Below are 72089 nucleotides of genomic sequence, written 5' to 3' on the forward strand. Positions count from 1 at the left end.
ACCTCCACCTCCTGTTTTTCCACCCCCAGCTTCCTTCCTGACACCCACCATTCCTCCCCTTATCACTGGCTACCCTCGCCTTCTCCCTCCCAACATCCCCAATTTACCACCACCACCTCTGTGCCGGCCACCCATTCATGTAGCCCTTCCTCGCCGTCTTCGAGGTTTGGTTTTGCCACCAGCCAGCTACCTACCTGCAGCTATTCCACTGAGGGGCAGCGCGCTGTTACCACCTGTCTCCTCACCTGGCATACTGTCTATCAGGAGGCTATGATGGGCAACTGCATGAGATAACAGGAAGTCCCTTTCCTTTTTTGTTTATTCATTTTAACCCCGATATACCATTATGACAGACTCATCAACAATGGGATGTAAAGGACTGGACTTGGAAGTCTCACTGAGTTCCTGACCCTGAGAAGGCTGTCAGAAGATGGAGAGTACTGGAAACATGAGCAGGAGGCTCAGCATCCTCTCCTGTGCACGCAGCTGCCTTTTGCTCTCACCTCACTGCACCTGCCATTTGCAACAGGGGTTCTCTTTTTCAGGGGTGGTGTGGTGGGGTGAGAGGGAAAAGGTGTCACCTCAGTGTAAAAATAGAGATTGACAATAACGCGTTTGTAAATACTATGAAAATAAAGTCTCTTATATGCTAAGTAGTGGTGTCTGTATGAACAAAAACGCAAAATAAAAAATCTTAGTTTTCCAATGGACTTGACGAGTCCATTGAGTGGGTAGTAGCAGCAGGGTGCCTTGTATATGTCAGACAGTTTCAGGGTAAGAGGGTCGGGCTGGGGTGAGAGCAGTGTACCCTGGGTAGTGCCTGTTGTGGTGTGACAACGTCCAGTCGGTTGCCTCTGTGTCCTGCACTGGGTTACTCTTTTTAGTGAAGACAGTAAGTAGTAACCACATTGGCTCACTACACAGCTTCACAATGGAGTCTTTCCCTCAGAAAATCCGGGCCTAGTTTTCCTGGGATCACAAATTTTGGTTGCCGTGTTCGGCTGTCCATTTGTCCTTCCATTCAGTGCTTCTCTCTGTGACCCTAGTAGGTGAGGCAGCCCCACTTAGCTTGGAACTCTGCATCCTTTGTTGTCTGGAGGGGCAGCCTTGTTGGACGGTTGTCTCCTTTCCTCCAGGGAGAAAGAGGTGTGTACAGGGAAAGTAATATTGTTCACATCTCTCAGAAAAGGCTTCTACATGGAGATGCAGTTCTCATTGTCTCAAGACATTTGAAAAAGGCTCAAAACTGATGATTTCTGGCTAGTCTTAAGGGAAAATTTCCACTTTGAGTTTCCTAGAAAGTCATGAAAAGACCATTTATTCACAACACAAACATTACAGCCATGGCTGGTACCTGTACTTCAGGGTTTTTACTCAGTACCTGCATCATCTGGACCACTGAGTGGAGGGCAGGCTGCTGGCCACAGCCAGGGCCAGGGGGACTAATAAGTGGCCTAGGCTGGGAATATGTGTTCTTTGGTTCTAGTGTTGCTAGCAGAGCTACCAATCAGCAATTTTCCTGCCCATGAACCCTGAACTGTATCTTCTCCTGACTCTCACTACAGCTAAGATGCTGAGGGGTTGATAGCCATGTCTTCAGACATTCAAACAGAGTCTGGTCTCTTTATTTTTCCCAACGTGTTTCAGTGACAGTGACAGCTTTTTAAGACCCTGCAGAATGTACCATTAGTAGCCTTGGCATGCGTAGATCTCATTACCATGCTGTATGTAGATCAGGTAGGGCTTGAGGCCCTGGGTGGCTATGTAAGTTGCCTGAATGCTTGATGTCACATGTGTGGCCTTGGATCCCGGATGTGCCAATGCTTGGGGTGGGTAGACACTTTGCCAAACGCTTGTGATGGAAATGGTAACAGCCACAAAATAAGTTTGTATCACGCTTTCATCCAATCTGTATGATTATTAAAATATATGTCCATGGCTTCAGTATTGGTCATTGTTGACTTCCTTAAAACAATTAATTGTAAGATTTTGTGACAAGTATACTCAGGGAAGAAATAAAACATGAAAAGAAGTGGTTGCCATGATAGTACCATTTGAGAAGTATTCTTAAAATCACCCTTGCTGGAAAAAAAGTTTTGGCAGAATTCACTTGGCATCGTATTGTTGCATGAGTTCTTATTGGTCTTAACAAACACACATACACACAAAACAATATATCTGCAACATAAGCTTTAAAGATGATAGAGAATGGGTTTTTATGCAAAATAGACGCTTGATTCCTTGTGACTACATATCCATCATTTTTTATTTACTTATTATTCTGTGTTTTTCACATCTTGTATCTTGATCCTATTTGTTCATCCTAATGCGGCCCTTCACATCTGCCCACAGATCCTACATGCACCCCAAATAAAATGAAATTCTAGAGTAAAAAGGAAGAAAATGAAACGGGAAAAATTAAAAACTAAGGAATTTTATAGAGGAGCCCTGTGTAGAAAAAAAACAAAAAAGGTCTCGTTCCTGCCTCAATGTTTTAGGAGACTTGTTGACTCTCATGGGAAGCCTTACCCTATCTAAGGAGCAAATGGGGGCGTGATGTGGGGGATGTGGGAGGATCGGGGGGAGGGAAGATAGGGGAAATGGCATTGATATTTAAGATTTAAAAAAAAGAATGTTTTAAAAAATGAAATTTAAAAATCTCTTAAAAATAAAAGATGAAGAGGAAAAATCTCATCATGCACATTGTAGTGCAACTATGAAAGCCACACTGTAACCCGATTTCTCCACACATCACTTCTTACAAGTATTCATTGCAAAGAGTCATTTGTCTGGTTTGAGGTTTCTGGCCATCACTATGCCTTTGGTTCTGGGCTCCCACTAGGACTCATACTGGACACCCTGCTGACATCCTTTCTTGGGGAGATCCTGCAGCTTCCGTTCTAATGGTCAGGTCCCTTCATGTGCTCCAACAGATCATAGACAGAGTAGATGTTGGAGCAGGCCAAGTTGTACTCAACCCTGGGTTTGGGTATGTGCAACTGTAGGGTTGGTTCATCAGATAGAAGATGGGGACAGCTCTCCCATGCTCACAATTTCAAGTCTGGCTCACTCACACCTCCGCTAACAGGGTTGGCTCTGTCGTGCTGCCCTGGCGAGGTGAGGGGCTGATTTCAAGTGTTGCCCCTGGTGGGGATCAGGGATAGCTCTCCCACTCTTATGACCACAAGGTCAGCTCTCCCACCTACCTCGGCATTGATGGGTTGGGGCTTGGATTAGAAAGAGGGCATTTCTCCCTTGCGCATGTCACCAGAAAAAAGATGGAAAATAGGGACAGCTCTCCTGTGGTCAGTTTTGGGGCTTGCTATCTAACATCTACACTCACTAGGTTGGCTGTTATACAGCCCTGGTCTGGTACAGGGCCTACTGTTCTGGGTGTTACACCTGGTGTGGATGGCTCTCCATACTGATGACCACAGCACCAGGTCTCCCACATGCCTCAGGCATTGTTGGGCAGAGGGGGAAATTCTCCTCTACCCGAGCCACCACTAGCCGATGGGTGACAGGGACAGCTCTTCAATGCTCGGTTTCAAGTCTGGCTCACCCAAACTCCGCTAACAGGTTCAGCTCCCTTCCACAAGTGCCTTTTACACTGACAACTCCTGATATCTCCTCACTCATCCACACTGCAGGAGCTCAAACCCTGGACCCCAGGACAAACTATTGTTCAACGATTCAGCTCAACTCACACACCTGACAACTGCCTCCTCTTCACTGTGTGGTGCTGGGGGTGAATGTGAGAGCTACAAACAGCATCTCCATTTTAATTGGCCAGTTCAATTTTCTTATTTCTTTGTGAAACCGGGTTTTCGATTTGAAGACTAATTTTTAAGATTAGCTGTATATGTGTGTGCTGATTGTGTGGATTTGTGGATATGAAAGTAGGACCCCATATGTGTCAACAGTCCTATCACCTGAAGCCTCCTTTTCAGAGCCATTTGAAAACCACAGACTCCAAACTTGGGTCCTCCTAAAGACTCTGCATGTGCTAGGAGCTGGAGAAATGGCCCATTGGTTAAGAGAAGTAGCTGCTATTCCAGAGGACCTGGGTTCAGTTCCCAGTTGTGGTAGCTCACAACTGCATGAAACTCCAGTTTCAGGGGATCTGACATCGTCACACCGCTGCACATAAAATAATGAAGAGAATCCTGCAGAATATTTGTTTTTGTTTTTTAAAAAAAAAATCTACTATGTGCTATTAAACTATGAGCTATCTCCATCTATTGGTAGTTTCTCCTTTTTGGTTTTTTTGTTTGTTTTTTGCTTGTGCCTTTTTTTCAAACAGGGTTTTTCTATAGCTTTGGAGACTGTCCTGGAACTAGCTTTTATAGACCAGACTGACCTCAAACTCAGAGATCTACTTGCCTCTGCCTTCCAACTGCTGGGATTAAAGGCATGCACCACCACTGTCTGGCCATGGGCTGCTATTTAAAGGAAATATCTTACGCTGTATGCTAGGCTGGCCTACACGTCCATAAGAGGCCCACACTGGCTGATAACTTGATTCACCTATGCCAGGCTCTGAAATGCTGACACTACTGCTCTCAATCTGTAGATCTTTACGTCTGCCCAGACATTATTAGCTGAGGAATTGTGGGAATTGCTACCCTGAGTTATATTTCCCTGCCCACATTTGAGGTGCTTATCTGCAAAGAATCAGAACTTCCCTCTGCTCCTGGAGTTGGATGAGGAAGTTTGAGTGCACATGATTATTCCTTGATCCCTGCTGGGGTCAGGTGACAGTCCCTACTGGGGACAGGTGAAGGTGATCAGTCCTTGGCCCCTACTGGGGTCAGGTGAGAGTTCCTCCTTGGGTCAGGTGACAGTCTCTTTGCAGCCCCCTCCCCATTTGGTGCCATGGTATAAAAGCTAGCCCCAGCAGACCAATAAACGAGCTGCTGTTTCACCTCAACCTCCTGCTCTGTGGATTTCATTCAACCTGGACACCCTCCGCCGAGACTCGTGGTTCCAGACCTTGCAGACGCGGTAAGGAATCCTTACATTTGGATATTTTATGCAATTTAGAGAACAGGAATAACATTCAAACAAAGAACCCTTGTTCTATGTATTCAATAATTATTTCAATGAGGTATAGAACAGAGCAATATTAAGTTATTTCATTGATATCTTACTATAGAGAAAAGCTAAAATCTAGACCTAAGGAGAGTACCTTAAAAAATGAATCAGCACAGAGACAAGTGACAACATAAAATACAATTCTTTTTTAAAGTGAATGTTTTAGGCCAGTAGAGACATATTTATTGAACACCTTTATACACACTATGGCTACTTCAGAGTTTGAGAGTCCATAGGAACACAGCCCTCCAGACACAGGGCAAGCAAGCTGGACATGGCGGCTCACTGTGGTACTATCAGTGAGGCAAGAAATAAAACTCAACAATTCAAGCCAGCCTAGAGTACATGAGGCTATCAAATAAAAAGAAAATTTCACTCACCAGATCCTAGAGATTTTCCATTCCTGAGTCACTGACCCTGAACTTGGCAATGAGGTTAATAACTGAATAAGACCCCAGAGGGAGAGCATCCAGGATTGCAGGTGAAAGAAAAAGCCACTGTTTCACCAACAGAAGCCACATAGAAACACAAATTTGTCTTCTGACGCCACAGGACTCTAGCTGTCCCCACTGTCCCATTGTTCTCCCTGCAGGGTCCACCTCACTGCACATCATTCTGATCCAAGTCATGTTTGCAGTGTCTGATGCCATGAGCCCTGAGACCCCAGGTGAGAGATGTGCCCCAAGCCTTCCATGTGTTCAAATCATAAGTCATGTTCTCTACTTATGGCAAGCAAAAACAAAGTCTGGGTACCAGGTCATACACAGAGCGTGCAGCACATTTATGGCAGGTACGGGTAGCAAAGGAGATACCCTCAGGCTGCCTTCTGGCTCTGAGTATATCCATGAGTTCATGGCAAAGATGGGAAAATCTCTCTACAGAGATGCAACCTGACTCATCATAGCACTGCAGAGGGGCAGGGTACTGTTCCACACTCAACTTCCTCAAGTTGACCGTGTGGTACAAAAGGTCCTTCAGGATGGGCATGGAGAAGTCATTGTCATACAAGTTTAACTTAGTGAGCTGTGAGCACTGGCTGAGGGCAGGGATGAGGTGAGTGAGGTGAGAGTCCTTCATCCTACAGCCCTGCAAGTCCAGGGACTGCAGAGTGTCTGCCACATTCTGTAACAGGACTTGGAGAGGCATGGGATCTAAGGGCAATAATACCACACCACTCATGTCCAGCTGTTTTAGCTGACAGAGGTTGTGACACAAGGGGAAGTAATTCAAGTCGCGCTGTGACAGATGGAAGCCAGTGATGGTGAGAGTCTCCAAGGGGGCTGTCAGGCACCTAGGAACAGACAAAGGGACTATATGAACAATGAGTGTGCCCGGGTGCTACACAGGAGTCTACTGAATCAAGTCACACCCACAACTCTCTCCATAATTGTTCCCAGTGACTGGCAGGCACCATGCACCCACTACCCCTTCAAGTGAAAGAGAAAGATTTGCTCTGGTAGCTGACCCAGCTCTCCACCTTGTTTACCTGAGTAACTGTTCCATGCGGTCTCTCAGAAAGTAGATCCAATTTATGGATAGATGCTGCAGACAGTTGAGGTTGGAGAACTGGGAAGTGAACTGGCTGACACATTTCTCGTCTCTGTCTGCTAGCCTGTTGCAAATTTCCCAAGTGGTCTTGAAGACGTGAGTCAGGGAGAGTTTGTGAAGATTTCTCATCTGCCCAAGGCAGGGAGCAAAATGGGCCAGTGTGGATAAATCCCACCCCACGCTCAGTTCCAGCTCCTCAATGTGCTGTGGCTGGAAATTAAAGAACTTTTTTAGAGTCCATACAGGCAGAGGCCAGATCTTCAGATTCGTACAGCAGAGCTGTACGGAGCCTTTTCTCTGCATGACCCAATACAAGAGGTATGCTTCTTCTTCCCTAACGCTGGGCCAAAGGCCGAGGTCAGCCATGATTGTCAGATGCCCGCTCAGTGCAAATCTGGAAAGGACCTTGACAACTTGCTTCTCTCCCACAGTCTCTGCAGGGCCGTCCCCTTCCTCTGCTCCGGTCTGTATTCTCCAGAAGTCATAGGGCACTTGCCTCAGGTCGAGCACCTGAAGATTCTCCCTCCTGCGGGTAAAACGTGTAAAGTGTCAGCAGACATGACAGTCCAACACTCAGCCAGCTTTCACTACACATCCCTAATGGCAGCTCTTCCCTCCTGGAAAGGTGTGTGCCTCTTCAGCACCGCGTGTCCAGCATAGGAACTCACGTGTGCTATGGACATTTTCCCTGAACTGCATATGCAGACCTGGCTACTTTTCATCCACTAATATCTACTGAGTCCCATTGTTAGTGTTTGTGGGATGCCAGGGAGAGATGCATTCCACACTGGCTAAACCTACTCTAAGCTCTAATCCATACTCAACTGTCCTTACTACAAGCAAACAACAGCTTTCATGACCCCTGCACCCCAGCATGATGATCCCAGCAGAAGCCTCTGACCCAGGTATGGGCCCTTATTCCAATCCCACAGACTCTTCAGTGTGCCCCATGTGCTTCAGGCTCCCACACTGGGTTATTGCTTACGAAACCTTGTGTCCAGATGCATGTCTATGCCATGGAGCACAGCCACGAAGATTTCCATGTTGGGAGTCTTCATCAAAGTCCCCACAGGAAGGCAGGGGAAAGGCCAGGCTTCCACCATTGCCGTCACAACCCTAGTGTGTCTGGCATGGACGGCATCCTTGAAGAGACCTGGGAAGAGCTCCATGGGCAGTTTCTCCAGAGCAGAGATGGCCAAGGCCTCACTCCTCAGCAGAGCCTGCCTTGCCAGCTGCATGAGTGTGGGTGGGGTCTGAACACTCATCATGAAGGGTCTTCAGGCAGAAGGCTCCTGAGCAACCACTGAGGGAAAAACATACTTTCAGGATAAAGTTGAGAAACCTCCCTCACGCAACACAGTAACCACTCAAGGTTAGAACTTATTTCCCCAGCAATGGCAGAAACATCAACTTCACCCATTGTCCTCTCGGGTGGTGTAAAGCCAGACTTCCTCTCTAGCAACACGGGAGCCTCGCTAGCCCCTGAATGTGCAAAACCTCAAAATACCTTGTGTGACCCTTGTTACAACAACAACAACAAAGACCCTTGTATTGTGTTCAACGTTTACTTTAATTCCTACCAAGGAGGAGGATGGCCGTGGGTTCCTCCAGTTTTCTGGCCACCCTGTGTCAGAGCCAGACCACATCCAAAACAGCATAGCTCTTTGATAAGGATGCAAACTAAAGCCCGAGTCAAGACTGAAGGTGCAATTGCAGTTCCTGCTGCTGTGAGTCTCAAGCAGAAGAATTTCCCAGGAATCAAAGATATGTGTGATCCACAGGTCTACAAGTGCTCTTATTCCACAAAAGTAAAAGCAATCATTTGAGCTGTGTGCAGTGGTGGCACACGCCTTTAATCCCAGCATTCAGGAGTCAGAGGCAGGAGGGTCTCTGTGAGCTCAAGGTCAGCCTGGTCTACAAGAGCTAGTTCCAGGACAGGCTCCAAAGCTACAGAAAAACCTTGTCTCGAAAAACCAAAAAAACAAGAAAGAAAGGAAGGAAGGAAGGAAGGAAGGAAGGAAGGAAGGAAGGAAGGAAGGAAGGAAGGAAGGAAACAAATAAAAAAAAAAAGCAATCATTTGAATGCGCCACAGTATGAGGGAATGTGCTGGTAACCTCAGTGCCCGGAGAGAGAAGGATCTTCATTTCCAGCCTAGCCAGAACTACAGAGACAGTTCTAGGGCAACTTGATTGAACAACATAGGAAGCCCTTGGCTCAAAACAATCAACCATAGTGAAATCCGGAAGCTATCGTAGATCGACATCTGAGATGAAGGTAAAACTTCATCCAGAACCAATGTGTTCATCTGACGATGGAACAGAAATAAAAGTTTCCAGTCCTTTTTCGGTCTGAAGGTCCTGATATCAAACTACAGGAGTCAACAGAGGACAGACATCTACTCACCAGTTCTGAGCACTGACGACAGGTCGGTCTCTTTATCCGAGATGAGCCAGGCAGTTTCTCCAGGCTCAGGTCTCTGAGTATGTCCGGTGGATCTCCTGAAGCCTTTTGTTTGGTTGGTTGGTTGGTTTTTTAATTTTGGTTTTAGGAACTCTCCATAGATGAGGCTATCCTTGAACTCAAAGAGAACTGCCTGCCCACGTCTCACAAGTGCTGGGATTACAGGTGTGAGTCAACACCACCAGCTCCTCTAGAAGCCTTTATACACCTTTCTGCCCAACTTCCCTATTTCAATTCCACCTTCCAACACAACACTGCAGCTTGATTGGATGGTTCAATCTCTGTCATTTTAATTCTCCAGAAAACATCCAATCATATTATTGATTTGAATCAGAACTCCTTGAGAAAACACCCCCCCACCACTGCCCCTCAAAAGTCTTAGATAAACACAAATATTCCACTTGTTAATCACCAAACCTTGCTCAATTTGATTCATGTGACCAAAGTCAATCTGGGTTTGAGTTAATTTGGGATTTAATATATTGTTGATAGCAGTCATAAAAATAATTCAAAAATGTCTTCACAATGGACCTTGGAAAAGACCTAGTCAGTCAGGCATATGTTCAGGAGCTCAAGGCCTGAACTGGATGCTCTGTCAATAAACTGAAATAGCAGCTACTCAAAAGGGTGAGGCAGGAGAATGCATACATTAATAAGGTGCTCAGGGTATTGGGGATGCACTCAGTTCATAGAGAGCTGCCCAGCATACACTGAGTCCTCTTCCCATCACTAACTGTTCCTGAAACAGAGTCACTGAACCGGCTAATCCTAGATTTTTGGCTCTTCTCTTCCAACTAGAGGGATCTGAATTTATCCAGGTCTTTCAGAACTTGAATAAGAATAAAGGCTTTTTGCTTTTAGACACAGGACTCAGCCTCCTTGTTGGTTTTTGGGGAAACTCCACAATCTGGGCATAACAAGATCAGTACCCTGGGAAAATGTCACATGCCTTTAAACCCCACAGTTGGGAGGCAGAGGGAGTTGAGTCTCAGTGACTTCAATACTAGCCTGATGTAGTCAATTCCAAACCAGCCAGGCATACAATCTAAGGACCTGTCTTAAAAATTATTTTAAGCAGGGTAGTGGCTGAATACAGTTCCCAGGAGGCAGAGTTAGGTGGATCTTGGTTGGAGGCCAGCCTGGTCTACAGAGTAAATTCAAGGAAAGCAGGGGCTACAGAGAGGTCTTCTTTTGAAAACTAAAAACCAAACAAAATTAAAAAAAAAAAAAACAAATTTAAAGGAAAAGATGGCTGAGTAGGAAGCCTGACTTCAAGACTAGGACATACAAGGTTTGCTGAGAGAAACTGCTGCAGTTTGTAATCCTGTCTCAGCATGCACTCCCTGAGCACCAATGCAACGATGAGCAAATGCATTCCTCTTGCAAATGAAAATGCTGAGTGTCGATCCAGGGCTATGGTGCAAGTTTTAAGAGACTGAAGAAGGACTGTCAAAATCCCGAGGCTAGCCTAGACTAACTGCGTAAGGAAACTCCACTTCTCCATGGAGCAGTACTAGGAGCCAATGCCAGAAGACAGAAATCTCTGGACCTGTGCTTTTCCTGCCAGCTTTTCCTAGAGCTTTTCTTTGATAGTCCCGTGTGTCTCTGAGGAAATATTTTCTTTCAGACAATATGTTCTGTTATGGCTTACCCTCCCCAAACTCCTGTAAGATCCTCCCCACCTTCCTTCCCATCCAAACCCATTCTCTGTCTTTACTAACAAAACAAACCACACCTAAAGAATGATAAGAAGCAGCTGAGCTTGTGTGTGTGTGTGGGGGGGGGGGGGGTGCCCGCCTTTAATCCCAGAACCCTGGAGGCAGGGGTTTGCAGATCTCTGTGACTTCAAGGTCAGCTTGGTTTACAAAGTGAGTTCTGGGGAGGTCAAGGTTATTAGATGGAGAACCCGCCCCCAAAAAAACAAACAAAGCAAAAATCCCAAATTGGAATAGGACAACATAAATAACAAACAGAGGAAAAGAGCCAAACAAAAAACACACAAGGAACACATAGAGATGCAAGACATGTTCACACACATAGGAATCCCAAAAAAAAAACAAATTTGGTAGCCATAACACATAAGCAAAGGACCAGTGGTGTCTGTGTTTGTGTGTGTGTGTGTGTGTGTGTGTGTGTGTGTGTGTGTGTGTGTGTATACACATGGCCTAACTAAACCTTATGAGAATAAGAATCTCCAAAGTTGCCATGGTTTCTTTTGTCCCACCTTCTACCGCAGGTCACGAACCTGTCCTTAAGAGTCGTTTGCATCCCTAGGGAGACTCCATTCGATTGAACTAATTTTTCATTTATGATCCTTATCAAGTAGAGATAGCTTTTGGGTTAGGGACAATGCGACTTTCCGTCTACTTCTCTTAATACCAGCCCCCAGGTGGTGACCATTGCAGTTCCTGTTCATGCCCGCCACAGTCTCTTTGAGTTCCTAAGTGCATCACTTCTGCTGGATTTAAGGGTTCTTTGAAGTCCTGCACCTGCAATCCTGGATGCTCTCGCTCTGGGGTCTTTTTCAGTTATTAACCTCACTGTCAGGTTCAGGTTCAGGTTCAGGAGGGTGCAGTGACTCAGGAATGGAAAATCTCCAGTATTTGGTGAGTGAAGCAGGGATCCAGGTCACATTGGCAACAATAAAGAGAAAGCTTTGGTGACACTTCTCTTGTCTTGTCCTTGGCTTGTGAGTTAGTCACTTGCCTTTTGTGTGGTTCTTCAGTTATGTGCATCAAAATTCCAACTTAAGGGAGCAGTGCAGATACTTCCTGTGAAGGTTGTGTAGGGACCACAGAGGATCAACATCCTGTGTACTCAGGCCACGGGGCACAGTGGCTCTATCAGACATGGCTGAAGGAAAGAAGGCAACATGGGGCAAAGGGAATAGGGTTTGTAATCTTTATTTTTCTTCCACATATGAAATTTTCTTTTTGTTTGATAGCCTCATGTACTCTAGGCTGGCTTGAGTTCTTGATTGTTTTCTTGCCTCCCTGATAGTACCACAGTGAGCCGCCATGTCCAGCTTGCTCGCCCCGTGTCTGGAGGGATGTGATCCTATGGACTCTCAAACTCTGAAGTAGCCATAGTGTGTATAAAGGTGTTCAATAAATATGTCTCTACTGGTCTAAAACATTTATTTTAAAAAGGAATTGTATTTTATTGTATTTTGTGTCTTCACTTGTGGTCTCTTCCTGATATACTTGTAAAAAAAAAATCTCCCTAGGCCTAGACATTAGCTTTCCTATACAGTAAGAAATCAATGAAATAATTTATTATTGCTCTGTTAAATTCTTCATTGGAATAATTATTGAATACATAGAACAAATGTACTTTGCTTAAATGTTGTCCCTGTTCTCCAAATTCCATAAAATATCTAAATGTAAGGACTCCTCAACTAACAATGTTCTGGGCAGACGTGAAGATCTACAGATTAAGAGCAGTAGTGTCAGCATTTCAGAGTCTGGCATAGGTGGATCAAGTTATCAGCCAGTGTAGGCCTCTTATGGACATGTAGGCCAGCCTAGAGTACAGTGTAAGATATTTCCTTTAAATAGCAACCCATAGCCAGACAGTGGTGGCGCATGCCTTTAATCCCAGCAATTGGAAGGCAGAGGCAGGTGGATCTCTGAGTTCGAGGCCAGCCTGGTCTACAAAAACTGGTCTAAAAAAAAAAAAAAAAAGTTCCAGGACAGGCTCCAAAGCTACAGAGAAACACAGTTTCAGAAAAAACAAAAACAAAAAACCAACTACCAATAGATGGAGAGAGACGGCTCGTAGTTTAACAGCACATAGTTTTCTCTTTCTTACTTTATGTTCAGCCGTGTGAAGATGTCAGATCCCCTGACACTGGAGTTACATGCAGTTGTGAGCTACCATATGAGTTCTGGGAATTGAGCCTAGGTCCTCTGGGATAGCAGTATCCAAAGCTGCAGGATCTCCACAACAAAGGATGTCAGCAGGATGTCCAGGAAGAGTCCTAGTGGGAGCCCAGAATCAAACGTGTAGTGAAGACCAGGACCTCAAACCAGACAAAGGACACACTGCAATGAATACTTGCAAGTAGAGAGGTGTGGAAAAATCTCGTTACAGTGTGACTTTCATAGTTGCACAGCAATGTCCATGATAAGATTTTTTTTCTCTACATTTTTTATTTTTATGTGATTTTTTTATTTTCTTTTTTTAAAAGAATCTTTTTTTATTATCTTACATCCCAATGCCAGTTTCCCCACACTCCCTCCCCTCAATCCTTTCAAATCCCCCACATCACATCCCCTATCTGTGGGAATTGCTACCCCGAGTTATATTTCCCTGCCCACATTTGAGGTGCTTATCTGCAAAGAATCAGAACTTCCCTCTGCTCCTGGAGTTGGATGAGGAAGTTTGAGTGCACGTGATTATTCCTTGATCCCTGCTGGGGTCAGGTGACAGTCCCTACTGAAGACAGGTGAAGGTTGAATGCACGTGATCAGTCCTTGACCCCTACTGGGGTCAGGTGAGAGTCCCTCCTTGGGTCATGTGACAATCCCTTCGCAGCCCCCTCCCCATTTGGTGCCATGGTATAAAAGCTAGCCCCAGCTGAACAATAAACAAGCTGCTGTTTCACCTTAACCTCGTGCTCTGTGGTGGGTTTCATTCAGCCTGGACACCCTCCGCCGATGCTGGCGCGGTACCTATCTGCTCCTCAGGTAGGGTAAGGCTGCCCATTGGGATACAACAAATCTCATATAACATTAAGGCAGGAACAAGACCCTCTCCCACTCTCTAGGTTGAGCAAGATATCCCTCCATAGGGAATCAGCTCCAAAGAGGCAGTTCATGCACCAGGGATAAATGTTCATCCTGCTACCAGTGGCCCCACAAACTGCCCAAGCCACACAAAACTGTCACCCACATTCAGAGGGCTGATTTCAGTCCTATGCACGTTTCCCAGCTGTTCTAATTTCTAACTTTTGTTGTTGTTGTTTTTGCTTTTCCAGACAGGGATCCTCTATAAAATTCCTTAGTTTTTAAATTTTTGTGTTTCTGTATCAACAAAAAGAAATTCGACTTCCTCACTAGTATGTGTCTTTCTTGACACTTTGTTCATGACACAAAACACCTAGAAATCGCATCATGGGACATCATGAGACCACCTCCACTAATAATCCCGTGACCCACAAGGAAACTCCATCTTGCTCACAGACAGCCCTTCTCTGGGATCTATCTCAAAAAACTGCAAACTCAGACAACTGAAAAAAAAAAATAAAAGAACCATGTTAGGTAGAAGACAAATGTTCTACTGTTGAGTTGGATTGTGTTTAAGTTTGCTTTTTAATCTTTGTAATATTTTATGTCAAAAATGTTTAATTATGTATTTGTATCTGTAGGTAAGTAAGACATAATGCCAGGGGAGGCCAGAAGAGGGTGATGCATTCCCCTGAGCTGGAGCTATGGGGGTTTATGAGTTGTGAAATGGGTCCTGGGCACACAAGTATGGTACTCTTAAATAGCAGCAGGTGTCTAGTTGCTGAGGCAAGTCTTAACCCCTGTATTTTGTTATGTTTTCATATTTTAAAATTATAATAGAATTACACAGTTTTGCTTTCCTCACTCCACTCTTTCCATGTATGCACCGCAGCTCAGTCTCAAATTCATTGCTTTTTTTCTTAAAAAATGTTTCATATATATACATATAGGTATAAACACACACATAAGTGTGTGTGTGTGTGTGTGTGTGTGTGTGTGTGTGTGTGTGTGTGTGTGTAGATTCCTAATTGATGAACACAACCTGTAGAGTCAATCCAGTATTACTTGCCTGTGTATGATTTCAGGTCTGACCACCTGGAATTCTTTAACCACCTAGGAGGCTCTGGCTTTTGTATGACTAATTACCCCTCTCTCAGCTGTCCTTACTGAACCGCAGGTTTTAGCTAGGGGAGGGGTTTTAGGAGATTTGTCCCTTCCAGGATGGTGCCTGTATTGTGATTGTCCCTGTTCAGAATGTATTCAGACACCAATCTTGTTGAGGTGTCCTGGCTGTAGGTTCCCAGTCTGTTACAGGAGTCTGACCTCTCAGTCCACTTGCTGGTCCTCTGGCTTTTGAAATATTCCCAACCCCCTCTCTGCTGTGTTTGCTGGATGTGGGGTACATGAAATATGTTATAGATTTACCCCCTGAGTCTGGACAACCCACAATCAGTGGTTCCTTTCATTTTGTCCAGTTGCATAAGACTCTATCTGGTGCGAAAAGGAATTCTTGATCTGGGAGCCAGCTGTTCTGATCCTCTGCTTCTATGTGATCCTTTATGTTTAAATTTTGTGTTTCCGTTCGACTTATTTAGTGTCGGGGAGAGGGAAATGCTATGGCACAGGAGTGGAGGTCAGAAAGATTCTGATCTCTCCGTCCTCAACACGGCTCCCAGGGATGGAATGCAGCCCATCAGGCTTGGGACAAATGCTAAGTGATCCACCTGTGTTTTTTCTTTTCTTTCTTTTTTTTTGTATTTTGTTTTTTGTTTTTTGAGACAGGGTTTCTCTGTAGCTTTGGAGCCTGTTCTGGAAGTAGCTCTTATAGACCAGGCTGGCCTCAAACTCACAGAGTCCATCTGTCTCTGGAGTGCTGCAATTAAAGGCGTGCTCCACCACCTCCCAACCTCAACCTGTGTTTTTCTACTGATCAAGGGGGTGCAACTCTCTAATGGTTTGAAACTCTCTTTGTAGAACAGGCTAACACCAAACTCCCAGCACTTCTGCCTCAGCCTTCTGGGTGTTGGAGTGACAGATGTGAACTGGATACTCAGGTTGTTTTGTATCTGATATGTAACCCAGCATTAGCACAAGACTACAACCCCATCTTCTCAGAGGCCTGAGTTCTAACACATGTTTGTAAATTTCCTTTTTAACCTCTCTCCCTTTGAATATCCCTGTATATCCTACACACAGGTGTAGAACAAGAATATATCCCCATCTACTGGAGGATGCGGGGCGAGAATCTCAGGTTCTAGGGGACCTTGGAGAGACTATAATTCAAATGAAAATACACACGAACTAAGTTCAGGGAGAGAGACCCTTTTAGCACGTGAGGGTCCTGTGTTCTATTCCAAGCACCAGGCTTTGAAAAGAAAAGGAAGAAACAAACCCAAGCAAAGATATGAATTTGGAACAGAGCAAGGAGTATGTGGAAGGGCTGGAGGAGGGAGCGGAATAGAGCAGTGGGATGGTTATGTTATAAACTCAGAAATGAAAACAGAAAGCTGCAGACACCGTTAATGTGGAACACAACCATACTGTGCGTGGTCTGCTGTCCTGATCTGCCCCCAGTGTCAGGACAAAAGAGGCATCATTTGAAGGAAAAAGGTTGGCAGGATTGTGTTCCTTGGTATTTTCTAGCTGTGCACATATGTGGCTGTGCATTCCACCTACAGAGCCAATCAAAGGAACAAGAACAACAACAATAATAATAAATCACAGGCTGTTGTGATTGTTGTCTTTGTTTTTATTTTCCATTTGAATCCTCTGCTATTTAACCTTTGACCTCCTGCACACCACGTGTGCACTCTATGACTGATTTGGGTCTCTGGCCCTTTATCTTTTAAGAAAAGGACTCACCATGTAACCCTGACTAGCCTCAGACTTGCTATATAGAAGAGTATGAAAATCAACACACTAGATCCACTTTTCTCCTGAGGACTTGGATTTAAGGTGTGCACCACATTGGTCAGCAATAGATTTACTCATGTTGAGGTAGGGTTTGCCTAGGTGCCCAAGCTGATTTAAAGCTCAATCTGTGCTTCAAATTGTGATCCTCCTGCGTCTGTCTCCAAAGCAGCTGGGATCACGGTCCTGTACAACAGGTGTGGCTGCCTAACTGGCTTTAACATCGCCTTGATTCTCAGGTGATCCTGATACTGTTCAAAAGGCTGAGGGCGTTTCTTGGGGCTCTGGGTCTCCAAAGGAACAGAACACTATGGGAGGAACCCTTCTCATAGAGGCAAAGGCTGTAGGTGGTCAAACTGTGGTGTCAGGACAGCAGCCCTGACCAGGTTGTTTCCGGTCATCAGGCTGGAGTGCCACTGCTTCCCTCTTTGCGGTTTCCAGCCTTGAAACACCCATTCCACTGGTGCGGATGCCAAAAATATGTTCTGGTTTGGGTCCTGAGTTACATCGTGTGATCCTGGATTTAAGAATAGCTGTAAATAAACTGGGCGTTGAGGTTCACTCCTATTTTCCAATCACATGGGAGCTTGAGGCAGAGAAAAAGGGGCACTAACTTCTGCTACATAGTTCATTGTCAGTTGGGGTACCTAAAAGCCCTGTCTAGAAATAAAAATTTGATAAAAAGGAAGACAAATATGATTGTATAGGCTGTGAATGTATGAATGAGTCCTTGTATGTACTCATTAGTACTATGTCTATTAGTACTAGTAGACTATTAGTACTCCATAGTCTCAGCTCATTCCCTTTCCTGCTAGTACATGATCTGACCTGACACACCCGAGCTCCCCAAAAGGACAGATGAAGAGGATGGAGCCTTAATCAGCGAATCAAACTGTAGCTCATGGGTGGAGCTGGGGCAGCAGAGGGGAGGAGTGAGGAAGAAGGTGGATAAAAGCTTCAGAGGAGCCAGAGAAGATACCCAGAGTTCCAGAGCCTAGGGCCAACTGCTGGCCCTCTTGGAGTAAGAACACTGTCACCTCTGGTAAGTTACACAGCTTCTTCACCCAGCTCAGCCACTCCCTGCTGAGGACAATGGACCCAAGATGGCTCAGGACACTAGAATTTCTGTCTCCATATCTGCAGATTTGAGATTGGTTTTAAATCCAAATGTGGTTTTGTCTTTAACTCAAATACTGTGTTCTCTTTTGTTAATTTGTGATCTTTTAATTTTGAGCCAGTGTTTTGCTATGTTGCCCAGATTGTCCTAGAACTGCCCTGAGTAGCTCAGGCTGGTTGGGACCTGCAGTTCTCCTGATTCTGTCTCCTGAATGCTGGAGTCATTAACATGTGTCACCAAAGAAGCCAGCCTCAGCTCCTAGTGGCTGGCATTTCAGGCTGTTACTCAAGTATCTTCTAGAGGTTTTTCTTTTTAAATTCATCTTATTTTATTTAGCATTTCTGGCTATGTTGTTTGTAGGATTGGTTTTGCTTCTCTGAAACATGGAGTCCAGGAGCCCAGTCTAGTCTGTAGCATGATTAATAAAAACCCAAGACAGATATTGGGGTTCAACCTGAAGATCAGAATAGCAAAGTGATCAGCCACTAAATCTTAGTTCTATCTCAGACCAAAATGGGTGATCCTGCCTCCAGAAATCCTCAGTGTGAGACTGCTGAGCTCTTGTCCCCTACGGCCTTGTCTTCCTCTCTCCACCCGCCGTATCACTTGTCTCTACCTACTCAGTGCTGTGACTCCGGAGTGCTGGGAGCACCTTTGGGTGAGTTCTGCTTCTCTCTTTAGACAGGTTCAATCTCACGTAATGCAGGTGGCCTTGTCCTGGAATTAAAGGTGTGTGTCACAACTCTCTGGCCTTTAGTGGCTGACTAGTGTGACTAGCTGTGTTCTTTATTCTTCCGGCAAACTTTATTTATTAAAGCGCAAACAGTATACCATTACACCAGTCTGGAAGTGTTGGGACCATTTGGAGACCTGGCCTTCAGCTGCTCTTCCCTTCTAGAGCCTTCTAATGGAAGTTACTAAAAGCTGTGCCTTGCCTAGAGGAACAGAGGATGGGGTTTTCACCTGTTGGCCCACTTGCCCGCTGGGTATATAAGCATAAGCCTCCATGGTGCTATTGGATAAAAGGCTTCTTACCAGTGATTAGACGTCCGTGAGTCTGTCTGTCTCTGTGTGTGTTTGTGTATTTCAACCTCCATCCCCTTGCCCGAAGCTTGTTGCACACTGCGCCCCTGTCTGCGCTCTATGTGCTACAATACAGTTCGTGAGCTTCGGGCAAGGGGCTGGAGGTTGAAACACACAATGACACACACCAACAGAGACAGACTCAAGGATGTCTAATCACTGGTAAGAAGCTCTTTATTCAATAGCACCATGGAGGCTTAAATACCCAACAGTCAAGTGGGCCAACAGGTGAAAACCCCATCCTCTGATCCTCTAGGCAAGGCACAGCTTTTAGTAACTCCAATCAGAAGGCTCTAGCAGGAAGAGCAGCTGAAGGCCAGGACTCCAAATGGACCCAACATGGAACTATATGTGCATCTTAGAAGATACTGAGCAATGACCTTCGTCCTCTACCTCCTAAGTGATGAGACACAAAATTTAGTCACTGCCTCTTTACACAGTATGGTGATGGATAGGGTCCAGGGCCTCATGTCTGGTAGGACAGTCACCTACATCCCCAGCTTCTTGTTTTAGGTTTTGTTTCTTATATTTTTGTTAATTTGAGTGAGCATAGATTCATTACAGAAAATGAAGATCTGGAGGGTGAGACGTGTTCAAAGGGAATCGCCTAAAAATTTCTTGAAGAGGAAGCTTTCCCTGTTGCTATTGAGAGAGAAAGTACTGTGGGATTGGAATTTTGTGTTTGTTGAATAGTATTAAGTCAACTTCACATAGGCTAGGACATCTGGGAGGGGGAGGGAATCTCAATTCAGAAAACACCTCCATAAGATTGGGTTGTAGGTATTCTTTTTCTTTTCTGGTTTTTCCAGACACAGTTTCTCTATGTAACACTCTTGGCTGTCCTTGACCTCACCTGTAGACAGACTGACTTCACAGTAAGAGATCTGCCTGCTTCTGCCTCCCAGTTGCTGAGTAAATGTGCTCACCATCACTGCCCAGCGTGTAGGTATTTTTAAACTAATGATTAGTGGGGGAGTGCCCAGCCCATTGTGAATGTTGTCTAGGTTTTATCACAGCAATGGAAGCCCTAAGACAGAATTTGGTATGCACATAGTGAGAGATTGGTTGAAAGACCTGACCTTGTTTGGGGAGGATTGTGGAAGGGCTTGGGAACTTCGGGTCAGAGGAGCCATGGAGTGTGGGGAGCTCGGCAAGACGATCTGTGGGAGCTTGGGAGGGAAGAGCCTTGAGAGCCGTGAAAATGATGGAGGTCTGGCTTGTGGGGTGTCAGAGGGAAGCAAAGACTCCACTGAGCTCTTTGAGTTAAGACTCTGTGGTCCTGGTTCTAGCTGAGGCTGATGAATCAGCTGTGATTGACAAGGGACCAGAACAACCCAATGAAACCTTTGCTTTGCTGGGATGTGACTGCTGGTAACCTGGGGCTGAAGAATCTGAGATTTAGAAAAGCCCAGCATCGCTGAGGTGAAATCCTCTGGGGAAGTGTTTCCTCAAGGTCGTGTGTGCCTCGTGCTGGCAGCTGAACTTGGTAGTGCAGGAGTCAACAGGTGGTGCTGGTTTTGAAGGCTCGAAGTGGTCGTGGAGAGCAGCTGAGGCTGGGCACTGTGGGCAGGGCTGGAGTCTCCGCAGAGAACCTAGGAGAGGCAATTGGTGAAAGGGCAGCCCAGGTGAACCAGGAGACCCAGCATTTTGGAGATGCCAGGACCACGGGAAGAGCAGCAGCGGAATGCAACTGGCCTGAGACTACAAGAGAAACTGTGTGCTGCAGACGGCAGAGCTTAGAAGCATCCCAAGTCCTAGAAGCTAGTGAGTGGATCCAGATATTGGCCATCGAGCTATTTTCGCTGTTGGAGTTGGGTTTTGTTTTGGTTTAATTGTGACTGCGCACCTGTCCTGTACTCTTGAGTGAGAAAGCATTTAATTAAATTTCGATTTTTACAGGAGCCCACAGTTGATAATTTGAACTTTTAAAAAAGAGATTTTGGATTCTATGAGAGACAGGATATTTTATTGAAAATATTCTTCATTTCTCTCCAGAAAAGAGCAGGCCTCCCAGAGATGTCAACCAAATACAGCATATTGAGTTGCAATAAGATTAGGTACCTCCCCTTTTCTTAAGGCTTGAAGAGACAACTCAGTATGAGGAAAAGGGTTCTGAAAACAAAGACACTCCCTGTTCCCACTGCTTGGAGTCCCACAGGAACACCAAGCTACGCAGCTGTCACATGTATGCAGAGGGCCTTGGTCAGTCATACAGTCTTAACTGATTGTCTCCAGTCTCTGTGAGCCCCGTGAGGCCACATTAGTTGATTCTGTGGGTTTTCTTAGGGTGGTTTTAACCCCTCAGGCTCCTCCAATCCTTCCTCCTCTTCTGGAGGATTCCTTCAGTTCTGCCTAATGTTTGGCTTTTGGTCTCTGCATCTGTTGCTTATTGAAGCCTCTCTGACAGTTGGGCTAGTCACCAATCCATGAATATATCAGAATACCATTAGGAATCATTTCATTGAATTGAATTTCTTTCTTTCATTGTTTCTTTGAGGGGGGGCTGGCATTCCAGGCAGTTTCAGGGGTGCACTCCCTTCCATAGCATGGGTCTCAAGCTGTTTGTTTGGGAACCCCTACAGTTTCCAAGTCGCCTCTACCCCAGCACATCTTGTAGGCAGGACAGATTGTAAGTCAAAGATTTTGTGGCTGGGTTGCTGTTCCAAGGCCTCCACTGGAAGTCTTGTCCGGCTCCAGGAGATGGCCAGTTCAGGCTCTGTATCCCTTATCCCTGTTGCTAGGAGCAGTCTTCGCTAGGGTCTCCCTCGTGCATTTCTGGAAGTTTCCATTGCACTAGCTTTCCCTGAGTTGCTCCTCCGTTTCCGTTGTCTCTTCCAGTTCTTAGAGGTGGATGGGGTCAGAGGGGAGGTGAGGGCTGGGGGAGAGGAAGGAGGGCAAACGGCAGTCAGGATTCAAAGAAATAGAGTAAAAAGAGAATGTCAATTAGAAAAACTGAATTAGCAAACAGGGTGAGCAAAACTATAGAAAATGATGGTTTTAAGAGGCACAAACTCTGCTCTGTGTTGGAAAGAAGCATTGTGGAGTTTACTTCCTCCTTTCTGAACTCCACCTCAACCCGCTGATCTAATGTTAGACAATTTAAAATATTTTCACAGAGAACCTCAGTGGCACCGAATTTCAGGCTCTCACCTGGAGGACCAGCACTGGTGAGATCCAGGCAGCAGGATGGGAGTTCAAGGCCACTCTTGACTACACAGTGAGTAGAAGGCCAGCCTGGGCTGTCAAGCTTTGTCTCAAACATAACACACCAAATCTAAACAGAAAATGCTTCCCAGACAGTGGTGGAGTACACTTTTAATCCCAGTTCTTGGGGGGTATAGGCTGACAGATCTCAGTGAATTCAAGCTAGCCTGGTATATAAAGTGAGTTCCAGGACAGCCAGGGCTACACAAAGAAACCCTGTCTTAAAGACAAGACAAAAGAAAACAAAAAAAACTGATCTTCACTCTTCGCTCAGACAATACACCAAGCATGTTTTCCCTCCCCCCTCCCCCAATACCTCGAGCTCCCCACACACACAACTCTATCCTTCCCAGACCTGCCCCCTATCGTTATTTTCTTCAGAGAATAGGTCTCCAAGAGATGACAGCCACACAAGATAGCACAAGACATAAGGAGAAAAGGTGAAAGACCTCATATCGAGGTTGTACAAAGCAACGAACAGGAAGAAAAGAGAGCTGATACTACTAAAAGGTGAACCTCTAATGAGTTTGCATTTGCAAAGGCTGTGGGGCTTTTAAAGTTAGCCATGGTTTGTGTTTGTGAGATGTAGTAATCTGAGATCTTGGATGAATTCCCACAACAGCGACCCCCCCCACACACACACACCCAAAAAATGAAAGGTTATAATCTTAAAAAGCATTCTGTGTCAAGTTGGCAAGGGGTCAACTGTGCTGGGTAATTTTATGTCAACTTGACACAAGCTACAGTTATCTGAGAGGAGGAAGTCTCAGTTGAGAAAATGCCTGCATAAGCTCCTCCTGTTGGCAAGCCTGTAGGACATCTCCTTAGCCAGTGACGGGTGGGGCCCAGCCCATTGTGGGTGATGCCATGCCTGGGCAGGTGGTCCTGGCTTCTGTAGAAAGCAGGCTGAGTAAGCGTGGGGAACAAGCCAGTAAGCAGCACCCTCCATGGACTCTGCATCAGCTCCTGGCTCCAGGTTGCTACCTGTTTGATTTCCTGTCCTCACTTCCATTAATGGTGGACCACCATGCGGAACTGTAAACCAAAGAAAACCTTTCCTCCTGAATTTGCTTCTGGTTGTGTTTAATAGCAGCAATAGGAATCCTAACTGTGACTGTGTGTGTGTGTGTGTGTGTGTGTGTGTTAAATAGTCTTACCATGTGGCTCTTAGTGACCTGGAACTTGCAATGTGGAACAGGATGTAAATTATAGAAACCCACCAGTGTCTACTTCCTAAGTAATGGGATGAAAGGCATGTGCATCTAGGCTAGGGCATTTGTTTTTGTTTGCTGGTGAGCTTTTGTTCTTATGTTTTACTTTTCCAGTACTACAACTGGTCTCGAACTATTCATCTTCTGACTCTGCACCCACCACACACTGGGATGAGAGGCCAGAGTCACTGAGTCTGAAAGGATTTGCCTTTTTTCTTTTTTAAATTGATTTCATTGAGCTATACATTTATTGAGCTATATATTCTTTGCTCCCTCCTTTCCTCTTCCCTCCACTTCAACCCTCTGTCATGGTCCCCATACTTCCAATTTACTCAGGAGATCTTTTTCTAATTCCCATGTGGATTAGATCCATGTATGTCTCTCTTAGGGTACTCATTGTTGTTTATGTTCTCTGGGATTTGCTTTCTTGTGATGGAGGAGGGTTATCTGTCTATTGTGTTATTTTCATTGGTCAATAAAGAGACTGCCTTGGCCCCTTGATAGGACAGAAAATTAGGTAGGCGGAGTAAACAGAATAGAATGCTGGGAAGAGAGCAATGAGGCAGACGCCATGGAGCCAGCCACCAGGTCAGACATGCTGAATCTTTTCCGGTAAGCCACCACCTCGTTGTGCTACAGATTATTAGAAATGGGTTAATATCAAGATATGAGAGTTAGTCAGTAACTAACTCTCTAGAGATAATGGGCCAGGCAGTGCTTAAATGAATACAATTTGTGTGTTGTTATTTCTGGGACTAAGCTAGCCGTGCGGGAGCCGGGTGAGGCGAAAAGCAGGCCTGCCCGCAGCTCCTCACTACATTCTTGTAACTTAATCAGTTTGTACCCTTCAGTGATAACTTCCGGGATGTTGATTGTGTTTGTACGAATTAACATTTCCTGGCTGTCTTTTTTGGAAGTTTTCCCAGGATCCATCCTGATGAGTATAAGGAGTCTACCAAAGCTCCTGGAGCTGCAAAGACGGAGGTACTGAAGGATGAGGACAAGGTTATCTCTGCTCTGGAGGAACTGTCCATGGTCCATGGAGCTCTTCCCACAACTATTCCAGGAGGTCTTCACTGGCATGCTCACTAAGATTATGAAGACTATGGTCACAGTCTGGCCATTCTCCTATGTCCCTGTGTGGGCCCCGAAGAACAAGCACCACAAGGAAATCTTCCAGGTTGTTCTGGATTGGGTAGATATCCTACTGACACCAAATATTAACCCAAAGTGGGCAAGACCCAGGTAGAGTCAAATGGAGGATTCTGGGACACAGGGGAGAGAGAATCTGGGTTTGAGACCCTGAAGAGTTATAGGTAGATCCGAGGCCTTGGTAGCATCAGCTTGGAAGACTGAAGAAGCCTTGCTGCTATTGATATCTGATAGAAAAGGACCGTTGGGTGTGGGGAGGAATAGAGAAGATGTGGGCGCAGTGGCAGGAGCCTGTCCCTGTCTCCCCACGGGCACTAGTAGTACCAGGTCTAGAGAAACTGAATGGAGGGAAGTGAGACAGAGCCATGGATGCAGCTCAGAAAGAGCCATTGCCTGGGATCATGAGGTCTTTGTTGGACACTTCATATTGGAATAACACAAACACTGCTAAGGTCCGGATGGGAGAAAGTAAGAACTGACATTAGAGATGTGGAAAGGAGCTGACTAAGTTGGGCTCTTGTTTTGTCTACTGACTCTTCACCTGTTTTACCCACAGGAGGTGGCAACTTGGAGTACTCCATTTGCAGAATGAGCACCATGAGTTATGGCTGCAACAGAGGAAGATGGCTGCTCAGCAAAAACAAGGAGTAAGAAGCAAGTAGAGCTGGGCAGCGGCGGCGGCACATGCCTTTAATCCCAGCACTCGGGAGGCAGAGGCAGGTAGATCTCTGAGTTTGAGACCAGCCCAGTCTACAAGAGCTAGTTCCAGGACAGGCTCCAAAGTCACAGCCTCCAAAGCCTGTCTCAAAAAACAAAAAAACAAAAAGAACAAAGAAGGAAGTAGAGAAGCCTGAACCGGAAACTGAAAAGGAGACGAAAGGATGGTGGTAACTGACCTCTGCCAGGGATACATCTGCAAGAACAAGACTTCTTGAGTTGGGCCTGGGACAAAAGAATATTTCCACCGGGCGGTGGTGTCACATGTCTTTAATCCCAGCACTTGGGAGGCAGAGGCAGGCCTCTGTTAGTTCAAGGCCAGCCTGGTCTACAAGAGCTACTTCCAGAACAGGCTCTAAAGCTACAGAGAAACCCTGTCTCAAAAAAATAAACAAAAAGAATATTTCCAGTTTGAATGTAAAAGGATGAAGTTTTTGTAACTGTGCATGTAGACTTTCAAGAAGATTCTGCGAGTTTTCCATCCAGAGGATGTCCAGGAGTTGGACCTCTGAGAATAAATAAGGTTGAGTCTTCCATGATACAATTTGCAACTTTTCTGGGTCAAATGAAGAAACTTGACCAACTCTGTCTCAGCAAAGGAGAAAAAGGGTTCAGCATTGGAAATCCAGAAATGAACACAAAGAAGCATGCCAATGTGATCATTTCTCAGTTACCCAAGCTTACCCATCTCCAGCATTCCTAAATGAAAGGTATCTCATTTTATAAAGTCTGGATGCAACAGTTGTACACAACAACCACTGAACAGACACAGGATGGATACGACTAATGACCAGGGGCAAAGGACATGAAGTGACATTTTTGTCTTTACTGCAAACAGAAACAGAATCTGATCTTCTTGTCATACGGACAATGTACCCGACATGTTGGGCAGACTCTTTATGCAAAGATGACCACCTTGGGCTGCCTTATGGACCTGACTGTACCCATGAACTCTGAATAAAGGTGATTACTTTGTTTTCTGTAGACAAAACCCTGGCAATGATAGCATTCCAAAGGAACAGGTTACTGCTCCAGAATCATCTTTTTCAGGTTCCCTGTGTGGTCCAAATCTTCACTCAGGACTTGGCCTGGAGATTCTATTATCATAGAAATTGATGCTAATAAGTTGGGGACATTGGTTAAGTGAGGTATGAGGACACTGATCTGAGAGTCTGTCATCCCAGACAATCCAGTGTTTGGAGAGTACCTGCAATACTAGCTAACAACCTTTGAAGAGTCCCAAGAAGTAAACGGAATTTGACACCAAGTATATCCAGATATTTCAGTTGCCAGAGGCTCTGACATTGAGCAAACTGATCCAGGTGGGCATTCTAAATCTTATGGGGGGAGGGGGTGAAGGATGTTTTCAAAGGAGTCTTGATGTTCCTAGGCAGAGACCAAGAGGTGAGTTTTGGAAATGGCATTGGAGAGCATATTTGGTACAGCATTGTCATCCTGTTCTTCTGTTTGTGGTGACTCTCTGACTCTGCCCTTTCTCTTCCCAGAATTCTTAGTCTGGCTCTTGCACTCAATCTCTTTCTGCTCAGCTATCGACCAATCAACTTTTATTAACTATGGGCATAATTCACACCATTTCACCCTTTTTGTCTAATTAAAAAGGAAGGCTTTAACCGTACCTTAGTAAAAATTATATACAACAGAAACAGTTATTAAGAACTGTGGTAACAATATCCAATCAATTTTGTGTTTTGCAAAATTAGAGAAAGTACTGTTATCCATCCTATTTTGGTGAGTCTAAAGTTTCTCATCTAATTTATCTTTTATCATAACTGAGAAAAACTATAACCAGGGCTATCTAGTCTTCAACTCTATCAAAGACCCCAGAAGAGTGAAATGTTACCTTATGCTAGGGACCTCAGGCTACCTAGACAGTACCCAAAGTTCTTCTGCAACATTGGGCATCTAACTAGAATATCTGAAAGTTTTCTATGAAGCAGAGTTTTGAAGGACTGTCCTACCTTGTCTGGTCAAAGTTCTGCAGTCACCTTTCCTGTGTCCTACTGGGCCAGTTTGGACAGTGACTTTCAGCAAATGAGAAGAGTGCAGTTTCTTTGCCCAGTAACTTAACTTTTGCCACAAAGTAAGCTCCATATGGAGTTTTCAATGCTGATCATCTTCTTTAAAGTAGATTGGTGTTGACAGGAATCAATGTATCTCACTATCGTAAAAAGGTTTAGATTATTAAATATATTAAATACCATATTCTGTAGGCCTTTGAAATGTCTGAAGATTACTTTTCTTTCTGAAATACCTCTAAATGAGCTTAAAGACATCTCTAAAATACTATAACTTTGACTATTATAGATGACTGTTAATCTGTATTTCTTAATTTATAATACATTTTAAATGAGCTGCATAAGCATAATACCTTAAACAAGAGTAAAAATATACATACAGTTTAACAAAATTAACATTAAATTTGTAGAACTTCCCACAGGGCAGGAAACCCTGACTGCTCTTAGGGATGGAGAGGGAGGAGGAGAGGGAGTGGGGGGAGTGGGAGGGTGTTGGGAGGAGGGGCGGAAATGGAAACTTTTATAATTTAATAAAATTTAAAAAAATAAATAAAATAAAATGTGAAAAAAACATTAAATTTGTAACAATAAAGCAAAATTTATGCCAATGTAAAATATAAGATTAATAGTTGTTTTTGGATGAAAGTAGATTAAATAATCTACCCTTTTATCTTGTGATTACTATATCCCCTTTTTCTTTTTAGAAGGAGATTCCTAAATCTAATTCTTACGTTTAACTTTCGTCTTGAACATTACTAATAATAACGTGTAACCAACCCATCTAAATGATAAACATTCATAATTTATTTTGGGGAGTATGGGTGTAGTTCTGTAGAATACTTCAGCTGGTTGGGGTGCTGGCAGTTGTTGAGGGACCCAGAGAAAATTAGGATAATTCTTAAGGCTTGGAATGTGTGTTTTCTGAGACTGGATCATCTCAGTCAGTTGCCGCCTCAGTTGCCTTGGAGCTGTCTTGGATGCTCAATCATCTGGGCCATTGTTGTTGGTGTAGGATCCCCTTGTTCTGAAAATACATAAACTTTTAAAGGTAACATACATATCTGTATTAATACAAATATAGGCTGTGCATTGCCTGGGACCGTGAGGTTGTTGGAGACTCAACACTGGGAAAAAAAACAAACACTACCAAGACCAGATGGGAGAAAGTAAGACCTGACATGAGAAATGTCCAAAGAAGCTGACTAAATTGGGGTCTTTTTTGTTTTTGGGTCTACTGATACTTTGTTTTACCTACAGGACATAGAACCTTCAAGTACTTGATTTTCAGAATCTGTACCATGACTTCTGGAGCACATGAGCTGGACATGATGGTGATGTGATGGCTGCTCACTAATTAGTCTCACCACTATTCCTGCCCTGTATGATACTTCTTCCAGAATCTATAGATGTTTCAAAATTGAAGGCAGTAGTGAACCTACATTAAGGAATGCATCAGAGTCTTCGAAAAACATACTTTTTGGAATGGACCTGGGGAGGATGTGGATTCTCTCCTTGTTGTCCTTTGATATTATCAGGAGGGTTCTGAGAGTTTCTGGCAGAGCACATCCTTGCATTGGAAGTCGGAATGAGTTGAACTCAGTCTCCCATAGCACAATTTGTGACATTTTGGGTGAGATGTAAAATCTTAATAAATTCTCTTTCTCTCACAGAGGATGACTACAGGGTACACATTAGATATGTAGCAGATAGAAGGAGGCATGACATCATGTTCATTTCTCGGGTCTCCAAACTCCCCAGACCTCAGCATCTCTACATGGAGGCTATCTCTGTTGGTAAAGGGCCACATTCTACAGCTGTGCAGCTAAGCAAGGGGGAAAAGTGGCAGGACCAGAGCAATCCTTTCTCTTTTACTTTACAGACTAGTGGGCACATTATTTCTGTCCGTCACTTTACAGACCAGTGGGCACATTATTTCTGTCCGTCACTTTATAGACTCGTGGGCACATTATTTCTGTCCGTCACTGTGGGATGAATAGCGAGGGAGTCATCTGAATACCTAAGCATGGTCTTGTTTCCTTGTTAAGGGAATAGGCTCTCCCAGGGCCACTCATGAAACAGAAGCCTAAACTAAGGTTGGACATGTGTCTAGAAGTACTAGGTCACAAGTCAGGTGGGTGGGCCAGATCTAGTGTGGGTGAGTTGTACATTCCCTGTTAGAATCCTGTCTAAGATAATGGGGATGGAAAAGAGAAGATGGCACAAAAAGACAGAAACAGAATACCTGTATAGTTCCCCGGGTGGTCTGTGCTTAGATTGTGTGAACAGCCACCTCACTGCCTCCAATTTCCCATGTGGGAAATGTTTTGAGCCCAAGTGTGCCATGAGCAGATCGGAGATGGTTGACAGCAAGGCTGACAGTCAGAGTCAAGGTGCAATCTGGGAATCAGCATGGAGATGGTGACAGGATGCAGAGGGCAGTGAGATCTGCCAGAGATTTGCTGAAATGCTGCCCTGGATTTCCTGGCGGCATTGAGAAATGGTGCTGTGGAGTGTGCACTGAGCCATCCCACAGCAATCGTGGCTGCTGGGGGTGTGACGTGAGTGGACAAAATCCAACAGGCAGCACCACAGATATTTACTTCCGTCATTTGATGCAACTGACCTTGGGACCTCTGTGTAAATCCCACCAAATGTGCTCTCCAAATCCATCTCCAAAACTAACCCCGTGGTCTCTGCCTAGGAACCTGAAGATTCCTTGAAGACCTCCTCTGTCACTTCCAGCAGGGGTTAGAGTGCCCACCTGGATCAGTTCTCCCAGTGTCGGAGACTCTGGCTACTAAAATATCTGGACATGGTTGCTGTTCTGTTCCCATTACTTTCAAGGCTTCTTCATAGGTTGATAGCTAATGTTGCCAGAACTCTGCAGACTTTGGATTTCCTAGAGTGTGGGATGACAAACTCTCAGATCAGTGTCTTCCTATGCAGCTGCCCTCAGCCAATGTTCCTAATTCATTGGCATCAATTTCTGTGACAAAAGAATCTCCAAGCATGTCCTGAATTCTGGACTACACAGGAAACTGCAAAAAGATGATTCTGGAGCAGTACCCCCACCTCTCTGGAGTACTCTCATGCCGGGGTTTTGTCTTCAGAGAACAATTTCATCAACTTTGTTCTGAGTTTATGGATATAATCAGAGCCATTAGCCCAAGAAGGTCATTCTTGCCTCAAGAATCTGTTCAACATGTCATGGACACTGTGTGGAAGTCAAGCAGAAAAGATTCTGTTTGCAGTGAAGAGGAAAATGTCACCTCTTGTTCTTTGCCCCAGTCATTAGTTGTATCTATCTTGTGTCTGTTCATTGGTTGTTGTGCACAACTAATTCATGCAGACTTTACAAAATGAGATCATTCATGTAGAGAGGCTGGAGATGGGTGAGTTTGGGCTACTGAGAAATGAAGGTGCTTCCATGCTGCTTTGTGTCCCTTATTAGATTTCAGCTGCCGAACCTTTTTTGTACTTTGCTGAGACAGAGTTGGTCAAGTTTCTTCATCAGACCCAGAAAAGCTGCAAATTGTATCATGGTAGACTCAACCCAATTTATTCAGAGATCCAACTGCTGGCAGGCTCTGGATGGAAAACTGACAGAGCCTTCTTGACTGTGTCATGGATATCTTGTGTGTCTGTTGGGCGATTGCTGTGCACAGAATTGTTACTCTGGGGTAAGTAGTGGAGAAACACCCTCTAATGAAGGTTTGGAGAAACTACAAACAATTGAAATCTAAAACTCAGGACTGGAGCACTGCGTGTACATCAAACGTAGCTGACGGAAAGACGGTACAGAGCAAAAGGAATTTGCCTTAGGTTATAGTATTCTTCTGTGTGTCTTTTCTCATAATATATTCCAGGGAACCTGTTAATCTTAGATTTTCATACAATTTTCATTCATTTCAACTGTGTGTGTGTGTGTGTGTAAGTAATACTAGTGCAAGTGCCAAAAGCTTAGGGTACCAGAGACATCGGATCCCCAGGGTTGGAGTGACAGACAGTTGTGAGTTGCCTGAGAATAGGAGCCAAATTGTCTCCTCTGGGAGAGAAGCAAGTGCCCTTCAGGGCCAATCGTTCTCTGTCTTCTCCTTGTCTCCTTGAAGCCTTGTTTCTCTTGTTGATGTGCCTCTACCTCCTAAGTGCTGATGCCACCAACATGGACCACCATGTCCGGCCTTCATGCCACATGGGGTCACATTCTTCTGGGTTCCTGACCAGGGCTGCTGAATGGTCAATAAATGACTACAATGCAAAGCAAGTCCTTCAACTATCCTAAGGCACTCATGGGACCTAATGTCTGTATTTTAATGCTTCGATTATAATATATATATTATTATAAAAATCCCCCAAGTAATCAACTATACTTTTTTGTGAACCTAATATAGTAAGAATAAAAGATTTTGCTCATACTCATTTATTTCCTCATTGTTGTGTTTATTACAATATAGCCTTCTTTAGTATCATTTTTACTGTATCTTCTGCAAAACAATTGTAAGATCTCTCTGAAAAAAAATTAAAAACATGAACAGAAGTGATTTCCACGATAGCAGTTGACACTTGCAGGAAACCTGACCTGACCTGATCCTATTTTCAGCTGAGTATCACAGGCCAAGGTGCACAGTGGTCATGAGCTGTCTCCTCCTGCTCCACGTTTTATATTTTCCCTCCAGCGCTCTGACCTCACAGAGCAACATTCTCTTATGACAGAGAACACAGACTGGACCTATTTAGTGAGCAGCAACTGCTCTTCTGAGCTATTTCTCTGCAGAGGACATGCCCCCTATAAGCAGATCCTTTCTGACACACTCATACACGGGACTCGGTCTTCATATGCTGCCCAGTGAAAGATAATGTGGGGACTTACAGCAGGGACATGGCATTTACCTGCATGGAGTGACATCCTCCAACCTCTGGTTCTCATCTAGACCCAGCTTTGGTGTGAGGCCCTGGGTCCAGAGCACGGAGACTCTGGGCCATTACTTAAGGGGATATGTCCTGGTCTCCCTTCCATACACCTTCCATTAATTTTCAGGGTCTGATGTAGACTCACCCCGCCTGCAGTCAGCTATGTAGCTGAGGCTAGCCTGAATTCTGTCCTGATGCTGCCCACCCTGAATGCCAAGGGTAGATGTGCGGACCACCACGGAAACAATTTTCCATGGAATTTCATTCTATTCTCTGTTAAGGGGAAGTTTGTGTGCAGAAAGCACCCTTGATACTGGAAGCTGATTGAAATGGGAGGTATGGTTTCTAAGGTCATCCAGATCCGTAGTGGAGGCTGCGCTAGATCCATCCCTCTATTCCCATCACATGGAAGGTAGAGGCAGGAGGAGCAGAAGTGCATGGACGTTCTTACTACACAGGCTGTTTTAGAGGAGACAGTAACACAAGGGATGCTGTCTCAGCAGCAACAGAAAGCCCCAGAGGAGGAGAAGCTGACTCCTTGGGTGTGGTCACTGTCTGGCCTTTTGGAGACCGTGCTCTGAGAAGCTGGTTCACACATGTCCACATGGTGACCAAAAAGGAAAACACCCAGTCCAGATCTCCAGGTTGTTTCTAAGGCTCGCACATAGTCCAAGGTGACACACAAAATATTCTTGCTTGTCTCCTCATATGAAAAAATTTAAGACACCGATTTTGAGCCATGTCTGATGACATAAGAACATGAGGCAGGAGGATTGCAAGTTTGAACAAACCTGATCTAAAGAACATGTGTAACCACTAGTCTGGACTGAGTAGCAAATCCCAGATCTGTGTGCATCAGCGCACACCTCTTAGCCCAACACCCTCAAACCTGAAGCACGTAAATATAAAAGGTGGGCTGCATATTGGCTTCCATTGAGCCTCGGCTGTAGAGTAGAACTCTCTGTAAACACACCAGCTTACAAAAATGAACAAAGGCAAATGGGTTGATTAACACGAACTGGGCTGTATCTCAGTGGTGGGTGCTTGCTCGGCATGTATGAGGCCCTGGGGTTCTGTCCCCAGCCTCACCCACTGTGAAAAGGATGTGGACTTTTCAGACTTGATGGTTCAGCTCAGGGGTTGAGCATTAGGATAGCTTGCATCTGGTTCCTGGTCTTTCTCTCCATACCATGGGTAACCTACGGATATGAGGAGTTTGTATGTGCAGCGTGCTTGGAGATATGGAGCTACAAGTAATCATGTGTGTATTTCACACAATCAAAATATCACTTAGGAATCATTGCTAACTTTTAGTTCTTAAGATTTTTTTGTTTTCATGTGTGTGTTTGAGTTCTCAGTTTGTTTCAGATAGGATCTAACTATGCTCAACCTACTTAACAATACCCAGGATCCCAGTCTCCCTCCAAAACATGGTTGAGTAGCTTAAGTAACTTCCTGAAGGATCTGAAATAGGTCTCAGAACAACATGACTTGGACTTATAGTGTATCCCTGTAATCCAATCACTTTGGAGATAGAAGTAGAGATTTGCTAATTCAAGGTCATCCTAGGTATGTAACCGGATCACCTGAAAGTCTGCTTCAAAGATCAAGGAACTGACAAGGAATTAGTATCATTTTCACATGCAAGACAAATGCTCTACTTCCGAGTTTAGACCCAGCAAGTTAGAAAATTCGTGGGCTGTGAGTGGTGTTGTTACTGATGTTTCCTGTTACTTGGTTTTTTTAATGACCTTGAATGCTTTATCCCCATCTGAGGGCCCCAATAGACAAAGTATGTCCTCCTTCCAGACACATAACATTGAACCTTCACTTTCCCATGTCATGGTGTGTCATTTTAGCTAAAAAGTTACTTATTTGTGATGTCTTTCACATGTTCCTCTATATTACAATCATTGGTTCTGGTGATTGTTCTTCCAACCATTTTTGATCAAATATATAGTATTTATATACGTGAATGTCTTTTTCCAAAATATTAAATAGGTTCATGATCGTACAAGTTCTGTCATGATCAACTTCCAAGTCAGTATATGCAGTTCAATACTTCTTAAAACCGGATGCCATGAGCGTCACACAATTACAAATTATTTCCCAGTAGTGAAGTCTTTGGTACCCAGTTTTAGCTCTTGTAATCATTCCAATGAGAGGAGTTATTTCCTTATACAATATTGTAAGTTTTTTGTTGACAGGATGTCTAGTAGTGCAATAGAATCCTATCAAATAGAGGAACTCAGTTCCAAACATCTGGTCTGAGGCCAGGTTCAAACCATAACCGATGCCAATGGTCGTAAAATGTCCATGATTCGGTCAGCTGCTGTGCTGCTGGTTCAGTTAACAAGGAAGGAAGGACTCTTGTTTTGTTAGTATGACTGATACATTGTTTCAGAATAGTGTGTCAGCCAAGGCAGTAATTGTCATGCGTTTTCCTTCTGTCACTCGCTTCATAAATATGGTTCTTAAATGTCAGGGACATTTTTCTTGGCAGAATGAACACCTTAAATATATTTGCAGGATAGAACTGAGCTCCTGGGACTCCAGGCTCTTTCTTTCTCCTCTTCTTCATTTTTAATCACTCCTCCCATACTCTCCAGAGACATTATTTGATTGCTCTACCAGTCTAGCCCGTGACATGGAATATAATAACACTGAACATTAGGGAAGTGGGGGAAATAAATGCTCTGTTATGTAAATGAGACTAAATAATTAACAGTATTACAAGAAATGAATGCCAGGTCTGTCTGGAGGTTCACATAGTATGCGACATTGAATTGGACTTGATGGATGATAGATAGTCCCCCAGTGAGAAAAGCATATAGTCAGAGAGAGCTGTGTTAGAAGGGCTCAGGGTTCTGAAAATGATCAGTGTGGTCAGAAAGAAGTCTTTACCCTGAGAGGACAGAAGCTGCAATGGTAAATGAGGACCACATCACAGAAGGCCTACCCTCCCTCACACATGACATTTCTATGCCTCAAACTTGTCTTGAGTTATTGTAATAATCTAGATGAGAGATGGTGGCCTCTACTATGGTATTGAGCCAAGATATATTTCAGAGATGCAAAAATTGGACCAATGCCAGCTGATCCTCATCTAGGGTCCTGGTTCTGTTGAACTCAATAGGAGACAACTGAGAACCAGGAGATGGGAAAGTTGGTGGTTCTCCAGTTTCTTCTCTGATTCAAGATTTTCTGAGTTGAGATTAAAATTTAAGTGACCCAGGGGCAAGCCAAGATTTTTAAATGTCCTGCTAATGTTTGTGGGTCTAGGTTTCCATATATTAGAGCGATAGTACTAGTACAAGCAAAACTTACAAGCCACAAATCTAAGGTGATTATATTAAAATTCAAAAGGCTGAACAGATTGCTCAGTGGTTAGGAGTGCTTGCTGCTCTTGTAGAGGGTCCAAGCTCCATTCCCAGCACCAGGCAGCTCACAGTCATCCCTAGCTGCGGGGATCCAACTGTCACCTGTGTGTCTGTCTGTTTCTCTCAGAGAGAATTCTCTGAGAGAGAGAGAGAGAGAGAGAGAGAGAGAGAGAGAGAGAAGTTTAAATCTTGGTCATTCCTGACATATAAGGCGGGGAAGATTTTTGTCTGTAATTAGTGTTCTGTCTGCAGGAACCCATATTAAATGATGAATTCAGCAGCATAGGAACTGAGCTATGTTTGTGTTTTCAAGACAAATAGTACAGAGGCATAGCTCCTGAAGTTTTCCCATACAACTTTACCATAAAGTAGTGGACTGCGCACATTTGCAGATCTCTGGCTAAACGACTTGGTTTCCTTTTCTGTTGCTGTGCTGACATACCCTGACATACCCTGACAAAGCACTTTAGGGAGAAAGGGTTTTCTTTGGTTCACAGTTGCGGTTTCAGTCAATCATCATGGTGAAATCACAGCAGAAGGAGCCTGAGAGAGCCAGTCACATTTCATCTCTTTCCTAGATGGTCCAGAATCCCAGCCTCGGGAATGGTGCCACCTACAAGGGGTGGGCCTTCTCACCTCAACTAACCTAATTAAAATAACTTCCCTCAGGCACACCCAGAGGGTCATCCCAGGTGATTCTAGGTCACACAAACTTGACAGTTGAGATTACCCATCAAACAAATTTCAAAGAACTTCCAAGTGAAGGATTTCCAATTTCAGAGGGTGGAGAATGGGCCCACTGACCCGTGTAAACAGAGATAAATATTCTGTGCAAATATTTCCCAATTCATGGAATTACCAGTAGCAAGCAAAATCTACTTGGAATATTTGTAAGTAGGAGGGTCACTTATGCATAAGAAGTGACTAGAAGTGTCAGTGCAAGGACCACATGCAGCTTGCAATGCCACCATCAAGGTTTGAAGCAAGCAATATCAAGGTGGGAGAGGTTGGAAATTTTGACTTTCACTAGTACGTGTAGTTGTTCTCAAAGTCCTATACACGTGCATTTGATTACCTTGTCCTAAGCCTTTATCCCACATGGACAAGAGAACACTGAGAACATTTCGGGGGACTTCTAGGTTTGAAGGCAGGAAGCATGCCACACATAGGACCCCAGATGGAATACAGTAAGAAGAACTTCTTACCCAATTACTCATACTTAAAAAGGACAAAGACTTAGTAGCTCAGATCAACAACCACTGTGGCTGAAGAGGTGGCTCAGTGTTAAGAGCACTGGCAGAAACTGGGTCTGATTTCCAGCACCCACATGGCAGCTGACAACCATGTTATTCCAGTTCCAGGGCATCTGAGCCTCTTGCTTTGCACCCATAGGCACCAAGCATGTACTTAATGCACAGACATATGTGCAGGCAGAACAAAATAAAATCATTTTGAAAACCGATGGTTATCCAATACCAGATGATCAGCCCTGAAAACACACATACAGGGTAACATTATATAATTGAGTACGTTATGGTTAGGAATATACGTGTGTGTGTGTGTGTGTGTGTGTGTGTGTGTGTGTGTGTGTGTGTATGTGTGTTCCTGTAACAACAGTTAGTGAAAAAGGAGGCTATGATTTTGAAAAAGAGCTAGCAGGTACGTGGGAAAGTTTGGAATAAGGAAAGGGAATGTTGATGTGATTATATTATAATCTCAAATATAAATCCCAACCATTTATTGGACTCCTATGATCACTTAGTTGTTCTGCTGAATTCTCCTGATCTTGGCTGGGGTCACCCTTGCAGCTGGCTGCCTACTGACTAACGTAGGGTGGTCTTGGTTAGGCTCACTACCTCTATTCTTTGAGCAGCTCATTCCAGTCAGCCTCTCTGGGCACAATTACGATGGCAACAGCAGGTGTGTGATACCTACTCTTGAGACTGTCTTATTGTTCTAATTCGGTTCTAATCCTGATAGGTCTGAAATCATCATCACCTTTCCTTTTGAGCCTGGACTTTAGGAGTCAGTACTGCATAAATAACCTCAATCCTCTACCTCCCCTAGATCAACATCTGCAAGATGGACGGTCTCTTCTTACCCTTCCTTTCACCTCGCCATTGAACTTATTTCTAGTCTCTTAATATTATCAGTGCTATAATGTGGTCTGAAATATCCTCAAAGGTCATATGTTAAGGAACTGGACCCCAACCCAACATGCTACTGAGCAATAGTAGAATCTTTGGGAGGGGGTGCTGCCTAGAGGAGGTTAAGTCAGTAGAGATATCCTTTGAAGGGGAGACTGTGACTTCAGCCCTCCCTACTGTCTCTTTGCTTGCTGGCTACCATGAAGTAAGCAGCTCTTCCTGCCATATGGTTTCACCGTGACATACTGGGCCACCAGAGGCCCCACACTACAGGAACACTGCCACACTACCTAGCTATTTGCTGTTCAGCTCTTTATTAAACCAATCAGGGGTTTTAGACAGGCAAAATAACACAGCTTCACAGAGTTAAACTAATGCAACATAAAAGAATGCAGCGCATCTTTATAACACATCTTTGAGTAATATCCTACAACACAGAATCCTCTACATGGCCCAGCACCCTTTGTCTGAAACAGTTGTGGAGAATGCGGTACACGGCCTCTTGCTCTACACAGCCATAAGGAGGTGGTTTGTGTTGAGCTCTGCCTTCTGCTCGTCCACAGCCACAATGACCTGCAACCTAAAGAGAAAGCTACAGCTACTGTGAACTGGAAAACACCAAGCTAGGGTGAGGAAGAGAATGTGACAATTCTTATAAATGATTTTATAAGGACAAAGCTATGCCGCTGGGAAAGGCAGAAGAGCCAGTGCGGGAAAAGTGCTGGGATAAATTGCTGCGAGGGCCAGCCAGTATGCAGAGAATGTGCGAGCTTGGAATACACAACCCTAAACGGCATGTCTCCGTCAAATCTCTCCCCTCAGAGCTCACAGAATGCTGTAGAAAAGGAGGTAGAAAGAGAGTAAGAGCCAGAGGCGATGGAGGACACCAAGGTAATGGGGCCTTCAGAACACAACAAGGCTGAGGCACGTATGAACTCAGAGACTGGGTCAGCATGCACACAGTCTGCGGGGTCTGCACCAATGGCGTCCTAGAGCTGAAAGGAGAAGAAGACACATGCCCCATCCCTGATCCAGAAGCTGTCTCCGATAGAGTAACACTCACAAAGGAAATGTCAGCTTTCTCCAACAGAGTCTCACCGGGGGAAGAAACTACTCTTAAGGGTAGTTCTCTTACCCAGCAGCAGATGGCCAACACAAAACGACTCAGTGGCGTCTTTGCTGGTTCCTTGTCTTGTAAGATCCTCTCAGGGTTTTTTCCTTTTCCTTTTTTCCCACCCTCCTTTTAAAAAAATTTTATCCTTTTTTATTTTTTACTTTATTATTTTTAGTTTTTATTTTTCCCTTTGTTTACCCTACAAATACAAGTCCTTTGAGTATATAGATGGCTTCCAGGTTTGTGTTTTCATGGGATTTCTCAGTGTGAGAGCAACTGGGTCTCTGCTTTTAGACCCATTTCTTTTTTAAAAAAAAATTCTTATTTTTTTATTGATATTTATTGAGCTCTACATTTTTCTCTGCTCTCCTCCCTGTCTCTCCCCTCCATACTTCAATCCTTACCCAAAGTCCCCATGCTCCCAATTTACTCAGGAGATCTTGTCTTTTTATACTTTCTACTTCCCATGTGGATTAGATCTATGTGAGTCTCTCTTAGTGTCTGTATTGTTGTCTAAGTCTCTGGGATTGTGGTTTGTAGGCTGGCTTCCTTTGCTTTATGTTTAAAAACAACCTGTGAGTGAGTCATGTGATAATTGTCTTTCTGTGTCTGGGTTACCTCACTCAAAAGAATGTTTTCTAGCTCCATCCATTTTCCTAAAAAATTCAAGCTGTTGTTATTTTTTTCTGCTGTGTAGTACACCATTGTGTAAATGTACCACATTTTTCTTATCCATTCTTTGATCAAGGTGCATTTAGGTCGTTTCCAGGTTCTGGCTATAACAAACAAAGCTGCTATGAACATAGTTGAGCACATGTCCTTGTGGCACGATTGAACATCCTTTGGATATATACCCAAAAGTGGTATTATTAGGTCTTGAGGAAGGTTGTTTCCTAATTTTCTGAGAAATCGCCACACTGACATCCAAAGGGGTTGGACCAGCTTGCATTCCCACCAGCAATACAGAAGTGTTCCCTTTTCCCCACAACCTCTCCAGCACAAGTTGTCATCAGTGTTTTTGATCTTGACCATTCTTACAGGTGTAAGATGGAATCTCAGAGTTGTTTTGATTTGCATTTCTGTGATGACTAAGGAGGTTGAACATTTCCTTAAGTGTCTTTCAGCCATTTTAGATTCCTCTGGTGAGAGTTCTCTGTTTAGGTCTTTACTCCATTTTTTTATTGGATTATGTGATTTTTTTTGGTGTCCAATTTCTTGAGTTCTTTGTATATTTTGGAGATCAGACCTCTGTCTGATGTAGGGTTAGTGAAAATCTTTTCCCATTCTGTAGGCTGTCGCTTGTCTTGTTGACTGTTAGACTCATTTCTTGTGCCTTTTCTTGGGCTCTTTTCCTTCTGTTTGTTTGTCTTGTCCCATTCATGTGTTTGCTTCTGCTTTATCTTATTTTATTATTATCTCTTAGAAGTCTGTTTTCTACTGAGTGGCAGAAGTGGGGCGGATCTGAATGGTCAGGGAGTTCAGGAGGAGCCAGAAGGAAGAAAGGGAGGGGAACCATAATAAGGATTTATCACGTGGTGGGGGTAGTCATTCTCAATAAAAGGAAAAGGTGCTGTGAATTCCAGGCAAACTGAAAAATCTTTAAGACGTGTGAGGATACTGAAGCTTCTTTTCCATTTTCAGAAGGAATATCCTCAGTACAGACCCCTCCTGACCTCTAGATGGGATGAATGTAGTACCATACTTTCAAATACACGCATTCAAATAACTTTGAGTAGTCAAAACTCAGCTTTTATTTTTGGGTTTGTTTTGTTTTGTTTCTTTCTTTCTTTTTTTTTGCTAATTAATTTTCATCCAGTTGTGTTTTCAAATATAACTGTTGGAGGGGGAAGCTTCACATTTAGTCAACAAGGCAACACAGGCCAACTCACCCAAGAGCCAGAAAATTTGGCTGTATGTGTAAGTGCTGCCCCCTGCTGGCCATCATGTTGGTAAGGCTGACTACTCAGAACAGCCTGTATCTTACAGATAGAAAGAGCGGGAGCAGTTAACAGCTATGTTTTATGGACTTGAAGAGATCTTACAGACTAAAGTTATCTTCCTTTAACCTTCTGGGATTCTTGTCTCACAGGGGATGTTCCCAACACTGCACAGATCAGCACCCAATGCCCAAGAGGCTGTGAACGTAGGTAACTTGTACGGCCTCCAGACACAAGTGTGTACACGTACATTCCTGCTGTGGGCTCATCTTAACCTTGGGAGTCTTATTAGAGGATTGGGGAGATGACATTCATATGAAACTCAAGATAGGGATCTTTGTTCAACCTATAGGACCAGGGATGCAATTTATTGCTTCTGGTTTCTATCCCATCCTGAAGAAAGTTGAAATATGACTGTCCAGGAAGGAGTTAGGACCTTGCACCTGGACAAGGAACTTACCTTTCCCGACAAATGCCTTTCATTCCCGGACCTAGCATTAGAGCAGGAGGTCTGCCAGTAGGACCAGGCACTACCAACAACTGGAGCCTGGTGGGCACATCCTGCCTGGACAGTGTCCAGTGGCATGCTCTCTGTCAGCTGCCTACATGAAGAGGTTCTGAAAATTCTCAGAGCAGAAGACTTGGAAAGGGCCTAGGAATGTACATGTAGAATTTTATGTCCTGTCTGTCTGTGACCCACTACAAGACCAAGAGAGGACATGGCACATCCTCTAGAGCTGGTGCCTCTTAGAGTGTCAGTGCCAACTTCAGAAAGCAGGAGGGTTGGCATAACATCCTGACTGCTTAATGTGTCCCTAATCTGAATGTTGTAGGTTGCGCTGGCTACTCTTTTTTGGTTTAGTTTGGTTTGGTTTTGGTTTTGGTTTTTTTTTCTTTTGAGTCAGAGTTTCTCTGTGTAACAGTTCTGGTGTCCTGAAACTCACTTTGTAGACCAGGCTGGCCTCAAACTCACTGAGATCCACCTGTCTCTGCCTTCCAAGTGCTGGAATTAAAGGCGTGTGCCACCACTACCCGACAAGCTGGCTAGTCTTCTGTCAATTTGACACAAGTTACAGTCATCTACAGGAAATGGATTTCAATTAAAAGAATGCCTCCACAAGATCTGGCTGTAGGGCATCTTCTTAATGGTTGATTGATGGGAGAGGGTCCAGCCCACGGTAGATAGTGCTATCCCTGGGCAGGCGGACCTGGGTTCTGTAAGAAAACAGGCAGAGCAAGTCATGTGGAGCAAGTCAGTAAGCAGCACCCCTCCATTGCCTCTGCATTAGCTCCTGCCTCCAGGTTCCTATCCTGATGGGGTTCCTGTCCTGACTTCCTTCAATGGTGAACATTGATATGGAAGTATAAGCCAAATAAACCCTTTCTTTCACAAGTTTCTTTTTCTGTTTTTGATGATTTCACTCTCTCATGTTGAATTCTTCACAGCTTACAAAGACCCACAAAATCCTTCAGGTACTGCATTCAAAGGTCACATGACATTTCTTAAGTAAATGATAAGAAACAGAGTCATCCCAACAGCTCACAATGTACTAAATCTTAGCTAACTTATTACAAAGCAAGGAAGGAGCACTTTCTCAGTCAACTCCCTAATTAGTGGCCTGCAACTCACAGCTGCAAAAAGAGAAGTGTTTTTGTTTGCTATCTTATCTACAGTGCTAGTCTTATAAAACTAAACTACTATGGATACTAAGAAAAATGAGGAAATTACCTCCACAAGTTTCATTGACCATGTGTCCATCACAGCAATAGTAGCCCTAACTAATACATATGTACACTGATTAAACATCCATATGCTACTACATCCCCTGGACAGAGGTCACCTGTATCCAGGATAAAAAGAGAAGCTATTCAATTTTCCCATCAATCTTTGTGAGTCAAGTTTTTTCCTGAAAACAATGATTAGAAGACAGACCTAGGTTTCCTCTAGTTCACCTTCTCACTGTATGGATTTCTTTCTTTGTTTGTTTCTTTGTTTCTTTCTTTCTCTCTTTTTGATGTTTGTTCATTTGTTTTTCAAGACAGGCTTTTTCTATGTAGCTCTGGCCAGCCTGGAACTCAGAGATCTATCTGCTTCTACCTCCCAAGTGCTGGGATTAAAGATGTGCACCACCACTGCCGTGCTAGGATTTCTGGCTGCTATTGACTAGGAAAATTATATGACTAGATTAAATCATGACTTTCCTGGACCTAGTAATCTGTTCATGACCTCCAACCATATCTGCATCACTCCTTAAGATAAGGTTCATCATTAAGCATCCAAGATTCAAAAGGCCAGGGAACCCAAACAAGTAAGGTTGGATTCACATTTGGGTTGATGGTTGCCTCGTTGAATCTATACTGACCTAGGCAATTCTCTATTTTTTTTCTTTTTTAATACTAGAGATCATCGCAGGATAGTTGTACACTGTGTGAAGATGTATTTCTGTGATTGGTTTAATAAAGTTCTGAATGGCTGACAGGCTAGGCAGGAGAGGATAGGTGGGGCTTCTAGGAAGGGAGAAGAACACGGGGTTAGAATCTAGTGGGGGAAGGGATGCCAGTGAGACATGGAGCAAGTCAGATGTACAGAATAGAAGAGAGGTAAAAAGTCACATGGCAGAACGTTGAGTAATAAAGCCTGTTAATTTAAATTATAAGAGCTAATTAGGAGCAAGCCTAAGCTAAAGGCCAAGCTTTCATAATTAATAGTAAGTTGTTGACAGAGGTTTCTGTCTTGCCCGGTCCCACAGCCATTCAGTCCCAAAGAAACACACAAAAACCTACTTTAATTATAAACTGGTTGGCCTATTAGCTCAGACTTCTTATTAAATATTTCTTACATCTTAAATTATTCCATAATTCTTGTCTGTGTTAGCCATGTGGCTTGGTACCTTTTCCCAGTGAGGCAGTCTCATCTTGCTTCCTCTGCATCTGGGTAATGACTGCAAACTGAGCCTTTCCTCTTCCCAGGATTTTCCTGTTCTAGTCACCCCACCTATACTTCCTGCCTGGCTACTGATGAATCAGCATTTTATTAAACCAGTACAAGTGACAAATCTTTTAGGGTACAAGGCCAGTGTCCCACAGCAGTAGGTCTTCATGTTATTATTTGGGGGTTGGTGTTCCCAAACAAAAATATGACAAGAAAGACTGATTATTATTGGCACTCAACATAGGGCACAGTCCATATATCCAAACATAGAGTCTGAGAAAATTGAGTAAAGTCCCAGACAGGGAGTCTGCTGCTGTGGTATACAGAGGTGCAGCTCTTTTAAGAGGCCCTACTATGCAGCTGAGCACTTGAATGCCAAGCTATTAGAACAGGAGACTAGATAGAGACACCAGTTGTGGCATGAACTCAGCAAAATACCAAAGATGGTGTGGGCAAATGTGACTCTGGGGTCCCACCAGCATGAGGTTAGGCTCTCAAGGAACTGAGGTGTGAGAGCCCATAGAAGTGACTCTGCTCTGTCTTGACTTAGGGTTAGAGAGGTCGAGCTTGTTTTGCTCCTTCAAGGTCAAACAACAGGCCTAAGGTGTAGCTACTTGCTGTTTTGCTTCTCAGTGTTTTGAACTCTTGTTTGTTTCTTGTATCAGGATAAAATCTTTTTGCCCTCCCCTTTGGTTTGGGGTACAAAAGGGCTATGAATAATAAACTTGAAGCTGCAATATTCACTGACAGTCCTCCCAAATCGATCCTATGTCTGTGTCTTCTGTGTTTCTGTTATTTCTACCTGCAATTTCTCAATCTACATGCCTCCTTCCAATCAAGAATAAACAATATAGGTGGGACCTGGTGGCAGATGTCATTGTTTGGATGTGGGCCAAGATACTGAGAGAGGCAGAGTCAACTGCCAGCACCATGTGCTAAGCAGAACGTGGTACCCCTGCTGTTTAAGGTTTGGATCATGCAGTCAGAGAAATGCTGCAGATGTGCAAAATAACAAAAATTAAAAAAGAAAAAACCAGGTTCAGGCCAAAAAAAAAAAAAAAAAACTCTTAACAGACACAATATGCTTGAAAAGGTACTTAGGTGCTGAAAAGAAGAAAGAAAATTTATATACATGGTCATAAAAATAAATAGTTTAAAATAATTTTGAATATCTTTAAAGAATAAAACAATAGAAAAATAATTATAAGCATGTAAGGATGGAAAATACACAGGGTATCTGGGTTCTGTATAGTGCTTTGTTGACTTTGAAAAGACATTGAATGTAGAAAGAAATGCTAAATTAAACTAGTCTATACATTTTAAGACTGTCTTAATTTCAGAGTGGAAGTTGGGAAATGTGTTACACTGGGGGAAAGGTTATGCCTTTGTTTCCACAGGAAACAAAAACAATGGATTCCTTCAAAATAAATAAAAATCAGATTTGACCAGAGGAGACTTCCTGAAAATCTTGGCTGCAGATGTGAAAGAAGAAACTAAGAAAACTACAGGACAGGTGATGTGTATTCTGATCCCTCTAAGTGAGAACAGCTCTGAGACTTGATGAGACACAATCAATCTTCTTGGCTACAGAGTCCTCATGACTTGTTATTACATGCCATCATGTTTTAAGGCATGGATGGTGATTTATTTTGTAGTTTTGTTATACAGTGCAAATGGACTTATAAAAATGCTTTTTATCTGCTCAAACATAGAGCAGATTTAACAGATTTGTACACATCGCATATTCCATGCTTATGTTAATACAGATATGTATGTTACTTTAAAAGCTTGTGTTTTCAGAAAAAAAGGACCAGACAGCAATGAAGACAAGTAGCCCAGGTGATCCAGCCTCTCAGAATGCCTGTTACAATTTCCTCAAAAATCTGCATCTAGAACAACTTCAAAGCAGCTAGCTAAGATGATTCAGCCTTATAGACTACTCTCACTAGGATTTCAGATAAGCCCTGAACTTTCCCATTACACAGAGACTGGGCAACAAATGATACAGCTACCTCTCCCAGGACTTGACCATTATCCAAATTTTATCAGGGTCCCCTAAAGATGCCATCACCCCCAGACAACAGGAAGTAGTCTAGAGAATATGATGCCCATATTCCCAAGAGCTGAGGTGAGTGGTTTTTGGTCATTAGTGGGTTATGGATGTTTATTATCATTTAGGAGGGTTGGTTGCAAGTTGTTATTGGTCATTGTCAGGGAGAAAACTAAGCAAAGAAGATTAGATTTAGGAATCTGCTATGAGATGATCTTTCTGTATGCTGTAAATATGTGTTGCTCTCATTGGCTGATAAATAAAGTTGATTTGGCCTATAGTCAGGCAGAATAAGGCTAGGCAGGAAAGCCAAATGCAGATACAGGGAGAAGGAGAGCAGAGTTAGGCAGAAACCAGCAGCTGCCCAAAGAGCAAGATGCCAGAGTACTGGTAAGCCACAGGCCATGTAGCAAGACACAAATTAATAATAATGGGTTAGTTTAAATGTAAAAGCTAGCTAGTAATAAGCCTGAGCCATAGGCCAAACATTTATAATTAATATAAGCCTCTATGTGATTATTCAGTAACTGGTAGGCAGGAGAGAAACTTCCATTTACAGGAATATCTTTCTGAAAAGAAAAGGGGGATATAGGAATGATAGGATAAAAGAGTAGATTATTGAATCTACTTTTAAACTAAAAATCCATGATTAATCTAAAATATTTTACAGTGGTATGGATTTTTATATATTGATAAAAATTTAAGGTTAGTTTGTTATAACTTATTTTATATATGTTTCTACTCTTTTTTAAGGTATTGTACCTCACAGCACATTTAAAAATGTGCTGTATAGCCAGGGAGTGCTGGTGTATACCTTTAATCACAGCACTTGGAAGGCAGAGGTAGGCAGATCTCTGTAAGTTTGAGGCCAGCCTAGACTACAAGAACAAATTCCAGGACCACTAAGACTGTTACGCAGAGAAAGCCTGTCTTCAAACAACAACAATAAAAAGTTCTGTATAGTTCTAGTCCATGAAAGCTATTATTACAAACATTTTACAATAATTAAGAAATGCAGGTTAGCAGTTATTCATTTACAACAAACTTGTAATCATGTTAGGTATGTTTTCAAGATCAAACAGAGATGTATTTTAGATCAGTAAGTGGTCTTCAAACACTTCAGAGACCTATAGAACATAACATTTAAGATGTTTTAATAACATAAGACTTTTTGTAACAGTGAGACATGTTTGCTCTTGGTAGCACCATCTACTTCACAAAAGGATAATGGGCATCAAAGAAACTCCATGTGGAGTTTGCTTTCATTGTGAATTTAGTCACTGCATAAGAAACTGCTCTTGTCACAATATGCTCTCCAAATTGGACAAGCAGGACATAACATAAGTTAATTGTCAAATTTTGCAAAGACAAGGTGTGATAGTCCTTCAAAACTTCCTGCTTCACAAAAAAAGTCTGTCAGATATTCTAGGCCTGTAGGCCAAAGATGGATGTTCCTATGTTACAGAGGAACCTTGGGTGACTGCCCAGGTAGCCTTTGTCATTTCTATAGTTGTGGAAGTTGCTTGCTCTGTACTTCCTATTTGTTCAGGTAATATTTTATCCTTCTTAGGTCTCTAATGTGGTTGAAGACTAGATAGTTATACCATTTTCTTTGTTGCAAAATTCAGAAAAGAAACTTACAAAAGAGATGCAAATTTTATAAGGTTGAGAGACATAAGAGCTTAAATTGTTTATCTAGGAAAATGTCTTTAAGGTCCAAAAAGATACTTTTAGGTTGGTAATACATTGATGATAGAGAGTGTTTTAGGTATAAAACTTTGGACTCGCCAAGATAGGATAGACTATAATAATTTCCCCAAACTTGACAATTACAGTTGGACTGGACATTGTAAATGTAGTCCTTACATGATAATTGTTCTTATTGTATATAGTTTTACTGTATTAGAGTTAAAATCTTTCTTTTTTATTTAGACAAAAGAGGAAAATATTGTGAGATATTTGTACACTCTGTGAAGATGTATTGCTGTGGTTTGTTTAATAAAAAGATGAAGGACCAACAGCTAGGCAGGGGAGAATACGCAGGACTTCCAGACAGAGAGAGGAATGCAGGGTTAGAATCTGTCAGGTGGGGGTGGGTTGGGGAGATGCTGGTGAGACATAGAGCAAGTCAGACATGCAGAATGGAAGAGAAGTGAAAAGCCGTGTGGCAGAAATGGATTAATAAAATCAGGTTAATTTAAGTTGTAAGAGCTAGTTGAGAACAAGCCTAAGCTAAAGGCCAAGCTTTCATAATTAATATTAAGTCTCTGTGTCATTATTTGGGGATTCGCAGTCCAAAAAAAGTCCAACAAGAAAGACTAATTACAATAGTCTGTATTAATCAGGGTACCATACAAACAGGATGAAAAATAAAGGCGTACACCTCCATGGCCCGGTTGTACTCTCTTTGGATGAGCACAAAAGGACCAATCACAATCTTCTCAGTCTCCGAGCTACATCAGAAGCCCAAATCTTCTGAACAACAGTATCAGCAAGCAGGAGCCCAAATGGAGGAATGGGCCTGTTAGCCTTTCTTTTTCCAGACAGGAGGAAAACGTCACTCACACAAGACCCTCCCCTGCAGCTCCGGTCACCAGGTTCTTCTGAGATATGAAATCTCAGAAAGGCTGGAGTATATAAGGTATGGTTTAAGAAGGGGAAGGAGGGGGAGAAGATTGGAGGAGTTTTCTGAAGTACAACAGCTCATTATTTCGGCCAAGCTAGGCTTGCCAGCATCTGTATTTGGTCCATCAGCTCTCTGTTGGAATGGGGAGAGGATGGTGAATAAATGATCTTTTATGTCTTCCAAGGAAAGTTCAGAAGGGATTTATTTTTCCTTTAAGAATAGCCCAAATTTTCTAGTTCTGTGCTTTTTTTTTTTTTTTCAAATGAGAAATTGCTCTCGGATGGGCAAGACAGGAGAATGGGTATGGCTAAGTGTTGATTCCAGACCCTAAAACTATGACCCTAGAAGAGATGAGAGGAAGCCTGTTTTTATTCTCTTATTAGAATACAACTAATGCTGGGCAAAGGAAGCCTAACCTCCCAGCTGCAGTTTCATCAGTTAGAGCTTTAAACACATCCGCCAATAGGGGGCACCTGGAAACCACAGAAAAAAAGGAGCATGCCTGATTTGAGACCAGGACTGTTTTTTACAAATCAATCTAAAAACTGAATCCTTCTTTCAAGCACGTCTTTCAAGCAAACTCTAGTTTTCAAGCATTAGGACAGTAGGTAACTAGACCCATCAGGGCTGCAACTCATCAGAAAGACAAAGGGAGCTGCAAGGGCTTGCCTGGACAAAAGTAAAGGGCGCAAAGGTAACAGCTGATAAGGGTGAGATCAAGTAAAATGATCAACAGACGGGGGACGAAGACAACAGTTTCAACAGAAGTGAAGGATGAACAGATCCGAGCAGGTGAGTAAGACACCCGGGCCACTTGGGAGGGCAATGACCGAGGTATTAACCACGACCAAGAGGAAGTAGAATAGAAGGTATAGGCAATGATGTGTGCCAGTGGGTCCTATGAAATCAGGAGCGATTAACATACATGTAGACTAATAATGCCTATGACATCAATGGGAAGAGATCCCACAATGGTTTGCTCTCATCTTTTATCAGAATTCATGGCTTTGGAACCAGATCTGGGGTTCAAATCCCAGCACTTTTTGTTCATCCTCCGGTGAAGTAGTTGAGAGGTGTGGCCTTATTTCTTAAATGCCACCTCAGACGTCAGACACCATAAAGTATGTTTCAAGCCCTGAGTGACCTACTCCACCCTGTGATGTCTTTATTGGTCATTTAGACTGATACAAACACAGTCATGACTCAGCTCATGACAACCTATGATCTTGCCACACCACACTCTGTGCTCACATAATAGAAACCCTGCGTTTCCCAGTTGACGTCAGAGTCTGTGTTTATAATAGTCAGATAAGGGTTTCTGTGACACTGGAAGTGATTATTTCCCTAATACACCTAGCTTCCTGCTGAGCAAGGTAAGAGTAACATCCTCCTGACTACGGTTAGGGCTGTAGCTTCTTGCTCTTTAAAAATGACGCCCAACCCCTTGCTAGCACATTAGGTGAGACATTCCAACTGAAGAGTCGTCGTTAAGTCACTTGAATTGGATACAGAACTATCTCAAAAGAATCTAAAAATGAGGGGCTAGAGAGATGGCTCAGTAGTTAAGAGCACTGACTGCTTTTCCAGACGACCCGAGTTCAATTCCCAGCACCCACATAGCAGCTCACAACTGTCTGAAGATCCAGTTGCAGAGGATCTGACACCTTCACACCTATGCACATAAAATAAAACTAAACAAACCATAAATATTAATAAAAATTAAATATTAATTATAAAAAAGAATCTAAAAATGAACATTTTAGTAGGTGGCGAGAATAGGGAAGTGACTTAACCTGAGGCTCTCACCTTCTTCTCTGTGATAGTGGCTACCTTATATGATTGTTCTAACGAGAATACTGATGCCGTATTGAATAAGTTTAGATTAAGAGCAGAGGCTCAGCACCTAGTATCCATTGTTTTCTTTTATTTCCACACACATACACTTTACACCATTAGGCACAACCCTGCTCTGCTTCTCTTATACTCACCAACATGGCCCCACATTTTGGGACCAATTAAAATGCACAGAAACTAAAAATGTCTATGACATCAGAACAATCAGAAGCATCTAGCCTCACTATTGTCTAAAGCAAAGTGGTAATAAAATGAGTGGGACAGGAGCCCTAACCTATGATGACAAGAGTTGTTGAGAGTGGAATAAAATCAGACAAGTATGAAAAGCCAACAAACGGCCCATCCTCCCTCCTTCATCCACCTGCCAATCAATCAGTGTGGCCCATCCTCCTTCCTCTCATTCTTCTGTCTCAGGCTCCACCGTTTCTCTCAAACCCAGCTGATTTTAAGGTTTTCCATAAATTCAAAGACCTTAGACACAAGCACAAACTAAATGTAAAAAGAGATCCAGGAGGATGCTGGAGAGAACAGAGCCAGGAGAGACCCCAGCTGTGGAGCTAGGCTGTTAAAATCTGCTTTGAACTGACCACAAAGGCAAGGAGAGCTACAAGTGTAGAGAAAAGGGGCAGAAAGCAGGGCTCCACATGAGGACCCGGGTTCAATTCCCAGCACCCACATGGCAGCTCACAACTGTCTGAAAATCTGGTTCCAGGGGATCTGACACCTTCACACCAATGCACATAAAATTAAAAAAAGATAAATAAATCATAAAAAAATTTTTAAAAAAAAGAGTAAATACAGGACGGTCTTTATCAGAGGCCATCTGTGAACAGCCAGTCTTTTAGACCATCTTTCTCTGATGTTTGCTTGCCTCAAAAAGTGATGATTAATGTCAGGCAGCGGTGGCACACACACCTGCACTTGGGAAGCAGAGACAGGAAGATCTCTGTGAGTTTGAGACCAGGCTGGTTTACAAAGTGAGTTCCAGGACAGCCAGTGCTACACAGAGAAATCCTGTCTTTAAAAAACATTTTTTTTAAATATTTATTTATTATGTATACAATATTCTGTCTGTGTGTATGTCTGCAGGCCAGAAGAGGGCACCAGACCTCGTTACAGATGGTTGTGAGCCACCATGTGGTTGCTGGGAATTGAACTCAGGACCTTTGGAAGAGCAGGCAATGCTCTTAACCACTGAGCCATCTCTCCAGCCCTTAAAAAACATTTTTAAAAGAAGATTATTGTCATTTACAGATTGATCTTTAGAATTTTTTATCACTTGAGTAGTGGCTCAAAACCTTATCTTGGGCAAAACATTGAAAATCTAAAAGTTGAAGAAATTATAGCTTTGTGATCTGGAAGTTGATAATTCAGAGATTTGAATCCACCCCCATAAAAATATCACAAAATTTTCTAAGAGTTCTACTTATTAAAATTAGTAACTTCAACCAGGTGGTGGTGGTGCACACCTTTAATCCCAGCACTTGGGAAAAGAGGCAGGCCTGTCAGACTAGTCTACAAAGTAAGTTCCAAGATAGCCAGATCTGTTACACAGAGGAGCCCTGTCTCAAAACACAAAAATAGTAACTTAAGAATAAGTCTGAATTAACTAAGGATCCAGACCCCATGACTAGACACGAGAATGCAGTGGGTCAACATCCAAGTTGTCTGCTCAGTACTAAGTCTGACCAAATTCTTGGCTGGCAGATGTGTCTTCAGTACACCAACCGACAGACCTTCCAGGCCCAACCCTCCGGTCAGAGGGATGAGAACACACAGGAGAACCAGCTCCAACATTCGCAGGGTTAAACAGTGGGGCAGCATTTCTCCCGGTGAGCTGCATCCTGTAGGGGAGCTCCTTCACCCAGGGAACTGGCACTTCTAAGAATGATGGCTCTTGGAGAAGCAAAAGCTGAACTTCAAATTCAATTTTCTTTTCTTCTTTTCCTTTTTTATTTGTTTGTTTTTTCTTTCATTTTAGTTTTGGTTTTTCGACACAGGATTTCTCTGTGTTGCTTTGGAGCCAGTCCTGGAACTAGCTCTTGTAGACCAGGCTGGCCTCGAACTCACAGAGATTTACCTGCCTCTGCCTCCCAAGTACTGGGATTAAAGGCGTGTGCCACCACTGCCAAGCTTCTTTTCCTTTCTTCCTTTCTTCCTTTCTTTCTTTCTTTCTTTCTTTCTTTCTTTCTTTCTTTTTTAAAGATTATGGATTTTTGAGTACTTTGTCTGTATGTACACCTGTACACCAGAAGAGGGCTTGAGATCCCATTACAGATGGTTGTGAGCCATCATGTGGTTGCTGGGAATTGAACTCAGGACCTCTAGAAAAGCAGCCAGTGTTCTTAACCACTGAGCCATAAGTCCCCACGCACCCCAAATGGATTTCTTATATTGAAGTCTTACTTTTTGGATCAATTACCTTCAACCTTTTTCTACTTCTATTTAACTTCAAACAACGCTTCAGGTACCAATGCTTCAAGAGCCCAGATCTCATACTCCAAGCAACTCTACGGCAAGAGAATTGCCAGCCACGATTCCTGCATCTGTAGAACAGAGCACCTGCTTGAAGCCCAGAAAGGAACTCTCCACCAAAGGGTAGAGGCGGCAATGCCACATAACCCCACCCTTGTGCCTGTTTAACACTTTCAGGTTTACCAAGTAAAAAGATTTTTGGACAGAGAGACATCAGGGCTGAGATGCTTAATCTGCAATTTTCTGCGTAGTAACTAAGTCACTCTCATTTGGATAATGAACATAACCATCCCACAGTGTGTTCTTAAGGAGCCTGTCAAATCTCCTGGGAGAGATTTCCCATAAAACCAAGGAAATCTTTTAACCCTCACGCACTCCCAATCATCCATCCATGGAGCCAGGCGGAACCTCTTCCTCACCATTCAATCTACAAAACCTGGTTCTTCCTCTAGAGGTACCTCTGTTCAGATGAATTAAACAGGTTAAACAGATGTACAAGTCTTGGCTGCCAGTTCTCTTGCCATAGAATCTCTTGGAGGATGAGAGCTCAGCTCTTGGAGCCTTAGGGCTTGTAGGGGATGCTGTTTTCAGACGAGCCAGCCAAGGACCTCATAGCCTAAGATGAAATAAATACATCTCTGCTACTTTCAGGTGTGAGGTATCAGACAACAGATTGTGTAATTAGTATTTCTCACCAGACATTTATTTTCTAAGATTAAAACCAAAACTCATGAAGGTAGAAGGATGCTTTAAAAAGCCACACAGTACTTGGAGTTCACATCAGAACCATTTGTCAGACATCAGAAAGAACATCAGCTTCCCTCATGACAATCTCACTCAACATCTGTTTCCCTCCCGTGTTATCAGACTGCTTCTGAAGGAAAACTTTCTACCATCACCTAAGCCAGGTTCGCGTGTTTAACAAAATCCAAAAGACTTTGGGAATCCAAGGAAATATCTGTGGAAAGCCAGTTACAACCTGACCCAGAACAGGAGCTAAGGATTGCTGGACCTGCTTTCAACATAGAATCTCTAAGCCTGTTAGGGCTTAGAAAACAGAAAAGGGGGCTTGCTCAAGTAGTAATTGTTTGGGGGTTAAGGCTTCACCCAGCCCCTGGCATCTCTATACCCAAAGAGTCTGGGATATTTGGTTGGAAGTGTTATCCTAGCCCCTGACATTTATATACCCAAAGGGTCTGGAATGTTTGGGTTAAGGCTTCACCCAGCCCCTGGCATCCATACATTCCCCAAAGAGTCTGGAATGTTAGATGGAAGCTCCATCTCAAGCCCTCTACCCTGGGAGTTGCCTCAGTCCAGACTCCACCTCTGAGAAAGCGACCAATGCTCAAGACCACTCCCACAGGGTATTTAAACTGCTCCCCAGAGAACAAACACGTGGTTTTAGTCATCCTTTCTGGTCTCTTCTCTTGGGGGGGAACTGGAAGGGCACCCGGGAGTGTTGGTATCCATTAACCTGGGCTTTTTCTAATTCAGTTTAAATTGGTCTAATTTGGATTTTTGGTCGGGTGAGAGGTTTATTGGGGCACAGAAACTTTTCAATAATTTGTAATTAAACAGAAGTAGAAAAAGCTTGTAGGTAATTGTAAAATTAGGGCTTCAGAGTAAAAATTTTAGACGGAAATCCAACTTTAGCTTTTCTAAGAGACAAGCTCTTGGAAAAAAAAAAAACTGGACTCTCAGAAGTCCCAGTTACTAGGGACTTTCCTCTATCTGCGTTTCCAGAGAGTGCCTAAAAGGATGACTTCAGGGAGCTGTTGTGACCTCCTACAGGGTGTTTTCCGCAGCCACCAAGATTAGTTCCCCTTCTTTTGAGGCCTTTAATCGGTTGGCTCAGGTTCCCCTGCCTCTGGGCTGTTTCTCTTCTGCAGTAAGGAGTCAAAGATCCCCTGGAGACCGACCAAAGATCGGTCCTTCCCACCCGCTACTCCTAACCAACAAAATCCCCGTGAAGACGGAGGAGCCTCTAAAAGCCGGGACAGCAATCTTGATCACCCAGACCAGCCCACACTCACTAGTGTCAGCAATCCAGCCCACAGAACTATTTCAGATACCCAAAGTCCCACCTTCCAGAATGCCTGGAAGCTATGTGAGCTCTACAATTGGCCCCAGGCTGCCCAGGTGAACCGGGCTACCAAAGGAGCCAAGTTTTTCCTCCCTAGGCTCATGATTTAAAGAGACAGACATTGCTTGCTTGTTTCTGCTCTAGCCATATTTAAAGACGGCTGAGTTCTGTAAGGGAACAATTCAGTCACTTTTAAAAGGTTGCTGAATCAAATTCTCCTCCAGTACCTTATTCATTTTATTTTTGGTTTTTCAAAACAGAGTTTCTTTGTGTAACCCTGGCTGTCCTGGAACTAACTCGGTAGACCAGTCTGGCTTCGAACTCACGGGATCTTCCTACTTCTGCCTTCGAGTGCTGGGATCAAAGGTGTGAGTATCTATTCTCCAGATACTGGTGTTGAGAGTTAAAGACCCTTAACCTCAGACAATGCCAGTGGACATTGTCGCTCACCTGCCGGTCACTCATGTGTTGATGGACTTAATGGCGCTATTGATTCTTAGGGTTGAACAAAGAAGGAACCTTGTTAAGACTCGGGGTCTTGTCTGTTGTGACTGTGTGAAGGAAATATGAGAGTCCCCAGCACACAGGAAAAGCGGATCCAGTGTGTGCATTGGAGGTGAAAAGCACTGGTTTATATTAAGAAACTATTACTCCAAACTAGTATAAAGACATAATGTAGCGAGCTGGAGAGAAGGCTCAGTGACTAAGAGCATGGGCTGCTATTACAGAGGACCAAGGTTCGATTCCTAGCACCTATGTGGTATCTTACAACAGCATACAACCCCACTTCAGGGGAGTCTGACATCCTCCTTTGGCCTCTGTGAGCACATGTGGTGCTCAGACACACTCAGGCAATACAGCTTTACACATAAGGATTAAATTTTCAATGTTTTTTTAAAAGAAAGAATCTAGTTACAAAGAGACAATAAATCTTCCCTGGAAAGGACTTTCAAACAATATATGTATGTTCTCCCCCCTGGAGGAGGTAAATTTTAGCACCCCCGCCCATTCAGTATACATGGGTCTCAGAGAAACAACGAACATAATAGAAAAGGGTTGGGAAACACTCACAGTGAAGAAACCCAGCAAACACATTAGTCCTGTGGGCCAGGTCAGTGTCACCACGGCAGGGTATGCTTCACCCTGTAGTATACTTCCCTAACCAATCACAAGGAAAACACAGATCTGACCAGCTAGATGGCCAGTCTACAAACTCCTCAACAGCTCTCTTAAAAGAAAGTTGTTCAAACTTGGGTCCAGGGGTACTCAGCACCGAGGAAGTTTAGGTAGGAAGATAGCAACCTCAAAGGCGGACTGGGTTACATAGTGAGACCCTGGCTAAAAAAAAAAAAAAAAAAAAAAAATGAAGGCCATGAAAAATAAGGAAAGGCTGAGTAAAAGAAACAGTCAAAGAGACTGTGATGGGCAGTTTTATCTCAACTGGATACATGCTTCAAAGTCATCAGAGAGGAGGCGGCCTCAACCGAGAAAATGTCTCTTAAGACTGGGCTGTAGGCAAACCATTTTCTTAATTAGTGATTGACAGGGGAGGGTCCAGCCCATTGTGGGTGGTTCTATCCCTGGCCTGGTGGTCCTGGGCTCTAGAAGAAAGCAGGTTGAGGAAGCCATGGGGAGTAAACCAGTAAGCAGCACCCCTTTATGGGCTCTGCATCAGCCTCTGCCTCCAGGTTCCTGCTCTGACTTCTTTCCATGATGAATGGTGATGTGGAAGCCTAAACCAAGCAAACCCTTTCCTCCCCTAGTTGCTTGGGCGCTGGTGTAACAATAGTAGCAATAGTAGCAATAGTAACAATAGTAACAATAGTAGCAATAGTAACAATAGTAACAATAGTAGCAATAGTAACAATAGTAGCAATAATAGCAATAGTAACCCTACCTAGGACAGAGCATACTGAGACATGTTGACTAAATGCAGTGGTATGTCCTGCTTAGGATCCCAAAACAGAGCAGTCAATCATTGGAAAACCTAGGGAGACTGAAACAAAATGAGAGCTTAGTTTTTAGTATCAAACAAACATAGAGGTCTCGGATTTGCAAATGATCCTGGTGGGGTCAAATGCGGACATGAGGGGGAGCTGGTGAAGGGGGTACAGACTTGCCACTATCCCTCGAACCTTCCTGTGACTCAAAAATTATCCCAAGCAATAAATATTTGTTTCAAAAATTAAAATAAAGTAATATACTTCTGGGACTGGAGAGATGGCTCAGTCGTTGAAAGCACTTTCTATTCTCACAAAGGACCCTGGTTCAGTTCCCAATGCCCACATGGTGGCTCCCAACTCTCTGCACCTGCAGCTTCAAGGAATCCGACACTCTCTTCTGACCTCCACGGCACCAGAATTGCACAGGGTGCACGTACATACAAACAAAACACTCACACTCATAACATAAAATAAATACAGAAAACCAAATACACTGCTTTCAACACCACCTCCTGTCAGTGGCCTAGCTTTCCTCACTAGAATAAGCTAAAACAAAAGTTCAAAAGGCTGGAGGATGTCTCCCAGCTGCCTGGAGGACAGAGGCAACAGGCAACAGCAGAGACAAGAGGCCGGCAGGAACTCAATCCAGCACCTGCAAACCTCTGCCTGGGTGCAAGTGGATCCAGTCTATTCTTGTGCCGCCGCTGGCACCTTCTGGAAATCCTCTGATCCCAGCCACTCACTTTCATCTTGAGTTTTCACCTGTCTGTGCTCGGAGACAAGGGCTCTTCTTTGGAAGCCAGGTGGCATCCACTGGTTTGGAAAAAAAAAATGCTCAAGAGGTATGTGTTTAAAATAAAGTCAGTGAAAAATTTTAAGACCGTCCACTTCAGGGTGCACTGTCAGCAGTGGTTAGATATATGGAATTTGTAAATGGGGAAAAAAAAAACCCTGGGTTTAATTCTGAGCTTTACGACCTACCGGCTATGTTGACACTGGTCAACCTGTCTAAGCTTCATTTTCGTCATCTATAAAACGGAGATGAAAATAGGGCTTACTCACAGGACTGTGGCAGGGCATGTGGCTGTTGAACAGCTCGCAGAGCAAACAGAGCTCTTATTATTATCCAGATCTATGTGCAATACACATCCTGACTCAAGGCAAACAGCAATCCAGTTAATTAGTCCTCAGGCTCCACCTGAAGAACTGGAGCCACGGGAGGATGAATATTGGCTCAGGGTAACAGAGCCTAAACCCAAGCAAGCTGGTTCTAGAATGTCTGTTCTTAGCAGGCTGCATGGTATTGTGACTGCTGTTATCAGTAAAGAAAAAGAAAATGAAAGGAGAAAAAAAATCCCAAAGGTTAAACGAGAGGGTTGAAGATCAGCCCTACTGAGCGCTCTGAGTAAATAAAGCAGTTCAGGAATGAGTCTGGAACGACACCAGATTCCTGAGTGACAGCCAACAGCAGCTGCATTTGCCTCCTCAGTGGCAGGGAGGACTTTGGTTCTAAGATCACATAACTGCTCCCTAGTAAGAGAACCCCACTCCCATCACACCTATTCCAGGATTTTCTCCATTCAGTTCCTAGACAGACAGCTCAGAAACCAGGTAGACCAGGTCACAATAAAATACTAAACAAGCCTCGATCGATGTTCGATGTTCGTGAGCCAGCCAGCCTTCCAGTTAGTCATCCTTCTTCAAGGCCAAAGGTCAGGGCACTAGAAGAAGCCTGGGACAATGTTCTTGAAGATTCCACTGCTTTCCAGACTAGATGGTGGAGACAAGGCACAAACTTGGCTTGGGCTCCGAATTTGACTATCCTATCTCCAATTTGCTGCTTAAATATTCAAAGTTGCCATTCTTTGAATGCCTTCTCATGGATTTTTTAATTGTCTTTTCTCCTGTACTTGATAGCCTTTGTTGGAAATGAGGAAACTCTGGTCCAACTTGATGAGGTAGCATTTCTCATTGTAATGGTTCACACTGTCAGCTAGATAAGCTCTAGAACCACCTATACCCTAGGTCCCAGGGAGTCAAGTTTCTGGCATACTTGTGGGGGATTGTCAACACTAGGTTGGGCTGGCTCTAGGCCTGCCTTTGAGGGATTATCCACGTTAGGGTAACTGAGGTGGGGAGACTGTCTTAGTTATGGTTTTTATTGCTGTGAAGAGACACTGTGACCATGGTAACTCTTTTAAAGGAAAACATTTACTTGGGGTGGCTCACTTACGGTTTCAAAGGTTCAGTCTACTATCATCATGATGGGGAGCATGGCAGCATGCAGGCCCATGTGACGCTGGACTGAGTGTGCTACATCTTGCAGGCAACAGGAAATTAACTGACACAGTGGACAGTGTCCTGACCATAGGAAACCTCAAAGCCCACCTCCACAGTGACACGCTTCCTCCAACAAGGCCATACCCTCTCCAACAAAGTCACACCTCCTAATAGTGCCACTCCCTATGAGATCATGGGGGCCGATTACATTCAAACTATCACAGAGACCCATCCTAAAAATGTGACACCATTCCATGAGCTGGGGTCCTGGATTGAATGAACAAGATGCTGAGTCCTAGTTGTCATCCCTGTTTCCCAACTGTGGATGCAAAGTAGCTGCCTCAAGCGCCTGTTGCTGAGGCTTCCCAGGACTGACTGCGCCCTCAGACTGTGGGTCAAATAAACCCTCCCACAAGAGGCTTTTTTTTTTTTTAAGGTATCTTGTCACTGCAGCAGAGAAAATAACTAATGCTGGCCAGAGGCAGAGTTAGAACCAAACCCTTGTTTGGAAGAATTCCAAAGTCCTGCTGGGGCTGCCAAAAAAAGTTCATTTAGAGGAATGTTCTTCCCCTAGGAGCTATCTTCGGGATGCTCCGAGACATGAGGAAAATCCACACTGCTTTTTATGTCATGGCTTTGAGCCGAGGCAAACTGCTTTAGAACATTAATCTGACTGTCTTTTTTCCCCCATCCAAAACCTAAGGCACTGGAGGAAGAAGCAGGGAGGAGAAACATGTTTTGCACAGAGAATAGTTGCAACTCCAGTTTCCTTAGCTGGGTCTGAACTGAACTAGTTCTAGGAGCCCACATTGCATTCTGATGATCACAGGCCTGCTGCAGAGGACACAGCAGCCAAGGGAGCAGGTGGACGGTAGCCCTGTCCAACACAGCAGGAAAAATGCTGCCTGGGCTCTGCCTGTTGGAAATTAAGATGCATTGTTGCCCAGTTCTCTATTTGAATGAGGCTACTGGTGCCACATATGCAGATAGGTAGCTATATTTATTCTATCTTACGAGCTAAGATGGTGCTGAGCTACAGAATCTGTGTACCTCACTAGAATACACGGAGTTAGAACGTCTGTGTCCTTCCTCCCCGCTTTTAGCTAAGGATATATTTTTATATCCCTGTTTCAAATGAAAATAGCTCTTGTATGTTCTACAGTAGTGGTGCTGCCCAATGGAGACTTATCTCATGGTCCTTCCTGCCTCCGCATATGCTCTGAGCTGCTCTAGCTTACGGACCTACTTCCCACCTCTTCATTTGCTCTACCCTCATTTGTTCTTATGACCTTCTTGGGCCAGCTTTCTAGGCCACTGAGTGTACACTGTGTTTAGCGGGACCTTCCAAAAACACAAAACCCTTCCCTGCTTCCCATCGTGTTCATGACAAAGATAAAATCCCAACCAGGTAACTGATCAACAAGCAATCATTCAGACGCCACTGAGGTTCTGAACCCTCTCAGTTGCTCCTCCTAGCACTTCTTCCCAATGCGCCTCCATCTGCCAGAACATCCTTCTCTGTTGCTCTTCCCCTTCTACCTGGCTAATTCCCACTTGTGATTTCAAGGGCCGAAGCAGGCTTTGTACTCTTTAGAACTCATTTCTCTACCTAGCCCACTTGGCTGCTACATCAAATATGCACTCACTACAGTGGGTGGCTTATAAACTCGGTAATTTTATTTACCTCAGCGCTAGAGGCTAGGAAACCAAGGTGAAGGCATCATCAAGCCATTTTATAGTGAGGGAGGATGCTCTCTGGTCCACAGATGGCACCTCTTTGTTGTGTCTTCACTTGGCGAGTGATTGGAGCAAGAGAAAGACCTTGGGTCCTCTTTAACAAACCACTAATCCCGTTCATGCAGGTTCTGCTCTCGTAACCTCAAGGCCCTAATGTCATCACCTTGGGGTGAATATTCAATATATGAATTGGGGGTAGGAAATCTAAATACCTTCAGACCATAGCAAGTTCCCAAAGACAATTAACCTCCCTTGTATGCTCTCAGAACACAAATGCTGCTGTGGTCCTCACACACTACAATATCTCCACCTTTTTACCACTGTGGTCCTCACACACAATATCTCCACCTTTTTACCACTGTGGTCCTCACACACTACAATATCTCCACCTTTTTACCACTGTGGCCCTCACACACAATATCTCCACCTTTTTACCACTGTGGTCCTCACACACTACAATATCTCCACCTTTTTACCACTGTGGTCCTCACACACTACAATATCTCCACCTTTTTATCACTGTGGCCCTCACACACAATATCTCCACCTTTTTACCACTGTGGTTCTCACACACTACAATATCTCCATCTTTTTACTACTGTGGTCCTCACACACTACAATATCTCCATCTTTTTACCACTGTGGCCCTCACACACTACAATATCTCCATCTTTTTACTACTGTGGCCCTCACACACAATATCTCCATCTTTTTCCTTCTTTGTTTCCTTCCAGCCCTGAACTCAAGGGCAACAGACTCTTATGTTTTCTCACTTTAAAAAAAATTGATAAAAAGAAAGCAAATTATCTTTTTTTCATTTTACATACCAATCCCCGTTCCCACTCCCTTCCCTCCTGCCATTCCCTCCACTTTCCCCCCACCTCACCCCCATCCACTCCCCAGAGAGGGCAAAGTACACTGCTCCAAGGAAGGACCAAGTCCCTCCCCACTGTATCCAAGATGAGCAAGGTATCCCTCCAAAGAGAATGAGTTCCAAAAAGTCAATCCAAGCAGCAGGGACAAATTCTGGTGCCACTGTTAGTGGCCCCGCAGTCTGCCCCAGCCACACAACTGTTACCCACATTCAGAGAAGGTCTAGCTTGGTCCTATGCTGGTTCCTTCCCTGTCCAGCCAGAGTTGGTGAGCTCCCATTAGCTCAGGTAAGCTGTTTCAGTGGGTGTCCCCATCATGGTCTTGACCTGTTTGTTCATATTCTCACTCTTTCCACTCTTCACCTGGACTTTGGGAGCTCAACTCAGTGCTCCACTGCGGGTCTCTGGCCCTGTCTCCATCAGTTGCTGGGTGAAGGTTCTATGGTGACATTAAGGATAGTCATCAATCTGACTACAGAGCAAGGCCAGTTCAGGCACCCTCTCCACTTTTGCTAGGGTCTTAGCGGGGTTCATCCTTCTGGATTCCTGGGAATTTCTCTAGTTTCAGGTTTCTTGCTAGCCCCATAAGGGCTCCCTCAATCAAAATATCTCTTTCCTTGCTCTCCATCTCTGAAAGACAACAGACTCTTATTTGTGTATCCCATGACCCTCCAAAATTCACGTTCAGGACTGGAGAGACATATTGCTTGGTGGTAGAAGACGTCCCTAACATGAATGACTGAGACTCAAAACTTAATCCCTGGTTACCCCAAAAAGTGAAGATGGGCCTGTCATTGAGATGCATACCTTTAATCCCAGCACCCCGGAGGCAGAAGCAAGCAGATCTTTGTGAGCTTCGGGACAGCCAGGGGACAGCCAGGGCTACATAGTGAGACATTTTTAAGGATTGTGAGGGAGGAGGGCCTGGGGATGTCACTCTATTGGTAGAAAAGGTAATGCCTTGTATACATGAGCCCCTAGGTTCAATCTTTGGTACCAAACAAGCTAGGTGTGGTTTAGGCAGCTCTGTAACCCAAGCACTAGGCAGCTGGAAGCTGGGAGATCAGAAATTCAAGGTCATTCTGGGTTACACAGAAGGCTTGAGGTCAGCCTGCACTATACACAAGCCTAGCAGTAAAAACAATACAAAACAAAAGACACTACAGGGCTGGAGAGATGGCTTGGAGGTTTAGAGCACTTGCTACTCTTGCAGACAACCTGGATTTTGTTTCCAGCACCCACATGGTAGCTTGTGTGTAACTCTAGTTCCGGAAGATCTAACACCTTCTTCTGATCTCCTCAGGCATTAAGCACACACACATGAGATATCTATACATTCAGACAAGTGATCATACACATAGAATAAAAATAAATATATTGTTTTTCTGGGCAGTGGTTATAACATGAGGGCTGGCTTATTGGGGTATCTGTTCCCACCCGGCACCCCAACAAGTCAGCAAACCCCAAAGAAAATCATACACAGGACTCCATAAGATTATAAACTGATTGGCCCATTAGGTCAGGCTTCTTATTAGTCCTTGTAACTTATATTAATCCATTATCATTATCTATGTTAGCCACATGGCTCAGTTCCTTTCTCAGTGTGACAGCTCACATGTTGCCTCTTCGGTGGTCTGGGCAGGAATGGCAGAGGGAGCTTCCTGCTTCCTAGAATACTCCCAGTCTCTTTGCTCCACCTCTACTTCCTGTCTGGCTTTCCTGCCTATACTGCCTGCCTGGCCAATCAGCGTTTTATTAAAATACATGATTGACAGAATACGGACAATTCTCCCACACCAAGTGCTGGCGCACACTTTTAATCTGGAGGCAGAGACAAGTGGATCTCTATGAGTTCAAGGACAGCCTGGTCTACAGTGCGACTTTCCAAAGCTACAGAGAAACCCTGTCTCAAAAAACAATATATATATATATATATATATATATATATATATATATATATATATATATATGTATTACAAGAAAATCCTCAAATCTCACTTTGAGGGGATGGTGCAATGATTAAAGCACTTGCTATTCAAATACAAGGACCCTTAGAACCCCTGTAAATGTCAGGTGGGTGTGGCAGCCTGCCTAGAACCCCAGCCTGGGAAGACTGAGAAGGGGGCTCCCCAGAGTAGATTGGCTATCAAGACTAGTCACCAGGGAGCTCTGGGTTTGATTCAAAGACCCTGCCTCCATGAATAAGGTGGATCCACGGCACCAGATAAAACTGAGTGTGGTAGCAAGCACCTATAATCATGGCACTTGGGAGGCAGAAGCCAGAAGATCAGAAGTTCAAGGTTATATTTGTGATACACAGCAAATTCTAAGGCAGTCTGGGCTACATAGACCCTGTCTCAAGGTTTGTAAAAATTTTAAAAAGCCAGGCACAGCAGTGCGCACCTTTAATCTCAGCACTCAAAAGGCAGAGACAGGTAGATGTCTTTGAGTTGGAGGCCAACCTGGAGTTCCGTCCAACCAGGACTAAACGGTGAGACCTTGTCTCAAAATAAATAAATTCAGAATATGAACAGAGGAACATACTTATCTTTTCAGTAGCTGGTAAGCGGCTTGGTTCTAAGATAAAGACTTTGGTCACCCAACTGTGACAAAGAAAAGAGCATAGGCTGGTACACAATTTTCTTGCAGAAGAAGCACACAGCTCAGGATCACAAAGGAGGAAGAGTGAAGGAGAGCAGGATTGTAAACAGTCTTGTGGGTAACTAAGAGTGGGAGGAGGGCAATAGCTGAGGACCAGGAGAAAGACTTAGGAGGAAAAGCTCCGTCAAATGGGCTTTTTCCTGTGAAGAATGGGTGTTCCTGACGAGGCATCTCCCTGTGCCTATCTCAGGAAAAGATGGGACAGTCAGTGTGGTGGATTTCTGAGCAGAGCTAATGGGGGAGGAGGGGACTAAGGCTAGTGTAAGCAACTATACAAGGAAATCACTGAACTAGACCACTCTGTGGGTAGAAAGAGACATTTATTGGGGAATCAAAACTGCCAGGGCTGTCTCGCCATGTGTGCTGGGGAGAAGGGAGCAGAGAGAACAGCAAAAGGCAGGGAACGTCTTGTTGGTTTTAAGGGGACTTTGCTGTGACCGGGTTGGGGGGGGCGGGGCACACGAGCCTGGGAACTACCGTGGGAACTTTGCTCTATTACAGCCTTGTTTGAGTTAATCAGGAACTAGATACCCATTGCCAGAGGCAGTTGGCTGTAGGGAGCAGATAGGAGAAGTAATAGCTTTTCCTGACAAACATAAACTCGCCTTACCAGATTTCTGAAGAAGGCTGAGTTTATCTGTTAGCAATCCTTCTGTTTACCCGGCCAGAGTCCAGCTTGAGTTGAGCCCAGACTTTGTCATTTAGGGCATTGTCAGCAGCAATACCATTTTGGGGAGTATTCTTTGGACCTAACAGCTGCATCAACATTTCTACCAAGTAGCCAAAGGCAAGGGTTTAACAGTAAGGGTATTAGACAGCAAAGTTCCTGGAGATCAGACATGTCAGGTGTTTAACTGAAGTCAAATACCAGAAGGGACAGAATCAAGCCCAAGGATCTCCACGCAGGACAAATTCACCTGTCAAGCCGCCTCCTTCCATTACATCTTTAAAGGGTGGGCGAGGGACGAGCGAATGTGTCCCTCCGTAAATACACGAGCTACAGTTCTGTCATTCATTCCTACTAAGACAGAGGCTACAGCTGCAGAGCACACACTGTGTGCCACCGGCCTTGTGTGTGTCAAGTTTCAAACCCTTGACAAATGGCTAAAGTGCCTATTTAACATATCAAAACAGACAGGTTCTCCCAGCATCCCTCAGTCCCTACCTGTTACAGGCTCTGGCAGGCAAACCCCTTCCTCCACCCTGAATTCTTCAGTCCAGAGGCTGGGCTGCCCTTCCCCAAGGCTCTTCCCTATAGAATCCAGACATTCTGGTTACCTGTCCATTTTGTACCTTTGGCCTCCTGGCTGCTGCACCTGGTGTCCTCTCTCCCTTCTCCCTGCCCCTCCGCCTCTCCTCACATGGCCCAGCTCGGCCTGGTCATGTCCCGTTTGAACTCTCCCAGAGAACTCTGAGCTCTGCCTCCGACTGTGCTCTCTCCTGTGTCTTCCTTTCTCCCCAAGAACTTTGTTCTCCACATACCCAGTAGTAGTCACGTCCTTTCCTTTCCTTTTCATTCTTTATTCATCCAGTGCGGGTCATCTTGTCTAATCAGAGAAACTCCAGATAGCTCCAGTTACCCTCCCACTTTACAGATGATAAAACTGATCAGAAAGATGAAGCCACCTTTTCACAGTTCTAACTTGTGCACTGGAAATCAGAATCCAAACTCAGGCAATCTTTCTAGATAATCTCAACAGTTACTCTGAACACATTTACCGGCTTTAAGCATTTTTGAAAACAGTGGGGTTAAAGAAATGGCTCAGTGGGTAAACCGGTTGCTACATAAGAACATAAGTATAAGGATCAGTGTTTGGATCCCCAGTACCATATAAGAGTGGAACGCAGTGTCCACATCTGTAACCCCTGCAGAGCACAGTGGTCCACATCTGTAACCCCTGCAGAGCACAGTGGTCCGCATCTATAGCCCCTGCAGAGCACAGTGGCCCACACCCTGCCCTGGAGAGCTGAGACAGGTAGACCACCACTCTAACTGTAAGAAAAAATGAGGCAGACAGACTTGATATCCACCGGCTGAGACTGCTTTGTAGGATCAGTGAGGGGGCCTCAACCTTTCCTTAGGATGAAGGCTGAGCACATTTAGAGGTGCTGGGGACATGTAGATAGATAGATAGATAGATAGATAGATAGATAGATAGATAGATAGATAGATAGATAGATAGATAGATAGATGATAGATACCATGAAGTTATAGCTAGTATATGTTTGTGTGTGAATATGAGTGTGTGTATGAGTATGTCTCTGTCACTGTGTATGTATGAGTCTCTCTCTCTCTGTATGTGTATGTCTCTGTCTGTCTGCCTCTCTCTCTCTCTCTCTCTCTCTGTGTGTGTGTGTGTGTGTGTGTGTGTGTGTATGTGTGTGTGTATGTCTGTGCTTGACTGGGAGTAGGACTGGTCATTATCGATACACAGGCCTGTTTTTCCCATAGGTGGAAAGAAACAGGCAGGGGTTAAGCCATTCTTTATGGCTAGGGGCTGTTGCCTAGGACAGCATGACTCAATTTCTCATGACCCACGGCTATTACCCAACACCAGCCAATTAGTGAACTCCAGGTTTATTGAGAGACTCTGTGCCTCCAACACTAAGGTGACTGGTGATAGAGAAAAGCACCCTACATCAGCCTGTGGTCTCCACACGTGCAGGCACACGTGAGCACCCACAAAAACATGCACACGTTTGCTGCTGCTGTGTTGTTTTACTCTTGTTATTTGACTCTTTGACTCTTTTGGGGGTCCACCACCCAGCTCCCAAATATCACACATGGAGGTTTGTTATTACTTATAAAAGCCCAATCCTAGTATGATATGTTTTTCTTGCCAACTTTTCTTAATGAAAATTAGCCCATCTATTTTTTGCCTCTGGGCTTTTACCTTTCTCTATTTCTGTAAGCTTTTCTTTTCTTCTGTCTTTCCTTTCCAGCTGAGTTGCTGGCCCCTTCTGTTCTCATTCCTTGATCTTTTTTGCTTCCCAATCCCTCTTTTTCTCCTCTATTTATTCCCTCTGTCTCTCAGCCTGGTCTATCCTTTCGCCTACCTTGTTATTGGCCATTCAGCTCTTTATTAGACCAATCAGGTGTTTTAGACAGGCAAAGTAACATAGTTTCAGAGAGTTAAATAAATGCAACTGGGGGCTGGAGAGATGGCTCAGTCGTTAAGAGCGCTGACTGCTTTTCCAGAGGACCCAGGTTCAATTCCCAGCACCCACATGGCAGCTCACAACTGAAGCTGAACGTGTAAAGGGGGGAGGGGGAACACGAGTCAAATAATCACAAGCTAACTCCAAAAGAGTATTTTAAGATTATTTTTTATTGTAAGAGAAAAATTCATGGAACAGGAACAGGGGGTCCAACCTCAAGGTGTGGAGTGTGGGAACAAGAGAGAGAGAGCACTGGGAAGGCGGGTGGTTTTCTTTGCGTACCCAAAAAGTCACACCCAAACCTGGCCCAGCCTCCTAAAGGTCATTGGCGGAAGGAGGTTCCCCATCACCTTCCCCTTTTGTTTAAATAAGAATGTTCCAAACCCAATACAAAACTATATACACTAGGAACAGATATCAAGTATAAAATTAGAATTGCAACCAGCATAAACAATATTAAGCAAGGAACATATGACAATGTTTTAATAAACATTCTATCCTAAGGAGTCTAAGTCTTACATTGGAAATGGTTGGCTATATCATAAGAGGAAGGTCACCACGACTATCTAATCTTCAACCCCATTGAAGGCCCCGAGAAGGGAGATAATATTATGTGAGTAGGCAGGAAGTGCAATCAAGCAGCTTCCAATTTGTGCAGTAGATGACAGAGACAACTGGCTACCTGAGCAATCACCCAAAGTCTCATTTGCAATGTTAAAGCAACCAACTTTGGCTAAGACCTAGAGTAACTGACAGACAGGAAAATTTTCAGAACTGTTTTACCCAGGCTTGGTAAGGTTTGGCCATCTTTTTCTTGTATCCTGCTTGTCCATTCCAGACACCATGCACTTTGTCATGGTTGAGGCATAGGCAATTCCTTGCCCAAAGGCCAGTTGTGCCAAGAAGAAAACAAACTGGAGTGTCTTTGGTGCTCAACGTTCTCTTCGGAAATAGATTGGTACTGCCAGGAGCAATTGTGTCTCACATCAACAGAACCCTAAGTTACTTAAATGTCATATTCTAAAGATCTTTGAAGTGGTTGAAAATTACCTATCTATGTAGAATACAATCTCCATGTATCTAAAATACTTAATTAGTCCTACTATAATGGTAGTCCTACTATAATGGCATTGACCTATAATACCTAATACCTATATTACTCAGAGACTAAGACTTCATTCGTATCAGAATGAATATTAAACAATCTTTAAACAACTGTGCAGTTAATGAGGACAATAACCTCAAAATATAAACAATGTGTAAGTATCTTGATCAGAGGTAGAAATATATAATGCAATATGATAAATATAGCCTAAAAATTATATCAATATACAAATGTCTTAAATAGAGGTAGAAACATGCTTGCATACCACCTGACACAGTAACTGCATAAGTGTACAAATATTATAAACAGAAATAAAAGCGTATTCAATATAACAAATATAATTTGAACTTGTATCAATATACAAGAATCTATACCAAATGTAAATTCTCCATAAATAATAGCTCACAAGCATTCACTCTATTATTCACTATTATTATTATTATTATTAGTGTGAGTAAGTTCACATTAATCTACCTATTATCCCATTCAATTTTCCCTCTTATTTTTGATTTTAAGGAGATCTCTCAGCCTACATAATTTCCATCCCAACCTCCAACCCTATACGAATAATAATCAACCCCTAAATGGTGTCCCTAACCCTGAGGACAAACTTTGTTGGGAGAGGGGATACCATCTTCTAGAATTGCTTTTAGCTCTTATGGGGGCGATTTTGTGTGTGTGTGTGTGTGTGTGTGTGTGTGTATGTGTGTGTGTTTATGGGCTCCTGTAAAGGTAAACAATGGTTAAGTTTCAAGATTACTGTCTTGTATAATTCTAAATGATCTCTGAATAGTTGATAGGGTTGTTTTTTTTTTTTTAAAGTTCTTATTTGGAGTTCTGGCCAGAACATTGTGAGAGGATGCACCATTTTGGCAGTTGGTACCCCAAAACTGGTCTCATAGTAGCGCTATCAGCATCATGATGTCATCTCGACCAGGTGGAGTCGTTGTTGTGGAACCCCATCTTTCTTTTGGAAACTTTAAAGATTACTGCGGGAAAATCTACTGTTCATTGTAGAAAACTTAAACATTATTTATATAGACACATATTTACAATATAGACAAAATAGGCATGGAGAAAAGTAAAAATTGTTTCCTGTCCCGTACCAGATGACTCCTGACATGGAACAGAAACTCTGAATCTTTTTTAACAACATGCTTGAAGTTAGAGAAGGATAGCCATTGTCCAACTCCAAAGCCAGCTCTACAAACATATATTGATCTCCTGGCCTCATAAGTCATATTTCTTTTTGCTTGGTGATCCTCTCTGGGTAGTTATTTTTTCCTCCTTAGGCATTTTAAATTCCAAGATTTCTTTACTTTTTGAAGATGTGTATTTTCCTGTGAAGACAAGACCAGAACCCTGCCCAACCCTATATGAGGTTTTCTTACCATCTGTATGGTTGTCACTTCTGTGGATGAGCCGCCATTTCTCTTTGTAGTGGATAATACACAACTGTCTATAACTCCAGTTCCAGGGGATCTGACACAATCCACAGACATATATTCAGCAAAATATTTATACACTAAAAATTAAAAAATGTTAAGAAAAAGAATACAGCACATCTTTGCATCATTAAAACAAATGTTCCACAGCATAAACAAACATAATACCTCTTAAAATAATATTCCACATGTTAGCACATAAATACACATACATACATGCATACATACATTTTTAAAGGGAAAACAAACCAAACATTTTTAAAGGGAAAACAGGGGGAGGATTTATACTTTTAAAATGACCTACAATTGGAGGGCAAGTTTGAAGCAGATTGCTTCCAGCTCCAGACCTCAGGCACCTGTCATCCCGAGTCTGCCAGCTCTCAATCCCAGCCTCCCCTACCCCCAGGTCTAGCACACAATTGTTCTGCACATTTTCTCTTTGGAATGAGGCGGCTCATGGTGGCTTTGATGTCCTGCAGAGTATCCCGTGGACAGCATGTGTCAGCAGTGGTCCTCTGCTGTGAGATCAGCAGTCTCCCAGCAGGATAGCTGCAGGCCTAGGAGCTCCCTAGTAGAGGGGAGGACCTGCTAAGAGGGTCAGGCGGAGGAGGTATCATGTTCCTAACAGGAATTTACCTTTCATTACACTGGATTCCATTGTTGCGACATCCTACAGGACTGGTGGTGTTCTGCCTTCATCCGGGATGCTTTATGCTCTAAAATACTGGTTTGACTATCTTCAACTTTCCCCAAAACACTTTATCCATAGATATCAAAGCATGTATTAACATTGTTACTACATTCATGAATGTTGAGAAGGTTTTGTTATATCATTTTATGGACAGTAACAAGATATTACCAAGAAAAGTACATGGCTTATGTCAAGATGGTCCAACCACCAGTGCTTCTGATTTTAGATGAAATCAACTCATCTCTCAAAGATAACCTTGTTTCCCTGTCCATAAGGCCAATGCCATCCTTATCGACAAGATAATCTACCAGTCTTTTAATGCTACCTATTGAGTAAGAAACCAGCAATTCCAACCCTATAACATGTGACATGAATAATCATGTGACAAAAAGAGGCCAGGTTGAAATCACAGGTCTCCATCTTTTACTATCAGGAGGCTTGGTTAAATTGCTTTACATATCTGAGTTTTGGTTTTCTGTAAGATGATACATGTGCTGGCTGCCTGCCTGATGTAGCTCCCTTTTCTGTCTCCTATAGCAAGCATGACTTGTTTCCGCATGACTTGTCTGTGAACATCACATGTCCAGTCAGAATACCTGCCTGTCCAGACTCTCCCTGCTGTGGCTGTGTCTCCTACCCAACAGGTTAATGAATCAGAATATGAGGTTTCGGGAGAGCTCAGCTTCCTTTGGTTAATGCCCACCACCTCCTTTCTCCTTCCAGCTTGCTCCCACCTGCTCCCCTCCCGTCCCTCCAGACTTGAATTCTTGTTGTCAGAACCTCTGTGTGTTCTGTGTGACCCACCATCTGAATACGGTCCAGACCAAGGTTCCTTATCTCTCTCTCCTCTTAGTCCTAGAGATGTTCTGTGCCATCTGTACCAGAGGGAGCACAAGTAGGGTCAGGATGACTGGTCTCTCTTCCCAGCCACACCACTCACCTGTTGAGCTTTCTAGCCAGCAAACTGATGATAACCCCACACTGAGCTAACTTCTAGCTGGAGGGAGGGAGGGAGGGAGGGAGGGAGGGAGGGAGGGAGGGAGGGAGGAAGGTCCCTGTATTTGGTCTGCTGGCTCCCCCTCATGCAAGTTCCACCCTCTCAAGTGAGCCTCAGATTTCTCACCTTATCTTTTCTACACAGGTCTTCAGCTTCGGTCCCAGAAACCTTTATCTTCTTTCAAGTTTTGAGCTACTCTGATTATGGGATGGCAGCTTCTAGACTTGGGTCATTGCACTGTCCCTTGAGACTCTTGACCTCCTCTCTGACCTTTGGAAATAGGATCATTTGGAGGCCTTGATGGCTGTCTACCATAATTCTGCAAATGCTGATGTGGATAAGATGGTCCATATCAAAATGCTGATGTGGATAAGATGATCCATATCAAAATGCTGATGTGGATAAGATGATCCATATCAAAAGCAGTTGC

At 43.7% G+C, this 72089-nt stretch overlaps 1 protein-coding gene and 1 long non-coding RNA gene across 2 annotated transcripts; both read right to left on the bottom strand.

Moving 5' to 3' along the window:
* Positions 1-5399: 5399 nt before the first annotated feature.
* LOC125396216 (PRAME family member 12-like) lies at positions 5400-7939 on the bottom strand. The gene is made up of 3 exons (XM_087909476.1): positions 7633-7939; positions 6581-7168; positions 5400-6385 (listed from the first exon to the last, which is right to left on the bottom strand). Exons 1-3 carry the CDS (start codon positions 7908-7910, stop codon positions 5818-5820), a joined length of 1434 nt encoding a protein of 477 aa, XP_087765602.1. The 5' UTR covers positions 7911-7939; the 3' UTR covers positions 5400-5817.
* A 12951-nt stretch (positions 7940-20890) lies between these two features.
* LOC125394922 (uncharacterized) lies at positions 20891-32393 on the bottom strand. Its single transcript, XR_007230367.3, has 3 exons — positions 32151-32393; positions 27204-28284; positions 20891-21815 (listed from the first exon to the last, which is right to left on the bottom strand). It is a non-coding gene; the product is annotated as an uncharacterized LOC125394922 (long non-coding RNA).
* Between the last annotated feature and the right edge of the window lie 39696 nt (positions 32394-72089).

The sequence above is a fragment of the Myodes glareolus genome, chromosome 8, assembly GCF_982192425.1.
Source record: "Myodes glareolus chromosome 8, mMyoGla1.1, whole genome shotgun sequence".
In the NCBI taxonomy this organism is placed as follows: domain Eukaryota; kingdom Metazoa; phylum Chordata; class Mammalia; order Rodentia; family Cricetidae; genus Myodes; species Myodes glareolus.

What these genes read in the sequence shown, in the direction of transcription:
- LOC125396216 (XM_087909476.1), bottom strand. Translation starts at nt 7,910, where the DNA reads ATGATGAGTGTTCAGACCCCACCCACACTCATGCAGCTGGCAAGGCAG. An exon ending in GACATGCATCTGGACACAAG is followed by an intron (nt 7,169 to 7,632) that starts GTTTCGTAAGCA and finishes TTTTACCCGCAG; the next exon opens with GAGGGAGAATCTTCAGGTGC. An exon ending in CGCATGGAACAGTTACTCAG is followed by an intron (nt 6,386 to 6,580) that starts GTAAACAAGGTG and finishes GTCTGTTCCTAG; the next exon opens with GTGCCTGACAGCCCCCTTGG.